The 72,089-nt window shown below is 42.3% G+C and overlaps 1 pseudogene; it reads right to left on the reverse strand.

The window, feature by feature from the left end:
- Nucleotides 1-621: 621 nt before the first annotated feature.
- LOC101419980 (nucleoporin NUP35-like) lies at nt 622-42,726 on the reverse strand (annotated as a pseudogene).
- Between the last annotated feature and the right edge of the window lie 29,363 nt (nt 42,727-72,089).

A 72,089-nucleotide genomic window follows, 5' to 3' on the forward strand; every position in this document is an offset into this window, starting at 1 on the left:
TTTTGATGGAATAGAAACAACTTCTAGATTGGTAGTTTTCACAGTGTGATCAGAGGACAATGGGCAGGTCCCTGGGATTCAAAGTGAGTCTTGAGGTCATAAATATTTTCATAGTTATATTGAGAGATTTGTTGTCTTCTTCACTCTCATTCTTTCAGGAGTACACAGTGGGGCCTTCTGGAAGATACGTGATGTGATGATGTCATCATTCTGACGCTGACATTTTGTTTTTTAAAAATTTCTGAGTTTGAATCTCTAATATGATAAAGGTTGGCAGGGGTAACCCGTACAAACCAAAGCTCTTTGGGGGCAAGGAGGCTTCTTCATAAATTTTAAGTGACCAAAAAGTTTGGGAGTTGTTGTTTTAGATCATGCTTGTGCATTCTGCTAAGGTGGGGAGAGAAATACACCATGACCAGGGATTTGAAGGATGCCCAGGCTTTGTCAGAACAAGGGCTGGTGGAGAAGAGACAACTGCCCATGGCATTCATTAATTCTTTCATTTATTCCATGAGGCATTTCAGGGTTCTGTTTAAGTATGCAAGCTGCTTTCCAGGGACGCCACTTGGCACCTCCCTGCACCTGTTTCCTTGTTTGTCAATGAGGATTAAAGCACTTTGCTCACGGGATTATTGTGAAGACTGAAAGGAGAGAATGCAGGGGGATCGCTCAGCCAGGGCCCACACAGGTGGCAGGTGGCTGGTTGTTCTCCGCCTGCCCCTCCCCCTTCTTTCTTTGCCTTGCTCTGTGTCCTGTAGGCAGGCAGAGGCGGGGTGAATCCCGATGGACGTCCTCATCTAGGTTTCCTTGTCCTCTGGCTTCCTACTGAGCTGGAGCCAATGGGAGGCAGTCACCACCAATCCGTGCGCTCCTCCCTGCAAACATGGCAGCAAATTGCCCTCAGGGAGCTTGCAGTCCTGGTAAAGGGATTGGACATGTAGTGATGAAAGAGTTAAGCAAAAGCCTGAAGCCTTCAGTACTCATGAGGCTGGTGCCAGCAGGTCAAATGAAGAAGTATGGGTTCTTGAGAAGTGGGTGACCCTTCCACAGGGCCAGAAAAGCAAAAGGGCATTGGTCAGGGAAGCACGCTTAGCTCTGGTGGGCAGGGAGGGGAGCATCTGATAGATGGGATTGGAGTCTGTCCAGGCTGTGGGCAGATGAGGCTGGAGCAGGATTACAGGCATTTGTGCATGCCACTGGAGTCATTCAAGATGGTTAAGCAGAGGACCAAAGTGATGACAGCGGTGGTTGATGAAATGTCCATGTGGTCCATGTATGGGCTGGAGGAGGGAGAATGTGGAGGCAGGGAAAACTATGTAATCACCTGAGCAAAGAGCTGGAGTGCCAGCCTGGAAGATGGGCAAGGGCAGAGGACAGCTGGACAGAGGAGCTTCCGCCCAGTTGGACTGGTAAGGCTGGCTACCCTGTCTCCAAGTGTGGTCCTCCTGAGGTGGGCAGCAGGGGGCTGCCACGACCCTGGGGTGTAGCCTTTTACTTCTGCCGTCAGCAGCCTGGGAAGCCTTGGGCAAGTTGATTTGCCTTTCTGGGCATCATCTCCTCATCTGTAAGATGAAGGTATGGCTTGCATGGTCCTTATGATACCTGCTGGTGTGATACACTGAGTCTATGTTGGGAAGTCCACAGTGACCCTTCCTCCATCGATGGCACTTCCAACTCCAGGAGGGACTGTGCTTTCAAATAAGAGATTGATGTTTTCGTTTGCTAAATGCTGCCCAAGCAAAATACCAGAAATTGGTTGGCTTTTGTAATAGGGAATCTGTTAGGTTAAAAGCTTACAGTTCTGAGACTGTGAAAATGTCCGAATCAAGGCATCATCAGAGATGCTGTCTCACCGAAGGTTGACTATTGGTGGTCCTGGACTCCCACCACGTGGCAAAATGGTGGCTCTGCTGGTCTCTGCCCTCTCCTTCAGGCTCACTTTCTCCCTGAGCTCAGCTGGGGGAGATTAGGCATTTGGTTCAGCTCCACCCTCTCCTCCAGGTTTCACTGTTTCAGCTTCGGCTGCTCTGCTGATTCCAGCCTCTGTTCTATAGCTGCAGGTGATCCTGGAGTCATCTTCACATGGCAGGGTAAAATGGCAGCACTCTGTCTCTTTGTGTTTCTGCTTTCAGTTCTCCATTTATATAAAACCCCAACAAAGAGGCTGAGACCCACCCTGAGTCACGCCTCACTAATGCAGCCCAATCAAAGGCTCTAAATCAATATAATAAAAAATGTTCTAATCAAAAGATCCCTTAACTGAATCTAACCAAAGGGTCCCACATAATATAGGCTTACATACACAGGAATGGGTTAGCTTAAGAACATAATATTCTGGAGTCCTAAAAAGACTCAAACCAGAACAACCAGTAAGAACAGGGGCTAACAACATTGAACTGATCTTTTTTGAACACTATGATATGTAATGTCCATACATTACCTTATTGAACTATCATAGCAACTTTCCCTCAGTGAGGATTGAATTTGGCTGAAGTTAAGAGAAAACCAGACTCATTGTGGTTGAAATCAATGGGGTATATTTTTCTCATGTAACAAGAAATCTGAAGACAGACACTAGCTGGCCTAGGTTCACTTGCTCAAATATGTCACGACGGACATATGGGTTTATCTTGGTCTTTCCCTCTTGGTCACTGAAGGGCTGCTGCACCTCCAGCCATCATCTTTGTGAAAGGCAGTATGTAGGGGAAGGGGCAGCGCCTGGCATGTTGGTCCTTTTTGTTAGTAAAGGGCACCTTTTTCAGCACCTTCCCCAGTAGATTTCTGCTCTAATTTCATTTACCAGAACTAAGCCATGTGCCACCTTTAGTTACCCAGAACATGTAGTGATCACAACCAAGGGAGAAAGGTTGGAAATGGATTTTGAGTCAGTTGATTAATGTGTCTGAGTATCTTTATTATTGTTCCTTATTTACGGAAGAGGATACCAAGGCTTTGGGAGGTTGAGCCACTTTCCTAACCCTCGGGGGGCCAGAGCCTCCAGCTCACTTTCCTTCCAATCCTGGACCAACAAGACCTGTTTGAGGGAGCCTCATCCCAGTAAAGGGGTATCCATATTCCAGTGGAATCAAATACCAAGGCAAGTTCATAGGCTGGGAGCAATCCACAATGGGAGATGACCTCTTCTTTGCTAAAATTGTTCTGAAGCTAAGTTGTGTGCTGGGATGAGAATTTCCCCTTTTTTAATGGGAAAAAAGATGCTAAGAATATCCGGGAAAAAGGCACATGTGATTGTGACAGTGAAATGGGCAATCTCCTTGCCCTGCCCATTCTGCCCGTGTCTCCTTGAGGACATCCTCCTCCCTCCATCACCTTTTCTATCTCTGGTCCCGCTTTTCCCTTCTAGTCTTTTTCTTGACCACTTAATGCCCAATAGGAATGGTCCCACTCACTCCAAAGCTTAGCACTTGCTGAGCCAGCTCAGGTCCTCTGCCTTTGACCACACACAATGTCTCAACCAGCAGCCTCTGGGGGACAACAGACCATTGTCTTCCTGAACCATGAGGTCAGAAAATGGCAATTTCTTTATTCTTTTTTCTTTCTTCTCTGGAAAATGACCAGATAATTATTTTTTTTTACAGAGATTTAATTTAAATGGAAGTAGAGACCTTGAACCAAGTTGCAAATTAGAATGTAGAATTGGAAACACGCAGACCACACTTTTTGCTCTGTTGCTTTTCTCTGCAGAGAAGCAGGCTGGGAGCCCAGGGCAGGTGTGTGGGCCATTCTCGGGAGCATTTGGCTGAGGATGCTGGGAGCCACCCTCACAATGACTTTGCTCCAGTGATCTTTTATTTAAATGAGGTTTGCGGAAAGACCTCTGTACTTGTGAGCAGGACATCTGGGCATGGGTTGTGTCATGCACTGGCCTATTTTGTTGGTCCCTAGATTTCTAGCCGTGACACTGACAGAGAGGATGTTTCCTGAATTTGGAATTGTTTTTAGTGAGGTAGGCTCCTGAAGCACAATATACCAGAAATGGGTTGGCTTTTACAATGGAGATTTATTGGCTTGTAAGCTTACAGTTCTGAGACTGAGAAAAATGTCCAGATCAAGACATGATCAGGTGATGCTTTCTCTCTGATGATTGGCTGCAGGCTATCCTGAACTTCTTTGTTACATGGCAAGGCACATGGTGGCATCTGCTGGGCTCTCCCTTCTTTCTGGGTTTGATAACTTCAGCTTCTTGCTTCTGACTTTCTTCCTCTCTTTGCTTGAATTTCATTCTCTTATAAAGGACTCCAGTAAGAGGACTCAGATCCACCCTGGGCCATGCCTTCCTGAAGTAACCTGATCAAAAGGTCCCACCTGCAATAGGTTTATACCCACAGGAATGGATTAACTTTAATAACATGATTTTCTAGGGCCACCCAGCTTCACACCATTGCAGTAATGAAACGAGTGTGGACCTGTGTTGCTGAAAGTTTGCCCTCCCTGCCTGCACCCTGAGACCTTGCACAGAGAATGCCACAGCCTCCCTCTGCGTATCTTGCTGTTTCTCAAGGGCCTTTGCCCATGTCCTCCCCACTATTTGCAGCACCTTTCCAATTCATGCGGCTCATACTCACTTACCTGTCAGGTGAGCCCTTGGAATGGACAAGGCCTTCCTCTTTAGTGCCTGTCGTACAACGCATTCCCCAGCTGCTTACCACACCATGTTGAGAAGAGCTCCTTGTTCTTCTTTCTCTTTATGCGTTTATGAGAACTCTGAGAACAGACACCGTGCCTCATTCACTCTGGACCCTAAGACCCCACACAGCACCTGTTCAGGAATGGGCTTTCCACGATCCAGTGTTGAACTGCACCAAATGAGCTACAGAGGTATAAAATTCTCTTTGACAAGGTCCCGCCAAGTTTGTAGATTCCTCTCTGAATGACTGAACCCTTGGAAACCCTGTCCAGCGGCTCTGACAGGATTATCTCTTAAAACAAAAACGGTGTTGCATGGGGGCAGCCAGCCTCGCTTCTGTATTCCTTTCTTGAGATTGTTCCCGTTTAATATTTGCGCCTTGACGCACCCGTTCCTGCTGGAAGGCTTTAATAGCCTGCTTGACATTTTCCATTTTTTGGATGGTTGTTCCTATTAAATTGTTGTAATGAAACAAATGAACATTACTTGCTTGTTTTTCTTCTTCTTCTTCTTCTTCCTCTTCTTCCTCTTCTTCCTCTTCTTCCTCTTCTTCCTCTTCTTCCTCTTCTTCCTCTTCTTCCTCTTCTTCTTCAAAATCTCTTTCTAAATGGACTGTGTACCAAGGCTGCAATAGCAGTAGGTGTTGCCAGGATGACTGAGTTGGTGTTTTGAAAGAAACAGCACCAAAGTGGGCATTAGAGCTGGTTCTCCAAAAAAGATCTAGCCCACCTACGTTGTTTTAGAGACACGGAGATGAGACTAGCCCAGGGTGTAACTGCCAAATTCTTCCTGTTAGAATCGGCATGAGACCTGAGGGGCTTTTATTATTTGTTTGCTTATTTTTCAGTTATTGATGAAATTGTCACTGAAGACCCTTCAGAAACTGCTTAAGTGTAGGAATGAGAATAAAAAATATTCACCCATATTTTCACCACCCAAGGCAATAATTACCGATATTTTAATATTTTTATTAGTCATATGCACAGTGTTACATTTATTTTAATAAATATGCAAATTTAAAGAGAAAAAGTTCTGTAATGTATGACGAAGAAAATGAAAAAAACAAAATCCCAAGTCCTTGAAAATAAATACTGTTAGCTATACTTTCTTCTCTCTAAACAAATAAAAAATGGGATCCTGCCATACGTTTTGTTTGGCAACTGGCTTTTTGTCACTTACGAATATATCATGAACATCTTTTAGAACCAAGAAATACACAGAGCACATTTTAAGTAAGTGAACCGCAGCCCATTATAAAGGTACACCACAATTTATTCCTCGAAATTGTATGGAGATGTGTCAGTTGTTGCCAGTTTTTTGCTACTATGTATAGTACTTTGATAAATAGTTTTGACTGTATAAGAATATACTTCTGCACTCTTATTTATTATTCTGTTAGGAAAAATTTGCATAATTGTAATTTATAGGTCAATGTACTTGTAGGTTTTAGAGACATTTGATATGGACCACCAAATTGCATTCCAGAAGAATGATAGTTGTTTTTCACAGGGAGCACAGGAGAAAGCTCATTTATCCATACCCTTCTTTGCCCTACTCCTTTAAAATTATCCTCTTTTATTTCACCAGTTTTGCATCTTTGAAAATCAGTCATTTCATTGAGAATTAAAAATTTGTCATGCAGTTGTACATAGTTTTCTCTTAAAATGAGCAAAAGACTATATCATACCTGTTTTGTAAACCCTTTCGTAACATTAAAAATTTTTGTTTTTCTCTTTTTTATTGATTAGCATTGTGAGATGTTTGTCTGTATTATTGATCTTTTCTCAAAACGAGCTGTCAGTTCTGCTTTTAAGGATTTTTTCAGCTTTTATATTTAATAATTTCTTTCTCTTTCTTGAGTTTTTTAAATATACCCTCCACCCCTGTTAGACTCACTTCCATTCAATTTTAAGATCTCATCTCTGATGACGCCCTGTCTTCCAGGAAGCCCTCCTGGAACTTCTAGGCAGGGCCAGGTGCTACTTCTGGGCTCCCCACCCCTAGACTTCCCCATCATGCCTGGACCACTGTCTGGGATGTCACTGATGACTGATTTTCCCCAACTGGACTGGCAGTCTGGGAGGCCTGGGCCTGCCCTGCCTTGGGCCCCGCTGGGCCTCAGCCTTGAGTCCAGGCACAGAGCCGGCTGCTCTCCAGAAATACGTGTTTGGCAGTTAGATGACTCACTTCTCCCTTCTCTGACCCCTGCAGCCACTGGAGTCTGCAGCTGCCCGGGGACCACCCCAGAGATGGACGAGAATGTGGCTTGGACAGTGACACCAACAGCCACAGGTCTGTCCTCCAGGGTGCTGGAATCTGAAGAAGCTGGTTGGAGCCCAGTCAAGTCCAGTTCCCATTGGACTGGTGCTGGCTGTCCAAGACAAGGCCACGAGGTTGGCAACTGCAGCTGCTGCCCCAATGCCGTGGTGCCTGCGGCTTTCCCTACACCAAGGGCATGAAAGTTCTTGTCCAAAGTAAGCATGAGCTAAAGGCAAGGCTGGCCTTGTGCCTGAGGCCCATAACAGCCAGGCCATGGACACCAAAAGTAAGTCCATGACCAAGGTCAAGGCCAACACTAAGAGAACTCCTGGGGAGCAGCTCCATCCAGGAGTGGCATGGCCCCAGAGGTGTTTGCCATGGCTGCTTCGCAGGCTCCTTGCTCCATCAGGGTCTCCCTCAAAGGTTGATTCATCCATCTCAGCCAGCCTCTGTGTGACATAGCTGGTCTCCCTCAGGCATTCAAACTAGACCAGAACATTCTGGAAATTCCACCCCATTTAAAAAAATTATTGTAAAGCACACATAACAAAATTTACCACTGTGCCATTTTAAGTGCACAGTTCAGTGGCATTAAGTACATTCATGACATGGTGTAACCATCACCACTAGCAAGCTCCAGTACTTTTTCACCACCCCAGATGGAAACCCTATCCCATTAGGCAGTCACTCCCTGTTCCTTTGTCCCTACAGTCCTGGAAAACCATTAATCTGTTTTCTGTCTTGATGGATTTGCCTATTTTGGACATTTCATATAATAGAGTCATAAAATATGTGGCCTTTTGTTTCTGGCTTCTACTTAACATACATTTTCATGGTTCATCCACGTTATTGCATGTATTTGTCCTTCATTCTTTTTTTTGCTGGATAGTATTCCACTGCATGAATATGCCTCATTATTATTTTTTTTTTAAACTATTCATCAGTTGATGGGTAGATATTTGGATTGTTTCCCCCTTTTGTCTATTTTGAATAGCGCTACTATGGACATTTGTTTAGAGTTTCTGTTTGAATGTCCATTTTTAATTCTTTTGGATATATACCTAAAAGTGGAATTGTTGGGTCATATGGTAATTCTGTTTAACTGATTGCAAAATTGTCAAGCTGTTTTCCATAGCATTTTACATTCCCACCAGTAATGTATTAGATTCCAATTTTTCCACGTCCTCTCCAACATTCATTTCCCATTAAAAAAAAAATTTGGTCATTTCTTGGCAGGTGCAAAATGGTGCCTTATTGTGGTTTCAATATGCATTTCTCTAATGACCAATGATGAGCCTTTTTTCATGTACTTATCTATAGCTCTTTGGAAGAATGTTTAATCAAGTCCTTTGCCCATTTGAAAATTAGGCTGTTTGTCTTTTTTGTTGTTGAGTTATAAGAGTTCTTCAAGCTGATGTGGCTTAGTGGTTGAGCACCAGCTTTTCAAATGTGAGGTTCCGGGTTCAATCCCCGGCACTGGTACCTCAAAAAAAAATCTATAGCTTCTATTTTGGAGTGGATGTTACTCAAGAAGTTGGGCACCTGCTTCCACATGGGAGGTCACAGGTTTGGTTCCTGGTGCCTCCTAAAAACAAACAAACAGCTAACAAACAAACAAATGAAAAAAAAACAACTCAGGGAACTGATGTGGCTCAGTGGTTGAGCACCGGCTTTCCATATACAAGGTTCAGGGTTCAATCCCTGACCCCAGTACCTGAAAAAAAGAAAAAAGAGTTCTTCATATATGCTGGATACTAGAATTTATTAGATATATGATTTGCAAATACTTTTTTGCCTATTCAGTGAGATATCTTTCAACACTTTTGATAGTGTCTTTTATTCACAAAAGCTTTTAATTTTAAATCTTATTTATCTGTTTTTGTTGTCATTGCTGCTTGTGCTTTGGTGTAATATCTAAGGAGCCATTGCTAAATCTAAGGGCATGAAGGATTATGCCTGTTTTCTTCTAAGTTTCATACTTTTAATTCTTATAATTATGCCTTTGATCCATTTTGAGTAAAATTTTGCATATGGTGTGAAAAAGGGTTCACCTTCATTCTTTTGCATGTGGATATCCAGTTTTCCTAGTACAATTTGTTGAAGGGATTAATCTTTTCCAATTGAATGTTTTTGGCACTCTTTTAGGAATCAGTTAACCAGAGAGGTGGGTTTATTTACTGACTCTCAATTCCATTCCATTGATCTATATCTTAATCTTGAGCCAATACCACTGTTTGTTGATTACTGTTACTCTGTAATAAGTTTTGCAAACAGAAAGTGAATCTTTCTATTTTCTTCTTCTTTTTCAAGATTATTTTGTCTATTTTGGCTCCCTTATAATTCCTTATGAATTTAAGATTGGCTTTTTCACTTCTACCCAAAAGACCATTAGGACTTTGATAAGGATTACACTGAATCTATAAATCACTTTGGGAGTATTACAATTTTAGCATATGAATTCTTCCAATCCATGACCATAGTCTATCTTTTATTTATTTAGGTCTTTTTAAGTTTCTTTCAGGAATATTTTATAGTTTTCAGTGTACAAGTCCTTCACCTCCTTGACTAAATTTAATCCTAGATTTTTCTTTTGATGCTATTATAAATGTTTTCCTAATTTCCTTTTCAAGTTGTCCATTGCTAGTGTATAAAATACACCTGATTACTGTATATTGATCTTGTATCCTGCAACTTTGCTCAAAGTGTTTATTGGCTCTAGTAGCTTTTTGTGGATTTTTAAGAATATTCTACATATAAGTTCATGTCATCTCTGACTAGGGATTATTTTCCATCTTCCTTTATAATGGATACCTTTTATTTCCTTTTCTTACCTGGTTGGTCTGAGTAAAACTCCTAGGTTGTTGATTAAAAATAGTGAAAGTTGGGCTTCCTTATCTTGTTCCTGATCTTATGGGGAAAGCTTTTGTTTTTTCATCATTGAATATGATGTTAGTTATGAATTTTTCACGTATGTGCTTTATCATAATGAGGAAATTCCCTTCTATTCCTAGTTTATTGAGTGCTTTCATGAAAGGTATTTGATTTTGTCCAATGCCTTTTCACCCTTCATTCAGTTAATGGGGTATATTACATTGGTTGCTTTCTTTCTCTATGTTGAATTATCCTCACTGTCCTGGGACAAATCCTATTAGTCATGGTGTATCATTCTTTTAAGACGCTGCTGGATTTGGTTTGCTAGTATTTTGTTGCAGATTTTTGCATCTGTATTCATCAGGGTTATTGGTCTATAGTTTTCATTTCTTGTGATGTCTTTATCTGGCTTTGGTATCAGGGTAATGCTGGCCTCATAGAATGAATTTAGAAGTGCTAACTTCTCTCCTATTTTTTGGAAGAGTTTGAGAAGGATTCGTGTTAATTCTTATTTAAATTTTTGGTAGAATTCACTGCAAAACCATCCAACCCTGGACTTTTCTTTATTGTGAGGTTTTTGATTACTGATTCAATCTCATTATTGTTTGTAGGTCTATTCAGATTTTCTTTTTTTTTCTTGAGTCATTTTTAGAAGTTTGTGTGTTTCTAAGAGTTTGTCTGTTTCATTTAAGTTATCTAATTTGTTGGTGTACAATTGTTTTCAGTATTCTCTTATAATCCTTTTTATTTCCATAAGGTTGGTATTAAAACCCCACTTTCATTTCTGATTTTAGTGATCTTAGTCTTCTTTCACTTTTTCTTTAGCTAAAAGCTGGTTAATCTTGTGGTTCTTTTCAATGAACCAACTTTTGGTTTCATTGATTTTCTCTATGTTTTCATATTTTTTATTTCATTTATCTCCACTCTAATATTTATTCTGTCTTTCCTTCTCTCTCTAGGTTTTATTTTGATATGATTATTCTATGTTTTTGAGTTGTATGGTTTATTTTAAAAATTTATTATTTATCATTTTGTCTCAATACTATTTCATTTCTTTTGTTCTGCTAAGCTGTCTAGGGACATGGATTATCTGTATATCACTAGGTTCTCAGCTCCTTTAGTGTAAGGGTCGTGTGTGTTTCCTGCACCACTAACTTTCCAGTTTATAGTACGGTGTGTTGCACAGAGAAAGTGCATTGTCCACATTGGTTGAATAAATGAATGAATAAGTGAATGAATAGTAGATTTAGGGAATCTGTCTTCCTTTAACATTCTAAATTTTCTGCATAGAAAAGCATTGCATTTTGGCTCAATTGTACCAATATATATCAATGCTTCATAAAATTTTGTCTGGTTATTGTATATTTTTCTAAGTTTGTTATGGATTTATTTTCAAATATATGTTCCATTCATTGGATGTATCCTATTATACTTCACCATTAACCTGTTAATATAAAATTGAGATATTGCCAATTATTTTTGTTACCAAAGGTGTTATGTACTTAATTGTTTATTTTACCTATTCTACTTTTTTAAAAAAAAACTAAAATTGATTAAGCCCTCCAAAAATCAGAGAGGTACAGAGAATAAAGATGTCCCAAATGGCCCATTTATTAATGAATACATTTCTTATGTGGGAGAAGTTGAACTATGAAGAGTGGAAGAGAATGGAAAGTGAAAGCTTCATTTCCCAGTTTCTGTCCTTCTCTCTGGAGGACAGAAAACTTACTATTTCCTAGAATCCAAGGTTCCTTAGTGTCAGCCCTTTCTTGATGTTACCGGAAAGTGTTAATGGGCATTTGTCACACCAACTTTGCAAAGGCTACCTGGCTGGCAGGGTGTAAGTGGTTCCAGGTTGTAAGAACCATCCTTTTTTTTTTTTTCACAAAGGTCACGTGAGCATCTTAGGGTTATTGAAACATGGTATATCTAATTCCATATGTTTTCATCTATGTGAAAAGGGCCATATTATTCATAATTGTTTTACACCTGTCAGTGAAGTTAAATAAATATGTTAAGTTACATAACTGTAATTGGAAGAACCAGAATTTGAAACAAGTTCACCTGCTATGGAAGCACATATTTTTAACCACTCTAACATCTGTTTCTAGGATGGCACACTTGGCACCAATAGGGAGAATGTGCAAGGAAGCAGGGTCAGATTCAATGATAAGAAATAACAGCATGGCCCTTGCAATGGGACTGGCTGCCTTGTGATGAGAAGGCTGGAGGTGATCACATTTTGGCAAAATGACCTTCTTTTGTCAATGCTATTTGGGATTGACTCATGTTCTTCATAAAAGGTATGTTTAGGTCCCAGCCCTGGGCTTGTGGGTGTGAACCCATTTGTAGTTGAGACTCTTGAAGGTGTTGTTGTTAAGGTGGGCCCAAACTGACTGAGGGTGAGCCTTAATCTAATGTGATTGAAGTCATTATAAACAAAGGAAATTTGACACAGAAAGAGAAGCCACAGGGTGCAGCCGGAAGCTAGAAGTCAATGGAACCTGGGAGAGAAAGGAGAAGATGCCGCCATATGCATTGCCATGTGATGGAAAAGCCAAAGGAACCCCAGATTACCAGCCTGCCAGAAGAATTGACCCCCAGAGGAAGCCCCTGATACTGTGAGCTGGGAAGCTTAGATAGATGTTATGGAAATATTTTATCAAGATTATGCATGCTATGTGAAACATAGAGTAGGGGAGACTTTCCGAGGACAAGTGAGGGGCAGGGTGAGCAGTTGATAGCAGAGTGTGCTTTGGGGGGAAGGCATGAGGTGGGGTTACTCTGTCAACTCTGTCCCTGATTTGCCATGAAACTTTAAGCCAATGTGCCTTTGTGCCTCAGATTCTTTAACATTAAAATGGGAGAAGCTGGACTTAATGAATACAAATGCACCTTCTAATGTACTAATTTTATGCCTAATTTTTTTTGAACCTGGAGTTTTGTTGGGTAGGAAGAGAAATCTTAGATACAGATATCCTGGGATGGGGTATTTTCAGCTCTGGGCTATGGAGCACTGGGAACTTTTCCTATTTAGAACTCTAAAAAAAGGAAATACATGTCCACTCCATCTAATCTGTTCAAGACTTCAGAGTGACTGACTGCCAAAAAGTGAGCAGAGGTGGAGAGGAGCTGAGATAATTTGTAACAGAAGCAATGATGTGCCAATTCCCTGATTCCCAGTGCTGGACCTTCTTACTGCAGCTTGCTTCTGGGGTGCCATAGCTAAGACCTTCACCCAATGACAGTAGCTTAAGTTACTGGAATGAACCAGGTTTTTTAAACCATTCCATAGGAGACAATAGATTTTGGGGGATAAGATTGCTCAAAGCAAGAAAACATTTGTCACATTTCTATTTGTATGTGGATTACACAGACACTGGTTGCTTGCCTCCTTTCTTCATTCAATCCTTTAATATTTTCTGAATACTCCTATGCATCAAGCATTTTCTAGATGCTGAAGATACAATGGTGAACAGACAGAATAAAAAATACCTGTCCTCATGGAGCTCACATTCCACTAGTGGGACAACAAATTAACCCACAAATATATAATTATGCCAGGTTGTGAGATTATGAAGTGCTGGGGAAAAATAAGACAGGGTAAAGGCAGAGGGAGTGGTCAAACAGGTAGGGATGGCCCTATTGTCTATTGCAGGGATGGTCAGAGATGGCCTGTGTGAAGGGTAAATTATAGGGACACAAGGAGAGCAGTTAGGAGGCTCCTGAGAAGTCTGGAAGAAATGGCAGGAACTTGGACTGAAATGGGAGTGGCAGAGATGGTGAGATGTGGTTGGATTCCAGAATATTTTGCAAGAAAAGCCAATGGGATTCACTACCAGACTGGATGTGAGGGATGAGGGAAAGAGGGAGATGAAGATGACAGAGATTCTTGGCTTGAGCAACTGGGAGAATGGATGTGCTATTTATTGCTGTGGGGAAGCCTGGGGAAGAGGGGTTGGAGGAGGGTAAGGAATTGGGTGTTTGTTTTGGACCTGCATGTTGATGTCCAAGGGGAGCTGCTAGGTGTGGAGCCAGATCATGAGTTTGGAGCTCAGGCTGTGGGCTGGAGCAGGGACTATTTGGAGCATATATGGGCCTGTCATTAAGGCTGTGGGACCTGCTGAGGCACAAGGCAGCCTGGCAGCAGGCTGAATTGGGAACTGTCACTCCCACAGCACACTTAGGTGGGTTCCAGGATTGGGAAGGGGCTGTGGGAGAACCTACTTTAGTCTAAAGTCCCTGCAGGTTCTCCATTTCAGCCTTTCCAGGGAGTGCTGGACTCTGGGAATTGTTGGGCAAGTGACAACATTAATAAGGTTAATACTTTAATCCTCATTTAAAGTCTGTTAGACTCTATTACTGTTTTTTTTTTGTGTGTGGTGGTTGTTCCTGTTGTTTTTTGTTTTTTTCCTTCCGTGTTTTCAATTCTACACAATGTATGCAGATGACCAGCAGGATATTGTTCAATGACATCCTTCACCTCATATGGGTGCAATGTTTCTTTAAACTTTTATTTTGCAACATGGAATTTCATAATTCTGTAGAGCACTACATTGTACATTAATCTTTGAAACTATAAAGAGTCACCCAAATAACGTATCAGTGAACATAAGAAATGGGGGCAGGGGGGAAGCATCCACCCAATTGCTTCATGCTCTTACAGAAATGCAGCATCAAAACGAGAGATTAGAGTAGACCATTTAAGAACATCTCAGGAAAGGCACACCTTGAGGTTAGAGAAACGCATTAAAAAGAGACCTCAAATTGCTGTACCTTTTAAATGTCCATTGAAATCCCAAATTAAAATTGAAATAAAAATGCAATTTTACCTTTCCAGAAGATCTCTAGAAGTACAAGATATGACTCCTAGTGAGCATCCCTTAAAAAAATATAAATGCCAAAACAGTCTTATATGTAGCTATATGCATTGCAGAGATGCAGATGTGTTTTGATTAAAACTAAAGGTACAGAGAGGTGAGTTACAGCACTCCAGATCTCCAATGCATTGTTATCTTGGCTGGGAACATCCCTTGAGAATAAACACAAAATACGCTCTATGAAATGTAGAATAGCATGGAATGAAATTGGGAACCTTCATAATTGGTTTTCATAGACACAGGCCATGTTGGTGGAAGGATTTGAGTCCTAGGGCCATGAATTCCACAGCGACCTTGAACCCATTCAAGTGACTTCAGATTAAACTCTGACTGTAGCTGGGATTGCAAGGGTAACTATGCATAAAAAAATAAGGCATGGAAGAGTTTGCAGCCTCCATGTTGCCTTCTTCATCCTGATAAGTGGCCTGATCTTCAGGTATTTCATGTCATGGCACTCAATGAAAAAGATGAACTCCACTTCTAGCTGTTCTTAGACCTTGGGAGGAGTCACTGGAGCTCCGTCTGTCTGATGGGACCTCTCTGTCCTGCTTGCCCTCATCATCAGTAAAGTGCTGATAATGAATGTGATGATGCTGGGCACCTAGTAGGAACTCAAGGAAAATTCATTGAATAAATGCTTAATAATTTTATTTATTTTATTTTTTTTAATTCATTAAAAAAATTACATTAAAAAAACATGAGGTCCCCACGCACCCACCACCCACCCCACCACTCCCCCCACAGCAACACTCTCCCCCATCATCATGACACATCCATTGCATTTGGTGAATACATCTCTGAGCATCGCTGCACCTCCTGGTCAATGGTCCACATCATAGCCCACACTCTCGCACGTTCCATCCGGTGGGCCATGGGAGGATCTACAATGTCCGGTAATTGTCCCTGCAGCACCACCCAGGACAACTCCAAGTTCCGAAAACGCCTCCATATCTCATCTCTTCCTCCCATTCCCCGCACCCAGCAGCCACCATGGCCACTTTTTCCACACCAATGCCATATATTCTTCAATTACTAACCACAATAGTTCATGAATAGAATATCAGTAAGTCCACTCTAATCCTTACTCTATTCCTCCATCCTGTGGATCTTGGCTTGGTTGTGTCCATTCCACATCTATGTCAAGAGGGGGCTTAGATTCCACCTTGATGCTGGATGCAATCCTCCTGCCTTCAGTTGTAGCCACTCTTGGCTCCCTGATATGGTGGTTGACTTTCTTCAACTTCATGTTAGCTGAGTGGGGTAAGTCCAATAAATCAGAGTGTAGGAGCTGAAGTCTGTTGAGGTCAGGGCCTGGCTATCATATGGTCAGTCCAGAGATTCAGATCCCCTAGATATATCTTAAACCCCAGCACCAACTACAATACTGGTAAAGTAACAGGAAAGGCTTGTGAAAAGAGATCACATCTGAGTCCAGCTCCATCACGCAGAAACACCAACTCCAAAGAAGGGCCAACTGACACAGCAGTGAACTCCATCTGCCATGACCATAAAACCTGTGGGTCTCTGTAGCCCTCAGAAGAACCAATACCTGGGGTTGTATCTTCTTTATCTGTCTCTGAGACTCTGCTCGGTGTGCATAAGGGCAACCCCTCTGATAACCTCCCGGCTCTTTTTTAGAGACTCATAGCCATATAAACTCATTTGTCCTTTCCATTTCCCCCTTGATTTAGGTCAAAAAGCATTTTTACCTCCTGTTATTATATGTAGACAGGGATATTCTGTTGGTCCGAGTTGAACCTTTTATTCAAGGTCATTATCTAGTTACGTCATCAGCTGGTAATTGCTTAATGATTTTAAATAAGAGTCAAGGGGTTCTCTTCTTTCCAAAGGAAAGATAAATATTTAAATGAAAAATTACAGCCTTCCACTTACCATTTCCTAAGACCCAGAATTTCAAAGATGTTGCCTGTGATTCATTTTGGCAAATTCATTCATTTGTTTGACAAATATTTATTGATTGCCTGCATACCCAACCTTTAGTAAACTTTGGGGATATAACAATGGATAATACAAGGTCTTGCCTTCCAGAGTTTATATTCTCGTGGAAGTGGACAGACAATAAATAAGTAAACAGATATAATAGAATATAATGTCAGGTATTTGTATATTTATGAAGGGAAAGAAAGCAAAGGAAGGGAATCATGTGTGGTGGAGGTGCCATTTGGATGGGTTGGCCTGGGAAGCAACTCAGAGGAGGTGACATCTGGGCAGAGAAGAGGATGAATTCAGGGAGATAGTCATGTGATGATCTGCTGCAGGTCTAATCAGAAGGAACTGCAGTGCAAAGGGCCTGGGGTGGGAATGAGATTGCATTCTTAGGCAGTCAACAAGAGGGTCACTTTGGCTAGAGCAGAGCGGGAGCCATTGCACAGCCTGCACAGTTTGGCAAGGCCTTTAGATTTTATTCTGGGGAGCCAAGGGCTTTTGAGCAGGGGGTTAACAACCAATCTGACTTTCGTTTTTGAAGGCTTGATCTCACTGTTACGTGGGTGGTGGATTGTAGGACATGGGAAGAGCTGGCAGAAAGCTTGTGAAGTCAGGTAAGAGATGATGCTGGATTAGGAGGGTGGCAGAGAAGGAAGTGAGAGTGAGCCCATCCTGGATATGTTCTGAGCTTATGGGATGTGGAGATGGGTTGGTTGTGGGATGAGAGAGAAAGAAATGGGTCAAGGATGCCTTTAATGTTCTGAGCTAAGAAACTGGTTGACTGGAATGAGAGGGAACAGACTAGGTGTGGTGGGGGAAGGCAGGGGTTTGGAGATAGAGATACTGGAGATACCCCAGCATATAGAGCATTAAAGCCATGGAGTGGCTGAGCTCCTCGAGGAGAAATGGAGCTCTTGATGGGGAAGAGAAGGTGGACACATGCAGGTGGGGCAGGGCATGCTTCTCTCCTTTTGATTTTTGTTCTTAAAAAGAAGGAAATACCTGGCCTAAAATTCCCTCTTAGTTGGGGCTAACTTGTCACATGGCAAAAGCTCTTTTCCCATCCAAGGGTGCATGGTGCATCTATTTATCTCCTCGGACCAGATGGGAGCATTCAAACAGCAATGTGCGACGCCTGTGCTTATCAGGAGCTTTTAGTCCAGGAAACCCTTTATGCCTGTCTTTTTTGTCCTCTCTTCCCCCCGCCCTTTGCCTTGTAAACCTGTGTTAGCAAAATATACAGGGAGGCTCAAATCAAAGCACACTGTATATATATGATATATATATATATATCATATATGTATGATTCACCCAACAAGAATGCTTGACCCATAGATCTGCTTTTGGAGGAGGATAAAGAAGGGCATATCAGTTTGCTCCCAGGCAGGCACTGAAAAATACATCATGCATTATCTCAGTCACACAAGAGGAGAGGAGGAGCATCCATCCTGCAGAAAGCTCTGGGCCCCTCGACCGTGCTTTTGGTTTGTTTTCCCAGCAGCAGACAGCAAGGACTAACCACTGTTCAGGAAAGCTGGGGTTGAACGCTGCTCATCTTTGTCCCAGCTTCCCCATAAGATTTCTTAATGTTTTCTCCATCTAAATATGCCTGCCTAAACCCAGCTCTCTAATTTTTTAAAAACTTTTTTTCCTTTATTTAAGAAATTGTGTGTTTACAGAACAATCATGCATAAAATACAGGATTCCCATAGAGCACATTCTTATTGACACCATGCATTAGTGTGGAACATTTGTTACAATTGATGATAGCACACTTTTATAATTTACTATTAATTAAAGTCTGTGGTTTAATTAGAATTCACTCCATAAAAAATTCATGGAGTTTTTTATAAAAAATTTTTTATTCCGTTACCATATAAAATCTAACATTTCCCCTTTTAATCATATTCAGATATATATTTCAGTGCTACTAATTGTGGTCACAGTGTTGTGCTACCATAACCATTATCCATTACCAAAACATTTCTATCATTCCAAATAGGAACTCTGTACATTTTAAGCCTGAACTTCCCATTCCTTATCCCCAAAAACGGAAGCAACCCAAGTGTTCATCAGCTGATGAACGGATATATACAATGTGGTAGATACATACAATGGAATATTATTCAGTCATAAAAAGGAACGAAGTCTTGATACATGCAACAACATGGATGAACCTTGAAGACATATTGAGTGAAATAAGGTATACACAAAAGGACAAATAATGTATGATCAGACCACAATCTTTATTGCTTTAAAGATGCACTATCCAATATGGTAGCCTCTAGCCACCACTTGAAATGGGGCTAGTCAGAATTGAGATGTTCTGTACTTGTCAAGTATATATCAGATTATGAAGACTTCCTATGATAAGAAGAGTGTAAAGTATCTCTTTAATATTTCTTATATTGATTACATGGAGAAATGATACTTTTTGGGATATATTGGGTTAAGTAAAAACATTATTTCAATTAATTTGCCTGTTTTTTTTCAGAAGAATTTTATAATGTGGCTACTAGAAAATTTACAATTGTTAGCATTGTCTTTCTTATTGCATAGTGCTGCTCCAAAGAGCAAAAGTGTTGAACCAGCTGGAGGTTCCCTAACTGGCCCTGCAAAGGAAAACTTCAATTTCTGCCCTGGTTCCTCCTGTTTCCTTTCCCTGGATTGAATTATCTTCCCAACCTTCTCCTGTTCCCACCAACATGCATGTACTTCAAACAGTGAACTTTCTATTTAAAATAGTGAAGCATCTTTTTCTCTTTCAAGTTGATAAAACAACGAAGTATTATTGCTTATCTGCGTTTGTTCTCAGTATCCAAAGTTCCAAGCCAAGAATGTGACATGTTACACTTGAGTCTCCATTTTAAAGACCATCTCTGCTTTCTTAAATGTAGGGTTTAGCCTCCTCACTTCAGTATGAGGAAATGGGAGCATTCCTCTCTGGTGCTCTGGAAGAGCAGAAAGGGGCCAAAACATTTTGGCAGTGGACAGATGTTAAGACCCAAAGGATCCAGGAAGAAAAGCAACGTCTTTGGGCACGCGTGTCTGGCTTGGATCCTCCCGATAGCCCCTCCAGCAGGCGTAATCATTCACATTGTATAGACAAGGAAACAGAAGTCCCGCGATGTTAAGCACGTGGTCAAGGACCCTGTGGAGCGCGAGGCGTGGGGTTGAAGTACACGGGTGTGCCTGGAATTCTTCCATAAGTCTTTCCCTAATTTCCGAGATCCCCTTTCCTTTAGTCACATTGCCTGCTGTCACTCCCCAAAGTTGTCAGCTTCTTGCTTTTCACTTGAAATTTACTGCTTTCAATGTGCTCTCAGGAGGCAGATGGGAAGATCCAGCTTGTGCAACTATCTTCCAAGTTTCAGGCAGACTGAGTATGGCCTGGGCTCGTCCTTTGTGTCTGTTCCATCCTTTGACCCAGGGAACCCCCCTTAGCACTGGGCAAGTACCCTTTAGTCCTGGTGGCCACGGCTCTGGATACAGTATCCTCCAGGAACCACCTTCCCACTTGCCAGGGCCGATCACTAGTCTCTGTTCTTATTTGTCTGCACTGGGGACGCCCACTTTATCCCCTGCCTCCCAGTATCTACTCTAGAAGTATACGGGACCCTCTTCTCTGGCTTGCTGCTCTCAGCTTGTAGGTTCCCTCGGTTTCACCTGTATGCGCAGCTTTGAAGAAGTGAGAATTTTACTGCCACCCCTCTTCCTTAGTAGAAGAGACCCTTAGCCTTTCAGGGTGTGTAGGGACAACCAAGAAGGATGCGTGAAGAATACTGGCTTGGGGAAATTAATTGTGGATAGTCAAAAATCAGCTTCTTTTATTTCTTTACTGTAGCTGGATTCTGGAGATCTAAAGTTGTCTGAATTGGAGGGCATGACTGTGTATAATTGTGAAGTGTCTGGAATGTAAATATATGCATATTTGGATGAGCAATTTAAGTATATTTGAAGCTTCAAAGACACGCATGCATGTGGGTTTATGTGTGTGTGTGTTCTTTACTAATAATTAACTAATGCTTCTAAAGAATAAAATGTTACTCTGTGCCCTGGTTGTTGGTGTGGAATCTGGAAAGGGATAAATTCTGTAATCTGTGCCCAAACATTGGACCGAAGTGACCACCGAGACCTCTGAGGTGGGTTCAGGGAAGAGTGGCTTGAGTATCACCACCATGGGTCACGATGATTGAGGACCTAGGTAATGTTTTTTTGTTTTTTTTTTAATCCCCACCCCCTTTCTGCTTTTTGCTTGCTGTCTGCTCTCTGTGTTCATCAGCTGCACGCTCTTCTGTGTTTTTTGCTTGTCTCCCTATTTTGCGTCACCTTGCTGAGTCGGCACTCCGCGCACTTGCGGGCGGGCGGCATTCCGCAGTGCCCAGGCCGGCGACTCTCTGCAGCATGCGGGCGAGCCTGCCTGCACAAGGAGGCCCTGGGAAGTGAACCGAGGGCCTCCCATATGGTAGATGGGAGCTCAACTGATTGAGCCACAGCCGCTTCACCCAGGTAAGCGTTTTTAATTTTTAATGAGCTTAAGCCCTGTGGCCATGACTACTTCCCCAGCCCAGATCTTGCTGTGGGTGACCCATAAGAGCAAGATACTCCAGTTCTTTCTATGGAAACTTTTCCAGGATCCCACTGCTTCATTTCTGCCCCAATCTTTTCCTACATGTATCATTTTGGGTCATCTTGCCTTATGCTTCTGGCATTTTCTTGGCTTTCTGCCCTTGTTGTGCCCATGGACTTGATGATGGAAGCTGCCTTAAGTGAATGCTTGGCAATTTTTAAAAAATTATCTTTTTTTCTTAAAGATACGTAGATCACATGAAATGTTACATTAAAAAATATAAGAGGTTTCCATATATCCCCACTCCCCCCTCCCTCACTCCTCCCACGTCAACAACCTCTTTCATCAGTGTGGCACATTCATTGAAATTGATGAATACATTTTGGAGCAATGCTACACAGCATGGCTTATAGTTTATATTGTAGTTTACACTCTCTCCCAGTCCGTTCAGTGGGTTATGGCAGGGTATATAATGTCCTGCGTCTGTCCCTGCAATATCATTCAGGACAACTCCAAGTCTCAAAAATCCCCCCATATCACACCTCTTTTTCCCTCTCCCTGCCCTCAGCAACTCCTGTGGCCACTGTCTCCACATCAGTGATACAGTTCCTTCCATTGCTAAGATCACAAAAATTCTATACTAGAATACCAGTAAGTCCACTCTAGTTAATATTTTATTCCTCCATCCTGAGAACTCTGGCATAGTGATGTCCACTCCACCTCTAAATTGAGAGGGAGCTTAGATCCCATGTGACTGTTGGATGGGATTCTCCTGCTTGCAGTTGTAAACTCCCTTGGTTCCCTGGTGTGGTGGTTGATCATCCTCCCCTCCCTGTTAGCTGACTTGGGTAAGTCCAACGAACCAGAGTGTAGGTGTTACAACTCTGCTGAGGCTCAGGGCCCAGCTGGCACATGGACAGTCCAGAGATTCAAGTCTCCTGAGCATATACCAACCCCAGTACCAACCACAGGTTCAGTAAAAGTGACAGAAGAGGCACGTATATAGAGGTCACATCTAAGTTCAACGCCATCATACTCAAGGAGCACAAATTCCAAAGTAGGGCCCACTGGCAAGGCACTGAACTCCAGAGCAATCTGTCATGATTATAGGACCTTGGTGTCTCTGTAGCCCTCAGGAGCACCACTAACTGGGGTTGTATCTACTTTGGCTGTCTCTGGGATCCTGCTGAGATGTGCGTAAGCGTGACCCCTCTGCTGACCTTCCTACTCATTTTGAAGTCTCTTAGTCGTATAAACTCATTTATCTTTATCATTTCCTCCTTTTATTCAAGGTCTTTTTCTAGTTGCATCACCAGCTGGTGATTGGTAGTAATCCCTTGGCACCAGGGAGGCTCATTCCAGGAGTCACGACCCAAACTGGGGAAAGATAATGCATTTACATGCTGGGTTTGGCTTAGAAAGTGGCCACATTTGAGCAATATGGAGGCTCTCAGGAGGTAACTTTTAGGCATCCTGCAGCTCTAGGTCTAGTTGAAATTTCAAGCACACAGGCTCATAAGCATAGTCATTAGTATCAAGGGCCCATCATTGGACCATCGTTCTGCACTGGTCTTTGCACTTGCACTTGGGAAATTGTTGCTGTTCCATTGGGGTGTGCAACAGAGTTTCCAGGAATGGGAACTCAGCACTCCTTCACTTGTGTGAAATTCTACCCACCATGTCAATACCCAACAAACATCCGAACATATCTATAAACCCTATATGCATGCCCTGGAGAACTCTCTCCCACTCATGCATCCCCTGTCAGTGACATCCCACACCAGTGCTCTTCCCTTGCCATAGTTTAACACCTCTGTGATCCAAAACTTCTTTAAATTAATCCTAATATATTGCCAAATTCAATATTAGAAAATGAAATAGTAATAATAGGTTTAAAGATTAGAAATAAAATAGGAGATGGGCAAGATGGCGGCTGAGTGAACATCCCTGTTAGAGTCTTCTGCAGGGAATCGGCTGGGCGGCGTTGGAGACTCTTTGGGACCGGATTGTTTCGGGATTTTTGCTGGTCCGGAGGTGTCTGGACATCGATTTGGAGGGAAGGTAACAGAGAGGATTCATCTGTGAAATATACACGGAGATCCCAGCTACCTGTAGAGGATTCCCTTCTTGGGTAGGCGGAGACGAGGCATCTAGCCCCGCTCGGTGGGGCTGAGCCAGGCCGGGCCGCAGCGGCGGACGGCGGAGCGGGGCCGGGCGGGGCCGAGCCAGGCCGAGCCGGGCCGCGGTAGCGTTTGGAGCCGGGCGGGGCCGGTGCAGGCCCCGGCTGCGGGCCGCGGTAGCGCTTGGAGCCGGGCGGGGCCGGTGCAGGCCCCGGCTGCGGGCCGCGGTAGCGCTTGGAGCCGGGCGGGGCCGGTGCAGGCCCCGGCTGCGGGCCGCGGTAGCGCTTGGAGCCGGGCGGGGCCGGTGCAGGCCCCGGCTGCGGGCCGCGGTAGCGCTTGGAGCCGGGCGGGGCCGGTGCAGGCCCCGGCTGCGGGCCGCGGTAGCGCTTGGAGCCGGGCGGGGCCGGTGCAGGCCCCGGCTGCCGGCCGCGGTAGCGCTTGGAGCCGGGCGGGGCCGGTGCAGGCCCCGGCTGCGGGCCGCGGTAGCGCTTGGAGCCGGGCGGGGCCGGTGCAGGCCCCGGCTGCGGGCCGCGGTAGCGCTTGGAGCCGGGCGGGGCCGGTGCAGGCCCCGGCTGCCGGCCGCGGTAGCGCTTGGAGCCGGGCGGGGCCGGTGCAGGCCCCGGCTGCGGGCCGCGGTAGCGCTTGGAGCCGGGCGGGGCCGGTGCAGGCCCCGGCTGCGGGCCGCGGTAGCGCTTGGAGCCGGGCGGGGCCGGTGCAGGCCCCGGCTGCCGGCCGCGGTAGCGCTTGGAGCCGGGCGGGGCCGGTGCAGGCCCCGGCTGCCGGCCGCGGTAGCGCTTGGAGCCGGGCGGGGCCGGTGCAGGCCCCGGCTGCCGGCCGCGGTAGCGCTTGGAGCCGGGCGGGGCCGGTGCAGGCCCCGGCTGCGGGCCGCGGTAGCGCTTGGAGCCGGGCGGGGCCGGTGCAGGCCCCGGCTGCCGGCCGCGGTAGCGCTTGCAGCCGGGCGGGGCCGGTGCAGGCCCCGGCTGCGGGCCGCGGTAGCGCTTGGAGCCGGGCGGGGCCGGTGCAGGCCCCGGCTGCGGGCCGCGGTAGCGCTTGGAGCCGGGCGGGGCCGGTGCAGGCCCCGGCTGCGGGCCGCGGTAGCGCTTGGAGCCGGGCGGGGCCGGTGCAGGCCCCGGCTGCCGGCCGCGGTAGCGCTTGGAGCCGGGCGGGGCCGGTGCAGGCCCCGGCTGCGGGCCGCCCGGTAGCGCTTGGAGCCGGGCGGGGCCGGTGCAGGCCCCGGCTGCCGGCCGCGGTAGCGCTTGGAGCCGGGCGGGGCCGGTGCAGGCCCCGGCTGCCGGCCGCGGTAGCGCTTGGAGCCGGGCGGGGCCGGTGCAGGCCCCGGCTGCCGGCCGCGGTAGCGCTTGGAGCCGGGCGGGGCCGGTGCAGGCCCCGGCTGCGGGCCGCGGTAGCGCTTGAAGCCGGGCGGGGCCGGTGCAGGCCCCGGCTGCCGGCCGCGGTAGCGCTTGGAGCCGGGCGGGGCCGGTGCAGGCCCCGGCTGCGGGCCGCGGTAGCGTTTGGAGCCGGGCGGGCCCGGGTCAGGCCGCGGCGGGTACGGAGCCGGGCAGGGCCGGTCCAGGCCGCGGTGGCGGGAGGTGGACGCCGGAGCCGGCTGGGCCGCTGTAGCGAGCGGAGCTGGGCGGAGCCAGGCCAGGCCAAGGCGGCGTGAGGAGCCGGGCAGAGCCGGTCCAAGCCTCCGCGGCGGGCGGAGCCGGGCCTGGGGAGGGGTTTCTGGTTTTGTTTGTTTTTTTTTTTTTTTTTTTTTTTTTAATTTTACTTAATTTTTTTTTTTTTTTTTTTTGAGCATCTGCAGTACCTGGGAGTTCGTGGGCCCTGGGCGGCCTATTGGGGGTTTGTGGGAAGGGAGGTGCTTGCAGACCCATTTGGGCAGACAGACGGGGGGGTTTTAGGGCAAAGGGGGGGGAAGTTGTTGTTTTAGATAGTGTTGCAATTGTGACACGTGTGTACCTGTATCTCTCTTCTCCCTATCCGTTCCCCACCGTTTGCCCATCCTCTTTTTCTTTCTTCCTTTCTTCTTGCCTTTCTTTTTTCTTTATTATAATTAGTTTTTTTTTTTTTTTTCGGTTTTCTCTTTCCCTCTTGTCCCTCATCTTCCACTTATTTTTACTTTAATTCAAGTATACAATAGGTGCTACAGGGAACACCTCACATTTGCTGGGTTTTCCCATCCTCCACTGCCTCATTTCTGTGTGAACTGATTTAGGCTACCTACACTATCCCCCTTCCCCTGCATCTTGATATCCACTATCATCTACTGTCTCTCCTATATTCCACCCCCCACCTCCCGTTCTTTGATCCACAAAGTGTCTAACTCTTAATTTCTAATACCTTTGTTCTGTTTTCTGTCTATTATCCACTCTTGAAACTATTACCTTTCTTTTCTTTTTCCCTCTCTCATGAAAACAATAGCTGTGTAGTTCATACCATATTCCTCCCAAATTCAGTCATCAACTTCATAAAAGGTACTCTACCTACAGCTATAACTCTATACAATCTACATGAATCTAACCTCCATCCTTCCAGATCTCATATTCCTGCTTTATTAACATACATCACCAATACAACTTTACACTTTTCCCTTGCTTACACAATTGCCTTTCCCCAACACTAATACTTTCCTCTAAAGTGAACTTAACCAACAACAAGTAACTAGAATAAGAAGAAAAAAGTGACAAAGAGAAGATATAACACCTGTGCAAAAATAACAACTAATTAACCTCCAAGAGCAGACAAAGAAGCTAAGGAACTGATTAAATTCGTCAAAATAAAGAGATGACCAGAAAGCAGCAAAAATCTACGAACCAAACCAATAATCAGGAAAACATGGCTGAATCCAATCAACAAACCAATAATCACGAAGGGGAGCAAAACTTGGCACAAGCAATGAAAGATCTCAGAACATTTATCACCGACAAATTTGATGCAGTAATGAAAGAGGTTAACAACATGAAGACATCACTTGGAGGGGAAATTGCAGACATACGCAAAAACATAACAGATATGATGGGAATGAACACCACAGTTCAAGAAATCAAAAATACACTGGCAGCAAATATCAGCAGACTAGAAGAGACAGAGCAGAGAATTAGTGATGTGGAAGACAGTACATCAGAAATCAAACAGATAGTAGAAGGGGTCAATAAGAAGATAGAAAAAATCCAATTAGGATTTAGGGACCTGAATGACAATGCAAAACGCTCAAACATACGTATTATAGGCATTCCAGAAGGTGAAGAGAAGGGAAAGGGGTCAGAAAGAGTGTTGCAGGAAATAATGGCTGAAAACTTCCCAAATCTACTGAAAGAGACAGATGTACATATCCAAGAAGCACAGCGCACTCCACAAGTCATAAACCCCAACAGGCCCACCCCAAGACATATACTTGTCAAATTATCCAATGCTCAAGACAAAGAGAAAATCCTAAAAGCAGCAAGAGAAAAGAAAACCATCACATACAAGGGAAGCTCAATTAGATTAAGTGCTGATTTCTCTTCTGAAACCATGGAGGCAAGAAGACAGTGGTATGATATAGTCAAGGTACTAAAGGAAAAAAATTTCCAACCAAGAATACTCTATCCAGCTAAACTAGCATTCAAACATGATGGAGAGTTCAAAATATTCGCAGACAAACAGAAACTGAAAGAGTATACCAACAAGAAACCTCCCCTTCAAGAAATTCTAAAGGGAGTTCTGCAGGAAGAAAGGAAAAAACAGGAAAGGCAAAGTTGGAGGAGAGTATAAGACCAACAACAACAACAAAAAAGACAAAAAAAAAAAATATACAAACAAAATATGACAAACACAAATCCAATCAAAATATGGCTAACACAAATAAATCCTTGATAGTAATAACACTGAATGTCAATGGATTAAACTCACCTATCAAAAGATTCAGACTGGGACACTGGATAAGGAAATATGACCCATCCATATGCTGTCTACAAGAGACACATCTTAGACCCAGAGACGCATGGAGATTGAAAGTGAAAGGCTGGAAAACAATCATACAAGCTAACAATAACCAAAAAAAGGCAGGAGTAGCTATATTAATATCAGACAAAATAGACTTTAAATGTGAAACAATTGTGAGAGACAAAGAAGGATACTACATTTTAGTCAAAGGGAAAATCTGTCAAGAAGATCGAACAATCATAAATATCTATGCCCCTAACAAGGGTGCCTCTAAATACGTCAGGCAAACGCTGGAAAAACTAAGTGAAAGAATAGATACATCTACAATTATAGTGGGGGATTTTAATACACCACTATCAACTCTGGACAGAACATCTCAAAAGAGAATCACCAAAGAAACAAAACATCTGAATAGTATAATAGAGGAGCTCGATCTAATAGACATATATAGATCGCTACACCCAAACACAGCAGGATATACATTTTTCTCAAGCGCACATGGATCATTCTCCAAGATAGATCATATGCTAGGCCACAAAGAAAGGCTGAACGAATTCAGAAAGATTGAAATCATACAAAACATTATCTCTGACCACAGTGGAGTCAAGCTGGAGATTTGCAAGGGAAAGAAGCCCAGATTTCACACCACGATTTGGAAATTAAACAACACACTCTTAGAAAAACAGTGGGTCAAAGAGGAAATCTCAAAAGAAATCAATGACTACCTTGAAACAAATGATAATGATAACACAACATACCAAAATTTATGGGATGCAGCAAAAGCAGTACTGAGAGGGAAGTTTATAGCCATAAATTCATATATCAAAAAAGAAGAAAGAGCAAAAATTGAAGAACTAACTGCACATTTGAAGGAATTAGAAAAACAACAACAAAGTAACCCAACAGGAAGAAGAAGGAAGGAAATAACAAAGATAAGAGCAGAACTAAATGAAATAGAAAATAAGAAAGCACTTGAACAGATAAACAAGACCAAGAGCTGGTTTTTTGAGAAGATTAACAAAATTGACAAACCTTTAGCAACACTAACAAAGAAAAAAAGAGAGAAGATGCAAATACACAAAATAAGAAATGAGAAAGGCGATATCACCACTGACCCCACAGAAATAAAGACTATCATAAGAGGATATTTTGAAAAACTATATTCCAACAAAAATGACAATCTAGAGGAAATGGACAAATTCCTAGAAACACATAAGCAGCCCATATTGACAAAAGAAGAAATTGATGATCTTAACAAACCAATCACAAGCAGAGAGATAGAATCAGTTATTAAAAATCTCCCAACTAAGAAGAGCCCAGGGCCAGATGGCTTCACAGGTGAATTCTATAAAACATTCCGGAAAGAACTGACACCAATCCTGCTGAAACTATTCCAAACCATCGAAACAGAAAGAACATTACCCAACTCCTTCTATGATGCCAACATTACCCTAGTACCAAAGCCAAACAAAGACATCACAAGAAAGGAAAATTACAGACCAATTTCTCTAATGAACCTAGACGCAAAAATACTTAACAAAATACTTGCTAATCGTATTCAACAACACATTAAACGAATTATACACCACGACCAAGTGGGATTCATCCCAGGTATGCAAGGATGGTTCAACATAAGAAAATCAATCAACGTAATACACCATATAAACAGATTGAAGGAAAAAAATCACATGATTATATCTATTGATGCAGAAAAAGCATTTGACAAAATACAGCACCCTTTCTTGATAAAAACACTCCAAATGATTGGAATACAAGGAAATTTTTTGAACATGATAAAGAGTATATATGAAAAACCTAAAGCCAATATTGTTTACAATGGAGAAATCCTAGACTCCTTCCCTCTAAACTCAGGAACAAGACAAGGATGCCCACTGTCGCCGCTCCTATTTAACATTGTCTTAGAAGTACTTGCTCGAGCACTGAGGCAAGAACCAGAAATAAAAGGCATTCAAATTGGAAAGGAAGAAGTCAAAATTTCATTATTTGCAGATGACATGATCCTATACATAGAAAACCCTGAGAGATCTACAACGAAGATTCTAGAACTCATAAATGAGTTTAGTAAAGTCGCAGGTTATAAGATCAATGCGCAAAAATCAGTAGCATTTCTGTACACCAATAATGAGCAAGATCAGGAGGAAATCAAGAAACAAATACCATTCACAATAGTAAATAAAAAAATCAAATACTTAGGAATAAATTTAACTAAAGAGGTAAAGAACTTATACACTGAGAACTATACAAGATTGTTCAAGGAAATCAAAGAAGACCTAAATAAATGGAAGACTATTCCTTGTTCATGGATAGGAAGACTGAACATTATTAAGATGTCTATCCTACCAAAATTGATCTACACATTCAATGCAATCCCAATAAAAATCAATGCAGCCTTCTTTAAGGAACTAGAAAAACTAACTATGAAATTTATTTGGAAAGGAAAGAGACCCCGAATAGCCAAAGACATACTGAAAAAGAAAAACGAAATTGGAGGAATCACACTACCTGACTTCAAAACATACTATAAAGCTACGGTGGTGAAAACAGCATGGTATTGGCATAAGGAGAGACATATAGACCAATGGAATCGAATTGAAAGCTCTGATATAGAACCTCACATATACAACCACATAATATTCGATAAAGCCACCAAACCCTCTCAACTGGGAGAGAGTGGCCTATTCAACAAATGGTGTCTGGAGAACTGGATAGCCATATGTAGAAGAATGAAAGAGGATTACCATCTCACACCTTATACAAAGATCAACTCAAGATGGATCAAAGACCTAAATATAAGAGCCAAGACCATAAAAACCTTAGAAAGCAGTGTAGGGAAACATCTACAGGACCTTGTAATAGGTAATGGATTTATGAATATCTCACCAAAAGCACGAGCAGCAAAAGAACTAATAGATAAATGGGACTTCCTCAAAATTAAAGCCTTCTGCACCTCAAAGGAGTTTGTCAAGAAAGTAAAAAGGGAGCCCACACAGTGGGAGAAAATATTTGGCAATCATAGATCTGATAAGAAACTTATAACTTGCATATATAAAGAACTCCTACATCCTGAAAATAAAAAGATAAACAATCCATTTAAAAAATGGGAAAAAGACTTAAACAGACACTTCTCCGAAGAAGAAATACAAATGGCAAGAAAGCACATGAAAAAATGTTCCAAATCTCTAGCTATCAGGGAAATGCAAATCAAAACCACAATGAGATACCATCTTACACCCATAAGATTGGCAGCTATGAAAAAAACAGAAGAATACAAGTGCTGGAGAGGATGTGAAGGAAGGGGAACACTCATCCACTGCTGGTGGGAATGCAGAAGGATCCAACCATTCTGGAGAACAGTATGGCGGTTTCTCAAAAAACTAGCCATAGATTTGCCATATGACCCAGCAATACCACTGCTGGGAATATACCCAGCAGAACTGAAAACAAGAACACAAACCAATATATGTACACCAATGTTCATAGCAGCATTGTTCACTATTGCCAAAAGTTGGAATCAACCCAAATGCCCATCAACAGACGAGTGGATCAATAAAATGTGGTATATATACACAATGGAATACTACTCGGCTGTAAGAACAAACACACTACAAACACATGTGATAACATGGATGAATCTTGAGAACCTTATGTTGAGTGAAGCAACCCAGACATTGAAGGACAAATACTACATGACCTCAATGATATGAAATAAACAAGCTGCCCTAGATAGCAAGAGACTGAACGATAGGCTTGCAGGAAATCGGAGGGTGGAGGAAGGATATGAGCCGATGTCTGCAGGGGTGGAATTTAAGACGAGATGGTGGTAAGTATGAACACAAAGAAGAGATAAAAGGGGGGCAAGGGGTTGCCTTTGCTTGGGGCTTTGCGGGTTTGAGGGTGGCTGGGGAGGGACGGGTGGGTAACGTTGCCCAAAAGTGGGGGGAGGGAGGGGTAGCATACGAACCAGGAGAGGGTCAGGTGTTGGTGGAGAGTAAAATGCCGAGAAAATCATATCAAAATATAATAAAGAGGGTTACCTGTTTAGAATGCTCGGAGGGGAGGGTCTGATGCAGGACGGGCTCCTGGGGAATGTCTAAATGCTCATTCTGCCAGAGTGGGTGACACCATGGGGTAGAAACCCAAGTAGTGAGAGTGGGGGTGGACCCACATCCTGGGGAGGACTAATGCCATCCAATAGAGGGAACTGTATCCCTCGAGAGAAAGGGTGGCTCCCAGGGCATTGGGGCAGTTGAGCAAGTTAGGCCCTGAACACTATTCCATCTATCTCTGGAAGTGGCTCCTCAGGAAACGGAGGTTGGTTATCACTGAGGGCACCAAGGTGGAAGGGAAAATGGACGTTAAATGTGTGGAACCAAAGTAAATGGGGGGTAAGAGAGGAGTTTCTTGAGAGTACACAAGGATGGATATAAAACATGTAATATTACACCATAACATATAGGAGATGACAGACTGATAATGTAAACCATAATGTAAAACATAGGATAACTAAAAATGTAAAGAACTGTGTATCCTAAAGTATGCACCATAATGTAAACACAGATGTCACCTTGTTAGAAAGCTAATGTCTCAGACTCTGTACATCACTTTAAGTAAATATGATATGAATAGGGCGTAAGAGTATCACTGTGGAAGGGAAAAGGTTTTCTGGTGGATGTGTGGGAGTGCTGTATATTATATATATACATTGCTGTGGTCTAGGACTCCTGTGAAGAAAAGCTGAATAATTAGGGGGGGGGGGGGAAAAAAAAAAAAAAAAAAAAAAAAAGGAAAAAAAAAAGAAAAAAATAGGATGTGGAATTTTTTCAAGTCAACATTCTTTATCTAAGTTCTTTATCTAACTTTATCCAAGTTCTTTATCTATCCTTTAAACTCATCGCTATATGCCATTCCCTAGTAAGGGACCATGACATTATATTGGGCTTCAAATTTCGGGGAGTTCTGGATCACAGAGTGTTTCAACAATGGCAATGGAGGGATACTGGTATGGGATACCAATGACAGGTGATATATGACTGACAGGGAGTGGTACAGAACATATGTCCAGGGTGCATGGCAATGTTTGGATATACTCATAGTGGCAACAATCAAAAACCACAGTAGGGGGGGTACTGGGTTCCTGGCCAGTGGTGCTCTGTCGTGGTCCCTAGGGGAGCAGCGACAGTCTCCCAGGTACAGTGGTGGGGACCGGGAGGGAGTGAGGGTTCAACAGTGAGCCCCTGATACTAATGACTATGCTTGTGAGCTGATAAACCCAAAATAATAACAAGGCCTAGAGCAACTTTGTGCCTGGGAATTTCCTTCTGTCAGCCTTCATGTTACTCAAATGTGGCCAGTCTCGAAGCCAAACTCAGCATGTAAATGCAATGCCTTCCCCCCAGCGTGGGACATGACACCCGGGGATGAGCCTCCCTGGCAACGAGGGACCACTATCAACTACCAACTGATGATGCAACTGGAAAATGACCTTATACGGAAGGTTCAATGCGGATCAGCAGAATATCCATGTCTACATAAAATACCATGACTTTAAAATGCTGTTTGACCTAAAGTAAGGGGGAAATGGAAAGGAGAAATGAGTTTATATGGCTACGAGTTTCTAAAAAAGAGTCTGGAGGCTGGCAGAAGGTTTGCCCTCATGCACAACTGAGCAGAGTCAGAGAGACAGATAAAGCGGATACAACCCCCAGATATTGGTTCCTTTGAGGGCTAAGGAGACCCATGTGAGTTATGGTCATGGCCGATGGGGTTAACTACCAGGGCAGATGGCCCCTCTTTGGAAATGGTGTTTATGTGTGATGAATCTGGACTCGGACGGGATCTCCCTTCATAGGACTTTCATGCTAATGTGCTGGAGGTGCAGTTAATGTTGGGGTTTAAGATATATTTAGGGGATTTGAATCTCTGGACTGACAATGTGATGGACAGATCCTGAGCCTCAACAGACTCCAGCACCTACAATCTGATTTATTGGACTTACCACACTCAGCTAAGATGGAGGTGAAGAAGGACAACCACCACACCATGGAGCCTAGAGTGATTACAACTGAAAATGGGAGGATTGCATCCAGCATCCAGGTGGAATCTGAGCCTCCTCTTGACATAAAGGTGCAATGGACACAACCAATCCAGTGTCCACATAGAAGAGGTGGCATTGGATTGGGAAAAGTGGACATAATGGACAAAGGGTATGGGGAAAGGCAGGAAGAGATGAGAGGTGGAGGCGTCTTCGGGACATGGAGCTGCCCTGGATGGTGCTTCAGAGGTAATCACCGGACATTGTAAATCCTCACAGGGCCTACATGATGGAATAGAGGAGAGTATGGGCCATGATGTGAACCAATGTATATGAGGTGCAGAGGTGCCCAAAGATGTACTTACCAAATCCAATGGATGTGTCATGATGATGGGAACGAGTGTTGTTGGGGGGGGGGGGAGAGGGGGGGTGGGAGGGGTTGAATGGGACCTCACATATATATTTTTAATGTAATATTATTACAAAGTCAATAAAAAATTAAAAAATTAAAAAAAAAAAAAAAAAAAAAAAAAAAAGAAATAAAATACATAATAATTTACAAAAACTAAAATAAAGTAAAAAATAAATTGGGGTTTTAAAAAAATGAAAATACCATAAAAGATTTTTTTTTGATGTTTTGCCTTTCATCACTGTAAAAGGTGTTGCCCCATATGTACAATGGCAAGGCAATCTCTTCCATTTCTTCCTCAGTGTCTACATTTTTTTAAATTATGTCTTCAAAAATGTTTTAGGGTACAGTAAAGTCATCTACAGAACATAGGGGACTCCCATATACCCAACATCCTCCCCTTTTTCCCCTTCCCCAGCAATGATCTTTTTACATGTGGATGTTACATTTGCTGCAAGTGATGTGCAGATATTGAAACATAGCTACTAACCATGGTTCCATTATGGTTTACATTATGGTTTACATTTTAGACTATATGCTTTTCTAAATTTTTGGTGAAATTTAACATGGCCTGTATCCATCATTGCAGGATCAGGCAGAACACTTCCATTGTCCCCCAGTTACCCCCTCTTCATCTATTCTATTCCTTTCTCCTACTCCCCTTGGGGCCCACAGTGACAACCAAGCTTCACTGCTTGAAGGACAAGATTCATAGATACTTGCAACAATGCTGAGGGCTTGACACACTAGTCTATCCTCCTCCACTGGGAGCCACTTGTGTTCTCTAGAGACATCCTCCTCTCTGAGAACATCAGGCCTCCCCAGGATGGAGGTATAATGCCTTCCCATGCGTTGCATATGTCTCCACCCACTGATATAACACACTATGACAAGATGAGCACTCACACACTCCCTAGAGGCCTGCCCCAGGTGCACCCTGTTCCAGATGTCCCCCTTCAAACACCTTAAACCAGTAACCCTTCCTTATTATATTTTCTAAAGAGTTTTCTCAACATTATAGTTTCAGCCACATACCCAGCAATCTCCTGTGTTCACCTGCTCCCTGCCAATCCTCCCCTAATTCCTTTGACCATCTGACCCATCCTCCCAACCCTAATCCCCCTCAAGCCTGCAAAGCCCCACCCAGTAGTATCCCTGTGCCCCCGTCTTATCCCTTCACTGTACAACTACTTACCTCCACTTTATCATAGACTTCACCTATGTAGGCTTCAGCTCACAACCTTCCTTTCCCCGCCTATTTCCTGTAAGCCTATTGTCCAGTGTCTAGCTCTATGAGACAGTTTGATTTGCTTAATTCATATCAGAGAGGTCATGTAGTATTAGTCCTTCAATGCCCAGCTTACTTCACTCAACATAGGGTCCTCAAGATTCATCCATGCTACCCTTGGCATTTTGTAATGCACAGCCTGCCCAGAGAATAGGGAGAGCCCCTGAGGTCTCTGGTGAGTGGAAGGAAGAAAAGAGGGATGCCATGTGGGGAGAGCAGAAAGGGAGGCTGGGGACATGTGAATTCCTGCTTTGTTTCCTTCTCCATTTTGCCCTATGTGTAGGTAAAACACATACCATCCAGCATAATTCCTTTGTCAAGCAGATCAAGGACCAGTGGATTTTATTTCTATTTTTGGAAGTTACTCTGCCTTTATAGCTCTGTTGTCTGAATCCCTTGATCATCTAGAATAGCTTGGCAGTGCTGCATTTCAGAGCAAAGTATGAAACAGATACTTCATAAATAATAGGATTCTAGTCTGAAGGAAATAGGTGGCTGGTTTCCAGCTTTAAGGAGGGAGAGGGGCTGCAGGCAAATATTAACACTGCTTGATGCAAATATGAGCAGTTGTTTCCATCCTGGGATTTCTCCTTGAGCCCCTGTCAGTAATGGAAAGAAGACACTGCAGAGCTGAGCAACTTGAGAGGGCAGTCTTGCTGCAAAGGAACAAAAATCATGTGTGGAACTGTTTAATTTTTGCTTTCTCTTTGCCAGGAAGTAAAAGAAATAGGGGGCAAGTCAAAGTCTCTTCAGAATCTGATTTGGCTTTTTCGAAAGGGGTCATCTATCTTCCCTATATCTGGTTTTGCCAGTTAAACACTAATGATGTGCATTCTAAGACATGATCTGTGAATGCAATTTATTTCTGAATTTAAGTCTTTCTTCTTAAGAGTATTTGCTATAATGGATATACTGGAATAATATCAGAGATTAAATAAAAGAGGCATTTCAGAGAAAACAAATACACCATAGGAAACTCAACTGGAAAAACAATTTTTCCTTGTCTCTTCACATCCAAATTCAACAGACATTTTCTAGGGCAATTCACCTTCCAAAAATATAAGAATCTGATGGAAACGTATCCAACACATAAAAATAGCTACTGTTTTTTGAGTGGATTGAATACTGCACTGGGCGTGAATATTCACAACAGCACCATTTACTGATTTTTAAAAAAATCATAGCCATTGTACGAAATCAAAACTTAAAGTTTGGTCCTTGGCCCTCTGAGCTAATTTTTTTTTCTCTAAAAGACTTGGCTGAGAAACACTTGATTTAATGGCTTTTCTTCCTTTCTTCTGACGGTTGGTCAGCAAGTCATGAGACCTCTCTGTACCTTAGTTTACTCATCTGTAATGCAGGATAATGGTGCCCAACTCCCAGAGCTGTGGTAAGAAATGTGTCTGGCATGCAGTAGGTGCTTATCAAATGTTAATTCTCTTCGTGCTTCACTGACATCTGAACTAAAGCAGTCCCATTTCCTTCTGATATTTCATGGGGGGTGGGAGCAGGGAATTAATGCCTGGAGTATGCAGTTTGACAGGTGCTAGCACTAAGTATATGTTAAGCAGCATGCCAGGAGCTTTAGGCACACTAAATGAATTTCAATTCTTGCATTTATTCTGCAGGACAGGTGCATAACTTTTCAAATGAAGAAATTGAGTTCATGAGTGTTTGGGTACCTTGCCTAAGATCATGTGGCTAGAAAGTATCCAATCCAGGAACTTATCAAAACTTGTTATATTCATTATGCCAAACCTACTATGTGCTGGGTGTTTTGCTGGGCACTGAGAAATAGCAGAGTTGAATAAGACATGGTGCCTTTCTCTGAGGAGCTCATGGATTCATGGGAGGAGGGGACAGATATTTATAGGGCTCTGAGAAAACAGTGTGGAAGTGTAGAAAAGAGTGGTCAGGATGCTGTGTGAACAAAATGAAGAGGTCCGCTGAGGCTGCAGTGGACCATCTGTGGCCTGTTGTTCCCTTGGAATCCATGGTGTGTGGTCTGGGAATTGGACTCTAATCATTAGAGGGAGTGTCTGGATCATGTCTATGGAAATGTGATGAAGCACTGAGTTATGTACAGAGACATGCTCTCTGTGTCTTCCTGGTCTCTATATAAAGTCATTGGAAGTCACTTTGGAAGATTTGTGCCTCCCTGAAAAAGATATGTCTCTGCATGTTTCCATCCATTTGCTTTCTTTTTAATGGAGAGAGGAGACCATTTCCTTACCACCTGTCAGTGTTTAACTTGCTACAGTGCCTTATAACTGCTGCCATCTGCTGCCAAGGAGAAGGGTGCATACTATGCATAGGGGTTCATAAAACTCATTAAAAGAGAGGAGGCTGAGCTAAGAACCAAAGTGAAAACTTTTTCTATCAGCCCAGTGATGGATCCCTATTCTTCTGCCTCCTTCTTTGATGTCCAGCAGGGTTACCCCATGCTGCCACCATCCATCCACCCATAGTCTCCACCACCTTCTTCATGACGTTTCTACTGGACATGGATTCTGTATTATTTCATCACTCAAAGTCATGGCAGAACAGATTTAACCACTATTTAAGACTATTGAGCCATTTGACAACATGTTGTCAACTTTTATCTCATGCATTGACTAGGTAGTAAGTAGGAGCAATTTGATGTTTAGAAAGACACCAGATCCTCTGAAATTTCTGGCTTCAATTTATTTAGTTTAGTTTCGTTTATTTCCACAAACCTTTCTGGGCACTATCACAGGCCACAAAGAGGATTAGGACATGGCTCTGACCTCAAGGAGCTCACAAGTGATTGTGTAGCACTTACAAGTACCTGATATTCATGTGTGTTTGTATGATGTAATGAACAACTTCTAGTGGGCTAGGATGATTCTATGGTGGGAGGAAGTATAAGGCACTGCAGTAGCTCAGGGGAGAACAGAACTGTTTCCCTATGGGCTTGGCGCCAAAGGGTGAAGATGGGTAGGTGGGACATGTGATCAGATTTGCATTTAGAAAAAAATCACTTTGACTGTGGTGTTGAGAACCAACTAGAGCAGTCCCAGAGTAGAAGGTTACTGTAGTAGTAGAGGTAAGAAATGGATTTGGATGATGTTGGTAAAGATGGAGAAACATAGATGTCTCAATAAATATTAGGAGATTAAAGCCAATAGACTTGGTAATACATTTAATATAGGGAATGAGGGAAAGGTGGGGGTCAGGATGATGGCGAAGTTTCTGGCTTGAACAATAGGGTGGTTAGTGGTGCTATTGACTGAGATACAGTTTTTGGAAGAGGTCAGAAAAAGAGGTTGGTGGGGGAAGAGTGAGAGGTTGGTTTAGATCTTTTGAGTGTGAGATGTTTGGGGAACACGCAAGGGGAGGTGTCACTTAGGGAGTTTTACATAAAGACCTGGAACTCAGAGGAGAGATCTGGGTTGGTGTTATAAATTTGTGGGCCATCTTTATTTTGGTGGTTACTGAAGTTGTGAGCATGGAAGACAGAATTCGTTGAGAAAAGAAGGAATGCCTGGGACTGGGTTTTGAGGAACTCTTCTGTTGATGGGCTATTTCAGGAGGAGGATATACCTCCAGTGGAGATGGAGGAAGTGTGGAAAGAGAGGACAATATAGAACCAAGGGAGTATTGGGTCATGAAAGCCCAAGGAAAAATGTAAGGTCATTTAAGATGAGGCCTGGAAAATGCCCATTAAATATGGCTGCATTAACCTAATTTGAGATATTAACAGATATTTCAGTGGACTGATGGAGATAAAATCCCAATCAGAGTGAGAGGTGAAGAAATGGCAATAGTGAGTAAAGACGACTATTCCTTAAAGTATGACCATAAAGGAGAGGAGGAAAATGGAGTATTACCTGAAAATGGACACTAGAGCTGAAAATGGAAGGATGGTTAAAATCAGAGAAGGATCATGCACAGGGAAATTGTGACTATCAGAAAGAGGAAGATAAGTGATAGTAAGAGACTTCTAAGGTGGTGGGTGGCAATAAGATCCAAAGTCAGATGGACAATTTTTCTACTGTTGTAGGAGGGGAGGAGGATGGGATACATGTCTTATAGGAAAGTCTGTGTGGTTGGTTGTGGGAGTTTCCTGCCTAATATCTTCTGTTTTATTCTGTGAACAAGGAGGGGTGATCATCTGATGTGAGAGAAGGGTGTTGGTGGGTAGCAGCAGATGAAGCTTGAAAAGAATAAAATTTGGACAATATTACCATGGAGAATGGCAACAGACAACATAGTAGGATTGCTGGGAAGAGCTGTGTGCTCCCTTGAGGTTAAGGATCAAGAATGTGTGGTGTAGTGAGCTGCCCTGGCCTGCCTTTGGCCTGTTAGCCTCTGGTTGGCTTTCCTGTGTAAACAGAGGCATGGAGATGGAGCCCAGTTGGGTTTTGGTTGGATGAGAGCAAACAAATAGCAGATTGTCAGGGACATTAATAACAAAAATGTTATTGAAATCATGGACTTATGGAGTCTAAGTTTGAGCAGTATATGAAGGTAGAGAGGATTGATGAACTGGAAGAAACTAGAGTTCATGAATTGTCAGTGGGAGAGTGGTTTAATTAGCAAGGTGCAAGAGGAGGAGATTGTGGCTGGAAATACTCATATTAGTTACAGGTGATGCAAAAGTTGCAAAGTTGGAAGCAGAAGGGAAGAGAAGACCATTGGGCATTTTAAGTAAAAAACTTGAATAAGAGGCCATCTGTGTGGTCACCCATGTGGGTGCTGACTACCCTCACGATGATGGCAAAGACTTGGGGAAAATAACAAATATCAATGAGTGAAGGGAAGCAACCAGGAGATGGGGAGATGAGATCAATTAGAAGGGGGAGGAGGAGAGATGCTGCAGTATTTAACCCAGAAAAACTCCTAGAAATGGTTCTTAACCTCTCTTCAGAGGGCACTGGTAAATCCTTTTGACTATTGTTAAAGCATTTATTCACAACTTGTGCAACATATTGAATGTTGAGCACTCAATATTATGGAGCATCAGGCACATTGCTAGAAATGGATAACTGGTGAAAGAGACACCTTTCCCAAGGATTTTACCATTTAGTAGAAGACACAGATATAAAGACACGGGCCTACAAGGCAATGTATTATGCCATTTCTGAAATAGAAGAATGATTTCCATGGTAACATGGAAGAGTGAGTAATTAATTTTGACAGGAAAAGTGAACACGGTGTCCCAGAAGAGATGCTACTTAGGTTGGGTATTAGAGAATGAGGAATTTTATCTGATGGAAAAGGATGGTAGAGAGAAGTACATCAGACAGAAGAAGCAGCAGAAGGAGAGATCCACAGGTGTAAGAGGTCTCAGCTGTGATGAGCCTCATTTGCATCTTGTCCATTTTGCCTCCTGGGACAAAATCTGTTGATGTTTTGCTGCACTGACAATGACTTTAATGAGGAACATAAAGAAAGGAGACTGAATGGCTTGAGAACAGAGATATGGGGAAGAAGGGGCAGGACTGCCTTGAAGAGGGAAAGATCAAAGGGGATATATGTAGTCCCCTAACTCACTTAGATGAGGATGAGGTGGTTACAGAAGAGGATGCCACACACAGGAGTCCCAGCTGCATGTGTGAGAAGACAGTTTTAGATTCAACAATGTCCTCTTTCACCCAGCAGACAGTAAGGGTATAAAACTCATGGCCCTGGAAGAGGGTGTGGGCTTACCTTGTAATTATTAAGGGACACTCAAATGTTTGATGACAACCTTAACTTTTGAGAGTTTTAAGAGAAAGTGTAATTATGTGTAGTAAAGGTCACGGATTAAATCTTTTTTTAATTTTAACAAATTTTATTGTCAAGAAACTTGAATACTTGAGTAGTAGGGTTGTAGGTATTTTAAAAGACTGCTTTGGTTTTAGAACATGAAAGATGACAACTCACAACAGGACATATACAAAAGCAAGGATAATTAAAATATTAAATACTGTTTAAATTAAAAGACCATAATTCAAACTATTAATTGTGATCTTCATGTCTCAGGAGAAGCAGCTGCACAGTTCCCATCCATGAAATTTGCCCCAGTTTCTCATGAAGACTGTCTCACCACAAAATCAATAATATAATTTACAGTAATCAGCGCTGAGTTTTTTTGCGTTTAAGCATGCACTATCACAGAAAGCACAAAATCCTATTTACATGGATTTTCAGTTTCTTAAAAATGTACCTTTGCATCTTTTAAAGTGCAAGCTGCAAATACGCTGTATCCTTAAAGAAAAAGTCTTCTGAAAGAAGTACGGGATAGCATCCCAATGTGCCAAGAGTGGTTATCTAACTAACCAAAAGAAATTGACAGTACTTTGCTAACTCTTTTTTTAGTGTAGCAACTTCCATTTTTGTAGTTGAATCCTCCACTTTTACTATATTACAAACATAATATGTACTCCATTGCTTTGGATGCAAGACTTTAATTTTTTGGGCATTTGTCTGTCAGAAATAACCTGATAGTTCCTAATATAAGCTTTATATGCTGTAGCAAGCAGTCTCATGGTATTATAGAAATCATAGGAGAACTTCTAGATTGGGATGGTGTACGTAAGCTTTTGATTGGTGGGTTAAAGGCTAGAGATGGAGATGATAAAGCACATCTCATCTGCATATGTTTTCCATCACATTTTTATCTATACTTGGTTTTCTACCAATCATGACAGACTCTCCAAAAATCCTCCCATCTTTGCTTAAGGCTTTCTGGGACTGCAATTTAGACAGATAATGAATATGTATCCAATTTCCCATGTTAGACATCACATGTTTTAAGATATTCCCATATGTGCAAATTGTAATAACAAGTAGGGTGCAGATGCTTGAGGAAATCCAAATATAGTAAACCAAGTGTCATCAAAGTAATCTCTGAAGTCAGAGAATCTCCTTGAGTATAAAAAGGATCTATCTGGGCAGGAGATAATGTAATCTTTTGTGGTTGGCCAATATTTGTTGGACCAAACACACTTCGTCCTGTTCCAGGAGTAGTTTTATAACTCCAGCAAGAAGACTCTGTATTACTGAAAAGTTTGGACATCTTCCTCCTCCTCCTCCCACCCCCTCCTCCTCCTCTGATTTATGTTATTTGTTTCTCCCCACCCCGCCTTCATTGTTTGCACTCACTGTGAGTGTTCTTTGTGTGATCATCTTCTTTTAAGGAGGCACTGGGAACCGAACCCAGGAACTCCCATGTGGGAGGAAGGTGCCTAATTGCTTGAGCCACCTCCGCTCCCTGCTTGTTGTGTCTCTCATTGTGTTTCCTCATTGTGTCTCTTCCCTGTGTCATCTTATTGCATCATCTTGTTGCATTAGCTCACCACACCAGTCCATTGCATCAACTTGCTGTCTTGCTCATTTTCTTTAGTAGGCACCTGGAATTGAACCTGGGACCTTCCATGTGGTAAGCAGATGCCCAGCTGCTTGAGCTACACCCACTTCCCTTGGTTATCTTCTTGAAGTTACAGGGTTTGATCCAAGTCCTGGTCTGGAAATATTATAAATAATTCTAGCTGGTGGAGTTCCACTTTTACCTGTATGGACTGGTACAGCTGGTCATGGTGGTGACCCACCTGCAAGGAAAGGTGACCTCATATCCATTATCCCTACTAAAGGGCCACTAATTGATGAAGGTTATGGAATCACTGGAGGTGTTAAAAATTCAGGTAAGAAATGGGCATTGACTCCTGGCTTTGGAGAGGTGGGTGAGTCCAGCATCATTGGTTCAGATCCAAGTTTGAGCACCTGAGTTTTTATGGTAAAGTTTGCCATCTCAGCGGCAGCTACACTTGTCTTAAGACCATCATGATTTTCAAAAAAGGTGGGAACTCCAAATGAATTATTAAGTATACTCAAATATGCTTACATTTGACATTAAGTAGAATGTCAAATGGCTTCACTCCCATTTCTAGATTGTGCCCCAATAAGCACATAATTAAAGGCATTCTGTTAAATTTTCCAAAAGATATACTACCATGTGTCAGAGACTGGAGAATTGAACTGTGTACCCCAGTTTGGACATGCTCTTGGTCTTGGTCCACCTTCTGGTGGGTGTGGATCCATTGTAAATAAGGTGTCTTCAAGGTGTTACTTCAGTTAAGGTGTGGCCCAACTGCATTAGGTTACTTGAGTCCTTTACCAGCAGAGTGAAAGACTGAGAGAAACCACAGGGAGCAGCCAGAAGCTGGAAGTCAGAAGAGAAACCAGCACAGAAAGGAGAAGATGTCACCACATGTGTCGTCATGTGACAGAAAAGAGCCCCAAAGATTCCTGACCCACAAGAAGATACCCATCTAGGAACTGTGAGCTCATCAATTCCTGTTGTTAAACCATTGTGTGGTATTTGTTTTAGCAGCTGATAAACTAATACAGATGCTTTCTTCAGACTCTTTCCTCCCTCCATCCAGAACTTGCTTGCTGTGTCCTAAGGTTTGCATTTTCTACCCCAGAGCTTGGTACCTGTTTTCCTCCTCTCTGCCCAGTCACTTCTCTTCATGCTTCTTACAGATAGCTTGGTTTTTTATTCTGCCTTTGACTTTGGCAGTCTTTTGGTCAGTTCTGACCTAACTCCATTCGCAACCCAGGATCCTGGAACCCTTCTGACCTGGCTGTTGTCTTGGATATATATGGACCTTAACTGAGAGTCAGAGCTTAGCCCATCGCTTACTGTGTCTTCTGTGTCTGGCTGATCATGTTTCTGTTCCAGGCCCTGCATCCTTCTTGTCCACCTAACCCAACTATAGTTAACTCTTTCTGATCATATCATAAGGAAAACACTCAGGAGAATGAACACACTCTCCCTACCCAGGTCTTACTGTCTGAAATCCCAGAGAGGTAATTTGTTCTTGTATAGTTGATTGGGAATATGCCTTCTAGGTGTCAGCATGGATGGATATTAATTTTACCACTACTATTAATACTTACTAGATGTATGAACTTTGGAAAGTTGATTGACCTCTCTGTGCCTCAGTTTCTTAATCTGTAAAATGGGGGTTCTCTATTTTATAATAATAGAGTCTATTTCTAGGTTTCCATTGGTTTGAGCTTTGACATGATGCCCTCATCCCTTACTGAAGGTTGTTATAAGCAATGACTATAATTACATATTTTTTTAAAGATGCCACTGAGTTCACTGATCTGTGTACTTTATATGGTTCCTTAATATGGGCCTGTATTAGTCAGCCAAAGGGGTGCTGATGCATAATACCAGAAATTGGCTGGTTTTTATAAAGGGTATTTATTTGGGGTAGGCGCTTACAGATACCAGCCCATAAAGCATAAGTTACTTCCCTCACCAAAGTCTATTTTCACATGTTGGAGCAAGATGGCTGCCGGCGTCTGTGAGGGTTCAGGCTTCCTGATCCTTCCCTTCCAAGGTCTTGTTTCCCTCTGAGTTCAAGTTTCCTTTCTTCCCATGGCTTGTTTCTTCCTGGGCTTAGGGTTCCTTTCTTCCTGGGGCTTGCTTCTCTTTCCTCTGTGAGCTGACTTCCCAGAGCTCCAGCTTAAGGCTTCAGCATCAAACTTCAACATCAAAAACCCTCAACTCTGTGCTTTGCCATGCCTTTTATCTGTGAGTCCCCACCCACCAAGGGGTGGGGACTGAACACCCTAATGACATGGCCCAATCAAAGCCCCAGTCATAACTCAATCACACCCAGGTCCAGACCAGATTAAAAACATAATCCAGTATCTATTTTAGAATTCATGACCATATCAAACTACTATAAGGCCCAGTGGAGAAATTTCTCCCAGATCACACTGTTGGGCAAAGTTGGGATTTTCCTGTGAAAGTGGTTTTCTTTTGTATTAGTCATATAAGGAAAGTTGTGATACATCCAGTTTTTCTCTGTACTAGTCTTTCTGGCAGAAAGCTCAGGCCTGGATTTTTGGTCTCCTTCTAGACTGTGGATGGGGCAAAATTGTATATTTTTTATATACTAACTCTTTCTTTGTCTACATTAATTTTGGTAATGGATACATTTGGAATGCTAGTCCAGCTCTCACTAGCTAACCCTTCTCACCCCGGGTGGTGGACACCAAGTCACCTTTTTTGAATAATGTCATTCACCACCAGCCTCAAATAGTTATTGGATCAGGGGTAGCCATATGCCACAAGTTGGGACAAATCAGAGTTTTTCCTGGGATTTTGGGTTGGACTGAGAAGAGTGGGCATCTCTCTAGGTGGCTTGAATCTTAAGGAGTAGCCCTTGAGGCTGCAGGTAACCATGTGGTTAGGGTAGCAGGAACAGCCAGTGTTCTGAGAAGGAAGAGTGAGGCGGGTACTCCAAAAGAAATAGAACCTGACGTGCAGGCAGCAACTACTCCCTGGGATCCATTTAGAAACCCCATAGCTTGTTACTGTCCTTCCTGGGACCCAACTACTTTCCTACTCTTGGGTTCCATTGATTAAATCCTAAGTGCTCCCGTACTTTTATAGCAAAGTTCCCCTCCTTACATTTAAAAAAAATAGACAGCTAGCTGGAATTTGTTTCTAATTTTTGTAAACATTCAACTGGGGAAGTCATGGACACACTCAGTGGCCATCTCCCAGCCCTTGCTTATCCTCCCTTTCCCCTCTTGCTTGATTATTTGCAGACGTTTCAATATGTTTCCGTTTCATAGTTCAGGGGGCAGTTCGTCCTAATGGACCAGCCTGACTGTACCTTGAACCTGAAATTGAACCAGCAATTTCAGTTGATTACCAAGGTGGGATTTCTCAGGGGAAGGGTCACGAACGCCTGGGGTGCATAAACACCCAGGTCTTGGGAAGCACAGGCACCCCTCCTCCCTCAGGTGAAGTGGGGTGCGCAGAGCTGCCATCCACTGACACTAACTCAAACTGATGACCTTCCTGGGGGACCAGCCATGCTGGGATCTTTTCCCCTGCTCTTTTGGACCCTTTGTGCTATGTGAGTAATAAAGCACTCGTTTGCCTGAGCCTGTGTTCTCATGGTACAACACATACCAACGTGCTCCACACATGAAAAATCTCAAATAAACCCTTTGCTCTCATGTTTCACCTTTCCAATATTTTCCTTTTTGTACTGTGTGGACTTCTGTAAGGAGCTTCAGAATCCTTTGTGGGAATAGGTGGATTATGAACAACTGCAAAGAATCTCCTCTTTTATAGCTGAGCCGGACCTCCTGAGGCAGGTCATGAGGTCTCTTGGATACCACAGATAACAAGACAGGGCCAGGGAGAAGTCCAACCCATAGAAGTGGTGATGGTTGACCTGGGGCTCTTTACACTGTAGGAGTCTTTCTTCTATCACAAAGAAAAATTATACTGGCCCGACATGTCTTGTTTTTAAAACATGTCATTAACTTTTCCCCACTAGTTTGCTCTTCTTTTCCCAGGAGTTGCAGATCTGTGCTTATTTCTCAGAACACACCATGAATAGTCTCAATTATTCCTCCAAGAGATTGTGATTGCTGTTATTGAGGATTTATAGATGTGCTTATGTTTCTAAACATCCTTTTATAATTCTCCATTTCTATGGTAACCTAGGTAGGCTGCTCAATACACTTGGCCACCTCTTTGGAAAAACCTGATAGAAGAAAATCAGAATATACAGAAGAAATAAAGAAGAGGTTGGCTATTCACACGGTTTTATAGAGGATTCAAAGATAGCAAGCTCGCCTTGTGCATTTGATGCATCTCCTATTCTCTTTAGAGATCATAAACAATGCCTTATACTAATAGGCTTGAATGAAAATTTTGTGGATTGATTGATGACCCACTTGGGGAGGAGAGAAATGTGAACTAGGGTTATAGTTTGCTGCTGCCAACTGAAAATAAATCAGAAAGCAAAAGAAAGCATCTCTGAGCTGATAGCCATAGTCAATGGGAAATGGGAGTCAATTTCTATAAAATATGATTCCTATATAGCTTTTAGGGAATTTCTTGCTGCATAAACCAATGTAGCTGAGTTGAGAACTATCAGGAGATAAATTTGACTCAACATGAATTCACCAAACACCCCTGTGCTGGGTGCTAAAGATAAAATAAGTAAGAAACAGCTCATACCCATTAATTAATAGTCTCATTTAGGAGACAGATAAGCAAACAGATGCATATGGAAATTTCCAGGATGGAGAAAATCACAAGTGGGTTATTAATATTATTTTGGCTCAATGTAAGGGTGTGTGGCATTTCTGTGCACATTCGTTAATTCAAGAAATGTTCATAAGTGTTTTCTGTGGTCAGGAATCATTCCAAGCAATTGAGCCTTGGACATGGCGGGTAGGGTCTCTGCCATCAGGGAGTTTTCCTTCTAGAGAAGGAGACAGACAAAAGATGTAGAAATAAAGAAGTAAACAAAGTAACCTCAAAGAGTGATAAATATGAGATGGAGGGGAGGAGAAGGCTATTGAAAATGAGTAGGTCAAGAATATGAGTAAAATGTCATCTGTGTGATCATCATGTAGATGCTGATGTCACCTCAGATGATGGCAAATCCTATGTGGAAAAAAATAACAAGCATCAGCCTTCGATGGATCAAAAATAATCATGATGATAATGGTAAGTAAACACAAGTTTCAGAGAGTGAGAAGGGCTGTCCTATCATTCTTTTTTTTTTTTTAATCAACAATGTCATATTTCATGAGTGTTGGGAAGAGAACATCTGGATAGTTACATGCCCTCAAGTATGCTTACAAAAGTGGCAATGGAGTAAAAAGTAATGTCAGAATTTTTTATTAAGTGAATTTCCATTAGTTGAACCAACAACCTTATAAACCCTTATGTTAAGCCATATAATGTGAAAAATCTCCATGGGAGAGATGTTTTTTTCACCCCTCAGGAAATCTTTTCTTCCCCCAAAACTTCCCATTAATTTTTCCTATATAATTGTATCACATGATTCTCCATATTCTCTATTATGTACAGCATTTGAAACTTAAACTTTTGCCTTTTTACTCAAATATCTCAATTACCTATCAGTAAACTTCAAATCATTTCACCTTAATAAAAAAATATATGCACTCTCCAATTCAAAATAATAGAACGTCCTATAGTGTAACAAAATATAGTGTAATAAAATATTAATTCAGTCTGCTTTTAACAAGTCTAATGAGTGGAAATGTTTATTCTCTAAAAGTTTTATATAGCTTTCATTTTTTAATCTTATGTTAAAAAAAAGGGCTGTGCCTCAAAACCAAAATGCAGGAGAACATACCTGCAAGGGAAATGGCATGCATATCTAGTTTTAGCAGAGTCAGCATGAGAGTGCAGACTGAAGAATGTAAAAATAATAAAATTCAGTCTCAGTACACCAGCAGGCCAGAGGCCCTCAATTCCACGATAGTAGTATCCATAATTGCAGAACTAACTCTTTAAAACATCTCTACATTGACTGATCCCAGAGAGAATCAATGAAATGTCTACTTCATTGAAATATTAGATGATATATTTCAATATCATTCCAAACTTTTTATTTGTGTGTGCCTCTAGAGAATGATAAAAGACTACATGGTTTTAAAAAAAATTCAGTGCTTATCACTGCAGCATGCTGTAGTGATATAAAACATACACTTTCCTGGTATGAGAAATAGAACAGGAATGGGCCCGCATAAACTATAACTTCAATAGCAGTTAAAAAATAAAAATAAAAGTAAGTGCTTTTAAGGCTGCTTCTCTAAACAGTTACTAGTTTTCTTAACCCAATACAGAAATATTGCCATAAAGTTGTGTGTTTGAGGATCACATTTAAATACTTAAAATATATCTATAGTATGTCTTAATTTTCTTTATATTTGGGACAATTTTGAATCTTGAGTGTGAAAATGTAAAAATAGACACAAATATTTTTTACCAAATATAAGCAGCAAATTCAAAGCAAAGCAAACATTTATTAAGTCACACACTAATACTGAGGCCTGTAAAAGAACTGGATAATTGATAGATATACAAAGATATATTGGTTCTAATACTATCCATTATTGTTTCTATGACCAACACTTAAAAAATTGTCACGTAATTAAAATAGACTGACAATGATATAAAGATTATGTGAAAAATAGTGTGCTTTCTTCCAGAAAGCAAATCTGCATCCTAAGAGCTGATTAAAAAAACCCAACACTTGTCCTACAACCAACAACATGGCAGCGGAGTAAGGAGCTCCTAGAGTCAGCTCCTGCTGCAAGGCAGTTAATAAACACCCAGAGCCCTCTGGAGCTAGCTGAAGCACCTATTTGGGGGCTCCAGGAGACCAGAAGAGCATCCTGTAAAACATCCTTGAAGGAATGGAAGGAGGAGACGGACCATCTGCAGAGAAGATTCGTAGGTAGAGTGCTCCACGCCATGGGGGCCAGTGCCCATCCTCCACTGGAGGCACAAGTCTCCTCGGAAGCTGTTTCTGTGGCTGGAATTGGAAGCTCCAGTTCCCAAAAAGGGGGGCGGAAGAGACATTTGGGCACCAACTTCAGCTACTGATGAGTAAATTTGACAGGCTGAAGTATAACCCTCAAAACAGATAAAGTTTGAGCCTGTCCAAGCCAGAAAGAGGCTGGGAGCTGCCATCTTAGTGCTGTGCCTGGCACGAGGGGAAGCAGGGCGGATTGAGAATCCCAGTGCTGGTGGGGACCGGCTTCTTTCCATCCAGGTCAGGGTGCAGGTCTAGCCTGGGCCCCAGTGCCACCTCTGGCAGGGAGGAAGCTGCGGGGACCTGCGCCAGCCTCTCCGGGAAATTACAGGCCACACTGCAGAGGTTGGTGATGATCCTACTTTGGCAGCACAAGCTGACCCAGGAGCTGTTCCGTGCATGGAGTTGGAAGCTCCATTACCCAAAAACAGAGGAGGAGAGGGTTGGCCATTGATTTCAGCTACTGATTAGTAAATTCAGCTGGCTAAAGTATAATCCTAAGAATAGCTAAAGTATGAATCTATCCAGGTTGGAAAGAGGCTCGTAGCTAACATTTTGACTCCGTCCCCAGCATGAGAGGAAGCGGGCTGACCGAAAATCACAGTGATGGTAGGAACCAGTTTCTTTCACCCAGATCAGCCTGCAGCCCGAGCCTAGGCTTCAGACCCACCTCTGGCAGGGAGGAGGCTGGTGGGCCCTGCACCAGCCTATCCAGGTAACTAAGGACACATTTGGCTGGCACAGACTGAATAATCGGAATTCTATTGGGGCAACTGCAGTCATCTTGAACCCACACTGCATAGATTGCTGCTCACACCTGCAGCTCCGTCTCCACCCCAGGCAGGGGAGAAAGAGGTGTGAAGCTTCATCAGTCTCTCTGGGCAAATACAGTCTAGGCCTGCACGGCTTGGATTGTTTAACACAGCTGTGACTCCGTCCCTATCCCTGGCAAAAGAGAAAGTCGGGAGACGCTTCATCGGTCCCAGGGGTAAGGAGAGTGGCTTGAGCCTCCACAGCTTATAACACCAACTACATCTTTTGTTCCTACTGCACAACTAGTGAGGGAGAAAGGGCAGGAAGTCCTAAACTAAAGAGAAAAACTGCACCCAGAATAAATACTCTAGTGAGCCAGATGCCAAGACACCAACAAAAATTACAATCCACACCAAGGAACAGGAAGTTATGGCCCAGTTAAAGCAACAAGATAAACCTCCAGATGACATAAGGGATCTGAGACAACTAATACAGATGTTCAAACAAATCTTAATCAATTCAATGAGATAACTAAAGAGATTAAGGATATTCAGAAGACATTGGATGAGCACAAAGAAGAATTTGAAAACATACATAAAAAATAGCGGATCTTATGGGAATGAAATGTGTAATAAATGAAATTAAAGAAACATTTGAATCATATAATTGCAGATTTGAGGAGGCAGAAGAAAGATTGGTAAGCTTGAAGAAATGGCTTCTGAAAGTGAATGTACAAAAGCACAGATGGGTAAAAGAATGGAAAAAATTGATTAAGATCTTAGGGGACTAAATGACAGCAAAGACGTGCAAACATATGTGTCATGGGTGTCCCAGGAGGAGAAGAGAAGAGAAAAGGGACAGAAGAAATATTTGAAGAAATAATTGTAGAAAATTTCCCAACCCTATTGAAGGACAAGATATCCATGTCCAAGAAGCATAACATACTCCCTTCAAAAAAAAATCCAAATAGACCAACTCCAAGACACATACTAATCAGAATGTCAAATGCCAAACACAAAGAATTCTGAGAATATAAAGAAAAAAGCAATGCATAACATATAAGGGATACATAATATATTAGCCAAAGAGGTGCTGCTGCAAAATACCAGAAATCGGTTGTTTTTTATAAAGGGTATTTATTTGGGGTAGGAGCTTACAGATACCAGGCCATAGAGCATAAGTTACTTCCCTCATCAAAGTCTATTTCCACATGTTGGAGCAAGATGGCTGCCGACATCTGGGAGGGTTCAGGCTTCCTGGGTTCCTCCTTTCCTGGGCTTGCTTCTCTTTCCTCTGTGGGCTAACTTACTGGGATCCAGCTTAAGGCTTCAGCATCAAACTCCAGCACCAAAACTCCAACATCAAAACCCCCCAACTCTGTCCTTTGCCATGCCTTTTGTCTATGAGTCCCCACCCACCAAGTGGTGGGCACTCAACACCCTATGTACATAAGAGGTTTACTTGATTCTTAAACAAGTAAACCTCTGAATCCAATATAATCTCATATGCCCAGAGAAAAAGGTCAGTTTATGAACATAATCTAATATTTTTTTTTGGAATTCATCAATAATATCAAACTGCTATACCCAATAAGATTAATGCTGATTTCTCACCAGAAATCATGAATACAAGAGATAGTGGTATGATATATTTAAGATACTACAAGAGAAAAACTTCTAGCCAAGAATTTTATGTTTGGCAAGACTGTCTTTCAAAACTGAGGGCAAGTTTAGAGTATTCACAGATAAACAGAAACTGAGAGAATTTCTAATCAAGAGACTAGATTTTCAGGAAATTCTAAAGAGTGTGCTAGAGCCTGTAAAGAAAAGACAGGAGAGGAAGACTTAGAGGACAGTCTAGAAATGATGATTATATCAATAAACATAACTAAAAGTGTCAAAAGAGTAGTGAAAAAATATGACAGATAAAACTCAGATAGTCAGGAATAAACTTAAGCAATGATGTAAAGTATTTGTATTCAGAAAATTGTTAAAAGAAATTTACAAAGTCCTAAATAACTGAAAGAACATTTCATGCTCATGGATTGGAAAACTAAATATCATTAAAATGTCAATTCTACTCAAATTAATATATGGATTCAATGCAACCCTGATAAAAATTCTACCAGCATTTAAAAAAAAATTGAAAACACAATTATCAAATTTATTCGTAAGGGTAAGAGGTCCGGTATAGCCAGAAACATCTTGAAAAGGAAAACAAACTCTCATCTCTAGACTTTATATTACCTAGCTATAGTGGTAAAAATAGCATAGTACTGGTATAAAGATAGACGCATAGGCCAATGGAACCAAATTGATGGTTCAGAAACAGATCCTCACATGTATGGTGAAACGATTTTTGACTAGCTTGTCAAACCCACACAGCTTGGGCAGAACAGTTCGTTCAACAAATGGTGCTGAAAGAACTGGACATCCATAGCAAAAAGAAGAAAAGAGGACCCTTATCTCACACCTTATCCAAAAATTAATTCAAAATAGATCAAAAACCTAAAAATAAAAGCAAGAACCATAAAGTTTCTAGAAGAAATTGTGGGAAAAAATCTTCAAGGCCTGGTGTTAGGTAGTGGATTTTTAAAGGAGATAAGAGGAGGACTGAAATGGACTACTGATGTTTAATGTATGTAGAAGTTTTAATTAACTTTACTGTAAAAGTGTGGAAATGTATAGAGTGGATGGTAACACATAGTAAAACAGCTAGTTTATAAATGGGGATGTAGCTGAAAATGACGTAGTCTAGGTATGTAAATGCCAGTTGACAGAATGCTAGAGAATAATCTAGGAACTGAACAGCACAGTAAACCAAGAGATGGATGAGAATTATGGTTGATGGTACAGTTGCAAGAATGTCCTTTGTTAGCTAGAGCAAATTTACATCACTATTGCAGGGTGATGGGAATGTGGAGAAGCATGGGAAAGATACAACTGGAGTGACCTATGAACTGTGGTTAGCAGTAATAATATAATATTCTTGCATCTATCCCAAAGATGTTCTGTGTTAATAATGGGACAGTATGGAAAATGTGTGCCAAATGTACACTGTGGACATGGTACAATCAGAGGATATTATATTATTTGTAGCAAATATTCCACCACAGTGTGGTGTGTTGATAGAGGGGTGTTGTTTGGGAATTCTGCACATGTGCATGATTATTTTATAAGTTTACAACTTCTGTCATAAAAAATACATTTAAAAAATAATAATAGGGTGGGTTGGGGGAAAAATACACCAAATATAAGATAAGGACTATAATTAGTAGTAAGATTTTGATAAGATTCTTTCATAATTTGTAACAAACGTCTCATGACTATGCAAGGTGTTGGTGGAGGGTTGATGTCTGGGACCCCTGTGTGATGTTATGCATGTTTCCTTTGTAAGTTCACAACTTTTACTATACACTTATTGTTCATGTATGTTTATGTATGAGTGATATACTTCAATAAATTAAAAAAATAAAAATAAAAAACCACTTGCTCTTTTTTAAAAAATCCAGATAAAGTGTTGAGACTTAGAAAAAGTTAAATTAAGGTATTCAAAATGGGTAAAAAGATCAGTAGTTGCTAAGTATTTTTTTTTTTTTTTGACGGGGGAGGAGTGGTGAATGGGGAAAGCACAGGGCATTTTAGGGTCATGAAACTATTCTGCTGATACTGCAGCGGTGGATATATACCATTATGCTTTTGTCAAAACCCACGGAAACCTACAACAAAAAGAGTGAACCTTAAACTAAACTGCAGGCTTTAGCTAATAATAATGTAGCGATATCGGTTCACTATTGTAACAAATGTAACACACTAACACAAGGGTTAATAACAGAGAACTGTGAGCTGTGAGCGGTGGGGAGGGATGTGGAAGGGGAGTTAGTTGTAGGGGAATTTTCTGTGCTTTCTGTGTAACTTTTCTGTAAACTTAGAGCTCTAAAAAATAAAGTCTAGTAAGAACAAAGTGTTTCAAGGAATCCGAAAGAATTCCTGGCTGAGTCTTGAAGTATGAGGCAGAAAGAAGGAGAGGAAAGGGAGTTCTCAGTGCGAGGAACAGAGGGAGCAGAGGAAGGAGGGAAAGGCTGTGGGTGAGGGTTTCTGGAATGAGCCGAACAGTGGCTTGGAGAGGATGCTGGATGGGACAGGCACTGGAGCCCCCAGGTCTTGTCACCCTGCTGAGGCCTCCAAGCTGCATGTCACATGCATGGACCTGACTGTGTTTCGCAGCTGTAGCATGAGAGCTGTATTCATGCAGGACACTTCTCTGGGGTACCCCCTGCCCCCCAGGGCCAGTCCTGCTTTTTTCTCCTACTCAAGAGCTCAGCAATGGTCTCTTGAGGGATAATTGCTCTACTACATAAACAAAAATTTCCTTTCTAAATTTTGACTCAGATGAATAATAAATTACATGCAAACCACCCCATAGATGATTGCAACATATTGGTAGGTCCCAAGGCAGCAGCTGAGAGCTTCTGCCAAGGGCCATGGGGAGCCACTGGAGGGTTGGAGACAGGAAAGTGGCAGCACCATGTTTGCATTTGAGAGGGACACCCAGCAGCAGGTGAAGGATGGATTTCTGTCTGGGGGTGGTACCAGCCCATCCTAATCAGCCTCCAAGTCCCCCTGGCCCCTCCGCCTCCTTTCATCTTTTAGTTTCACCGTCTGTTATGACACATCCAAAGCTGTACCCAGCTCGATGGCTCAGGATTCCTGTACAGCCTGCCCTGCGGGTAGATAATTAGACAACACTTGAGTATGCTACGCACGTACAGGGCAGGGCACACGAAGAATCAGGGTAGGGCGTGAACTGAACACAGGAAGCGTGAGCTCAGCAGCTTTCAGCCAGGGCCTGCCACCACCACCAGCCCCAAAGAAGAGGCAGCCACAGGCGCCGGCACCCAGGTGAGGAGTGGCCCCTCTCCTGGCTGGCTGCGGGACAGAAGGCTCAGGAAGCAACTGGGGATGGGTGCCGGCAGAGAGGAGGGCGTGGGAGCCGTCCTGCCCGGCCTCTCAGCACAGGTCCAAGACGCGCTGCGGACACACGTGTCTGTGCTGTGTTGGCTGGTTGGTGACACTGAGACAGGAGGCAAGGTCCTGGGCGCTCTCTCCATGCGTTTATTTACTGTTCACCCAAGTTACAGAAATATGGAGGACTTAAGCTCTGCCAGGAGATGTTTAGGCAGTGGTTTAAAAAAAGACACTTGCAGTCTAATAGAGCTTTAAACAAACCTACACACATAAGGAGATGATTTCTTTTTTTTTTTTTTTAAGATTTATTAATTTATCCCCCTCTCCCCCATTGCCTACTGTCTGCTCTCTGTGTCTATTTGCAAGCCCTGGGAAGAGAGGAACCCTGAGCCCAGAGAGAAGCAAGACCTGGGAAGAGAGGAACCCAGGAAGCCTGAGCCCTGGCAGCTGTCAGACGCCGTCTTGCTCCAACACGTGGAAATAGACTTTGGTGGGGGAAGTAACCTACATTTTATGGCCTGGTATCTGTAAGCTCCTACCCCAAATAAATACCCTTTATAAAAGCCAGCAGATTTCTGGTATTTTGTATCAGAACTCCTTTGGCTGGTTAATACACCACCTGACTATTAACACCCTGTATGAGTATTATGTATTTGTTAAAGTCCACGAGCTAACATTTTCGTATTTGTCCTGTTAACCACAGTCCATCTTCCACCACAGGCTTCCCTGTGTTATCCAACCCCATGCCTTGTACAGTCCATTCAACGTGTACACTCAGTGGCTCTCATTTTCTTCACAGAATTGTGCTGTCACTACCTTGGTCAATTTTAGAGCATTTCCTTACGCCAAAAGGAAAAGTCACATACCCTTACACCCTGCATTGTTGTTCCTTAGAGTTGCTGTATCTTCTTTGCTATTGCTGCAAAAATATGACAATATTACTGTTAACTCTTGTCCTTAAATGACATCAGTTGGAAAGAAATGTAATCATTTGATGTGAGGACCTGCAGTCTTGGGCCAGAGAGGGTAAGTGGCAGGTTTCACAGACGAGAGCATGGTTCCTGGGGAGCAGATACAGGGAAGTGGGTGCAGGGTAGCAGTCCTCGTCTTTTGTTGTTTGCATTGCCTCTGGCTGGGCAGTGAATTCCTCACTGGAAAGAATTCCCTCATGAACTTTCATTTTTATCCCTCGCCCATTCCTTTTTTTTTTTTTCATCTTTTCCTCCCCCAAGTGCCCACTTGTGAAATTCGAAGTCAGAATTAGGAGCAGGAGGCAGTACAGAAGATCCTGGCTTCTCCAGAGTTGAGAATTTATTCCCAGTGCCCAGGGCCATTTTGTTTTCCAAGAGGATGGAAGTTAAAAGAGCTTAGGACAGCAAATTCATTTCATTTAAAATTTTATTTGAAATAATTTTCAGGGCAGCATTGGAGGTTCTTCGGGACCAGGCTGTTTCAGGATTTTTGCAGGGCAGGAGGTGTCTGGACATCGATTTAGTGGGAAGGTAACAGAGAAAACTCATCTATAAAATATAATTGAGACTCTATTACACAGAGGTCGGCGCTGCCCGCCAGAGGTTCCCTCCTGGGGTGGGCGGAGCCCGCGGCACTGGGGCTGTGGCGGCGATATCTGGAAGCTCTACAGTACTGGGGAATTCATAAGCCCTGAGCGGCCTATTGGGGGTTAAAAGGACAGGAGGCTTTTGCAGACCAATTTGGGGAGACAAACGGGAGTTTTATTGCGAAGCAGGGAATTTTTGATTGCAGACACAAATAATAGCGCTTCTGCCTAGAGCCCCACCCCCCCCCAAGCCAGGCTGTCGATCTGCAGTGGACTTAAATTATAGCAATAAAGAGACGCCACCAGGGTCTGGTAGGGTGGGAGAGGTTTGGAAGCTGATTAGGGGAATATTTTGCGAAGCGTGGGAATTTCAGGTTTGGACTCTGTTATTAGCGTTTCCGGCTGGAGCCCCACCCCTGGGCCTGGCTATTGATCTGCATCATTAAATTGGATGCAATGTAGAGGCGCCCCCAGGTGGCCGTTCCGGGGGCTTTCAGGGTGGGAGGGGTCCTGAAGTCGAATTGGTGATACATCCACAGAATAGACCCCAGTGAGTGAGTGAATTGTGGGATTCAGACACACAGGATAGAGTTTGCGGATGTGACCTCACCCATAGGGCTGGCACCCAGCTGCAGGGATCCCTGAAGGCTGTGTTGCACTGTGGTGCTCCCAGGCTCCCTGTTAACTGGACTTGAGGTTGCCACGTCTGAGTCCCCTAAACCCTGGTGGCCCACACCCCAGAGACTCACACCTCTTGAGTCTTGAATATCTCAGACTTTCCATCCCTGAATCCATCACGCCCTGAGGTCCATCGGAGGTCCTTGAATGTCCTAGCCCTCAACGTTTGTGTTTTTTCTTTTTTGTTTTGTTTTGTTTTTATTTTTATTTTATCTTATTTTTTATTTTTTTAAATGTCCTGATTGCTAACATTGCATTATCCCCTAGTCTTTTCTCCCAGCGTATCCCCCAAAGTCTTTTTTTTCAGTTATTTAGGGTTTTTTTTTTGTTGTTGTTGTTGCTGTTGTGGTTGGTGTATATCTTTTTTTTCTTTTCCCTACCTGTTCCCTGCCCTTTACCCACCCCCTTTTTCTTTCTTCCTTTCTTCTCTTTTTTTTGTTTTTGTTTTTCCTCTCTCTCGTCCCTCATTTTCTTCTTATTTTATCTTAATTATACAATAGGTGCTGCAGGGAACACCTCACATTTGCTGGGTTTCCTCATCCTCCACTGCCTCATTTTCATGTGAATTGATTTTGGCTACCTATACTATCCCCTTTCCCATACATCTTTTTTTTTTTTAATTTTTAAAAATATTTATTTATTTAACTCCCCCCCCTTCCCCAGTTGTCTGTTCTCTGTGTCTATTTGCTGCATCTTGTTTCTTTGTCCGCTTCTGTTGTCAGCAGCATGGGAAGTGTGGGCGGCGCCATTCCTGAGCAGGCTGCACTTTCTTTCGCGCTGGGCGGCTCTCCTTACGGGTGCACTCCTTGCACACGGGGCTCCCCTACATGGGGGACACCCCTGCATGGTGTGGCACTCCTTGTGCACATCAGCACTGTGCATGGGCCAGCTCCACACAGGTCAAGGAGGCCTGGGGTTTGAGCCGCGGACTTCCCATGTGGTAGATGGATGCCCTAACCACTGGGCCAAGTCCGTTTCCCTACATCTTGATGTCCTCCATCATCTACTGTCTCTCCTATATTCCACCTCCCTTTCTTTGATCCACAAAGTGTCTCTTAATTTCTAATGCCTTTGATTTGTTTTCTGTCTGTTATCCACTCTTGAAACTATTGCCTTTCTTTTCTCTTTCCCTCTCTCACGAAAATACTAGCTTTTTACCTCATACCATATTCCTCCCATATTCAGTTGACTACCTCATTATAGGTACTCTACCTACTGCTATAACTCTACACAACTTACATGAATCTAATATCCATCCTCCCAGATCTCATATTGTTGCTCTGTTAACATTTATCACCAGTACTACTTTACACTTTTTCCTTGTTTACACAATTGCCTTTCCCTGGCCCTAATACTTTCCTTTAAAGTGAACTCAACCAGCAATAAGAAATTAGAATAAGAAGAACAAAGTGACAAAGAGAAGATATAACACTTATGCAAAAACAACAGCTAATTAATCCCCAAGACTAGACAAAGAAGCTAAGGAACTAATTAAACCTGTCGATAAAATGACGACCAGACAGCAACAAAAATCTACAAACCAAACCAGTAATCAGGAAAACATGGCTGAATCCAATGAACAAACTAAAAATCAGGAAGGGGAGCAGAACTTCGCACAAGTAATGAAAGATCTCAGAACATTTATCACCGACAAATTTAATGAAGTAAAGGAAGAGGTTAACAACATGAAGACAACACTTGGAGGGGAAATTGCAGACATATGCAAAAAGATAACAGATATCATGGGAATGAACACCACAGTTCAAGAAATCAGAAATACACTTGCAGCAAATATCAGCAGACTAGAAGAGGCAGAGCAGAGAATTAGTGATGTGGAAGACAGTACATCAGAAATCAAACAGATAGTAGAATTGGTCGATAAAAAGATAGAGAAAATCCAGCTAGGACTTAGGGACCTGAATGATAATGCAAAACACTCAAACATACATATTATAGGTATTCCAGAAGGAGAAGAGAAGTGAAAGGGGTCAGAAGGAGTGTTGCAGGAAATAATGGCTGAAAACTTCCCAAATCTACTGAAAGAGACAGACGTACATATCCAAGAAGCACAGCGCACCCCAATCATCATAAACCCCAACAGGCCCACCCCAAGACATATACTTGTCAAATTATCCAACGCTCAAGACAAAGAGAAAATTCTAAAAGCACCAAGAGAAAAGAAAACCATCACATACAAAGGAAGCTCCATAAGATTAAGTGCTGATTTCTCATCTGAAATGATGGAGGCAAGAAGGCAGTGGTGTGATATAGTCAAGGTACTAAAAGAAAACAATTTCCAACCAAGAATACTCTATCCAGCTAAACTAGCATTCAAAAATGATGGAGAGTTCAAAATAGTCACAGATAAACAGAAACTGAAAGAGTATGCCAACAAGAAACCTCCCCTTCAAGAAATTTTAAAGGGAGTTCTGCAGGAAGAAAAGAAAAAACAGGACAGGCAGAGTTGGAGGAGAGTGTAAGAGCAACAAAAAAGACAAAAAGAGAAGGAAAAAAAAAAAAGCAAACAAAATATGACAAACACAAGTCCAATCAAAATATGGCTAACACAAATAATTCCTTGAAAGTAATAACACTGAATGTCAATGGATTAAACTCACCTACCAAAAGATTCAGACTGGGACATTGGATAAGGAAATATGACCCATCTATATGCTGTCTACAAGAGACACATCTTAGATCCAGAGACTCATGGAGGTTGAAAGTGAATGGTTGGAAAACAATCATACAAGCAAACAATAACCAAAAAAAAAAAAAAAAAAAAAAAAAAAGGCAGGAGTAGCTATATTAATATCAGACAAAATAGACTTTAAATGTGAAACAATTGTGAGAGATAAAGAAGGATACTACATTTTAGTGAAAGGGAAAATCTGTCAAGAAGATCGAACAATCATAAATATTTATGCTTCTAACAAGGGTGCCTCTAAATATGTGAGGCAAATGCTGGAAAAACTAAGTGAAAGAATAGATGCATCTACAATTATAGTGGGAGATTTTAATACACCACTATCAACTCTGGACAGAACATCTCAAAAGAGAATCACTAAAGAAACAAAACATTTGAACAGTACATTAGAGGAGCTGGATCTAATAGATATATATAGATCATTACACCCAAACACAGCAGGATATACATTTTTCTCAAGCACACATGGATCATTCTCCAAGATAGACCACATGCTAGGCCACAAAGAAAGGCTTAATGAATTCAGAAAGATCGATATCATACAAAATAATATCTCTGACCACAGTGGAGTGAAGCTGGAAATTTGCAAGGATCTGAGGCCCAGATTTCACACCACAATTTGGAAATTAAACAGCACACTCTTAGAAAAACAGTGGGTCAAAGAGGAAATCTCAAAAGAAATCAAGGACTACCTTGAAACAAATGATAATGATAACACAACATACCAAAATTTATGGGATGCAGCAAAAGCAGTACTGAGAGGGAAATTTATAGCCATAAATTCATATATCAAAAAAGAAGAAAGAGCAAAAATTGAAGAACTAACTGCACATTTGGAGGAATTAGAAAAAAAACAACAAAGTAATCCAACAGGAAGAAGAAGGAAGGAAATAACAAAGATAAGAGCAGAACTAAATGAAATAGAAAATAAGAAAGCACTTGAAAAGATAAACAAGACCAAGAGCTGGTTTTTTGAGAAGATCAACAAAATTGACAAACCTTTAGCGAGACTAACAAAGAAAAAAAGAGAAAAGATGCAAATACACAAAATAAGAAATGAGAAAGGAGATATTACCACTGACCCCACAGAAATAAAGACTATCATAAGAGGATACTTTGAAAAACTATATTTAAACAAAAATGACCATTAAGAGGAAATGGACAAATTCCTAGAAACACATAAACTGCCCATATTGACGAAAGAAGAAATTGATGAGCTCAACAAACCAATCACAAGCAGAGAGATAGAATCAGTCATTAAAAACCTCCCAACTACGAAGAGCGCAGGGCCAGACGGCTTCACAGGTGAATTCTACAAAACATTCCGGAAAGAACTAACACCAATCCTGCTGAAACTATTCCAAAAAATCGAAAAAGAAGGAACATTGCCTAACTCCTTCTATGATGCCAACATTACCCTAGTACCAAAGCCAAAGACACCACAAGAAAGGAAAATTACAGACCAATTTCTCTAATCAACCTAGATGCAAAAATACTTAACAAAATACTTGCTAATCGATTCAATGACACATTAAACGAATTATACACCACGACCAAGTAGGATTCATTCCAGGTGTGCAAGGATGGTTCAACATAAGAAAATCAATCAATGTAATACACCATATAAACAGATTGAAGGAAAAAAATCACATGATTATATCTATAGATGCAGAAAAAGTATTTGACAAAATACAGCACCCTTTCTTAATAAAAACACTTCAAAATATTGGAATACAAGGAAATTTTTTGAGCATGATAAAAAGTATATATGGAAAACCTACAGCCAACATTGTTTACAATGGAGAAATCCTGAAATCCTTCCCTCTAAAGTCAGGAACAAGACAAGGATGCCTGTTGTCTCCCCTTCTATTTAACCTTGTCTTAGAAGTACTTGCTTGAGCACTGAGGCAAGAAACAGATATAAAAGGCATTCAAATTGGAAAGGAAGAAGTCAAAATTTCATTATTTGCAGATGACATGATCCTATACATAGAAAACCCTGAGAGATCTTCAACAAAGCTTCTAGAACTCATAAATGAGTTTAGTAAAGTCGCAGGTTATAAGACCAATGTGCAAAAATCAGTAGCATTTCTGTACACCAATAATGAGCAAGATCAGGAGGAAATCAAGAAACAAATTCCCTTTACAATAGTAAATAAAAAAGTCAAATACTTAGGAATAAATTTAACTAAAGAGGTAAAAAACTTATACACTGAGAACTATACAAGACTGTTCAAGGAAATTAAAGAAGACCTAAATAAATGGAAGAATATTCCTTGTTCATGGGTAGGAAGACTGAATTTTATTAAGATGTCTATCCTACCAAAACTGATCTACACATTCAATGCAATCCCAATAAAAATCAACACAGCCTTCTTTAAGGAACTAGAAAAACTAACTATGAAATTTATTTGGAAAGGAAAGAGGCCCCGAATAGCCAAAGACATATTGAAAAAGAAAAACAAAATTGGAGGAATCACACTACCTGACTTCAAAACATACTACAAAGCTACAGTAGTGAAAACAGCATGGTATTGGCATAAGGAGAGACACACAGACCAATGGAATTGAATTGAAAGTTCTGATATAGAACCTCATATATACAGCCATATAATATTTGATAAAGCCACCAAACCCTCTCAACTGGGAGAGAATGGCCTATTCAACAAATGGTGCCTGGAGAACTGGATATCCATATGTAGAAGAATGAAAGAGGATTACCATCTCACACCATATACAAAGATCAACTCAAGATGGATCAAAGACCTAAATATAAGAGCCAAGACCATAAAGACCTTGGAAAGCAGTGTAGGGAAACATCTACAGGACCTTGTATTAGGAAATGGCTTCATGAATATCACACCAAAAGCACGAGCAGCAAAAGAACTAATAGATAAATGGGACTTCCTCAAAATTAAAGCCTTCTGCACCTCAAAGGAGTTTGTCAAGAAAGTAAAAAGGGAACCCAACAATGGGAGAAAATATTTGGCAACCATTTATCTGATAAGAGACCTATAACTTGCATATATAAAGAACTCCTATATCTTGAAAATAAAAAGATAAACAACCCATTTAAAACATGGGAAAAAGATTTAAACAGACACTTCTCCAAAGAAGAAATACAAATGGCTAAAAAGCACATGAAAAAAATGCTCCAAATCTCTAGCTATCAGGGAAATGCAAATCAAAACTGCAATGAGATACCATCTTGCTCCCATAAGATTGGCAGCTATGAAAAAAACAGAAGAATACAAATGCTGGAGAGGATGTGAAGAAAGGGGAACACTCATCCACTGCTGGTGGGAATGCAGAAGGATCCAACCATTCTGGAGGACAGTTTGGCGGTTTCTAATAAAACTAACCATAGATTTGCCATATGACCCAGCAATACCACTGCTGGGTATATTCCCAGCAGAACTGAAAACAAGGACACAAACCGATATATGTACACCAATGTTCATAGCAGCATTGTTCACTATCGCCAAAAGTTGGAATCAACCCAAATGCCCATCAACAGATGAGTGGATCAATAAAATGTGGTATATACATACAATGGAATACTACTCGGCTGTAAGAAGAAATACACTACAAACACATTTGGTAACATGGATGAATCTTGAGAACCTTATGTTGAGTGAAGCAACCCAGGCATTGAATGACAAATACTACATGACCTCAATGATATGAAATAAGCAAGCTGCCTCAGAGAGCTAGAGACTGGAAGATAGGCTTACAGGAAATCGGGGGGTGGAGGAAGGATGTGAGCTGATGTCTGCAGGGGTGGAATCTATGATGAGCTGGCGTTAAGTATGAGCACAAAGAAGAGATAAAATGCGGGCAAGGGGTTGCCTTTGGGTGGGGCTTTGAGGGTTTGAGGGGGGCTGGGGATTGGCAGATGGCTAATAGTGCCCAAAAAATTGGGGGGAGGGAGGGACAACATACGAACATAAGAGAGTGTCAGGTGTTGGTTGAGAGTAAAATGCTGAGAAAACCGTATCAAAATATAATTAAGAGGGTTACCTGTTTAGGATGCTCAGAGGGGATGGTCTGACATGGCACGGACTCCTGGGGAATGTCTGAATGCTCATTTTGCCAGGGTGGGTTGTACCATTGGATAGAGACCCAAGTAGTGAGAGTGGGGGTGGACCCACATCCTGGGGAGGACTAATGCCATCAAAAAAGAGGGAAGTGTATCTCTCAAGAGAAAGGATGGCTCCCAGGGCATTAGGGCAGTTGAGCAAGTCAGGCCCTGAACACTGTTGCAAGTATCTCTGGACATGGCTCCTCGGGAAATGGAGATTGGCTGTCGCTGTGGGCCCCAAGGGGAGGGGAAAATGAATGTTGAATGGATGGAACCAAGGTAAATGAGGGGTAAGAGAGGAATTTCGCGAGAGTACACAAGGATGGATATAAAACATGTAATATTACACCAAAAACATATAGGGGACGACAGACTAATAATGTAAACCATAATGTAAAACATAGGATAACTAAAAATTTAGAAAACTGTATATCCTAAAGTATGGACCACAATGTAAGCACAGATGTCACCTTGTTTGAAAGCTATTGCCTCAGAGTCTGTACATCAATTTAAGTAAATATGATATGAATAAGTTATAAGAATATCACTGTGGAATAAAAAGGTTTTATGGTGGATGTGTGGGAGTATTGTATATTGTATATATGAATTACTGTGATCTAAGGCTCTTGTGAAGAGAAGCTCAATAATTAGGAAAAAAGAAAAGAAAAAGATAGGATGTAGAATTTTTCCAAATCAACACGTATTCTATATCAAACCTTTAAACCCATTGCTATGTTCCATTTTACTCGTAAGGGATCCTGACATTATATTGGGCTTCACTTTTCAGGAAGTTTTGGATCACAGAGTGTGGTTCAACAATGGCAGTGGAGGAATACTGGTACGGGATGTTATTGACAGGCAATATATGGTTGACAGGGAGTTATACAAGGCATGTGTCCAGGGTGCAAGGTAATGTTTGGATATACTCATAGTGGAAACAATTAAAAAAAACAGCTGGGGGGTACTGGGTTCCTGGCAGGGGGTGCTCTGTCGTGGTCCCTAGGGAGCAGTGGCAGTCCCCCAGGTGCAATGGTAAGGACCAGAAAGGAATGAGAGTCCAACAGTGAGCCCCTGATACTAATGACTATGCTTGTGAGCCTATACACCTGAAATAAAAACAAGGCCTAGAGCAGCACTGTGCCTGGGAGTTTCCTCCTGACAGCCTTCATGTTACTCAAATGTGGCCAGTCTCGAGGTCAAACTCAGCATATAAATGCAATGCATTCCCCCCAGCATGGGACATGACACCTGGGGATGAGCCTCCCTGGCACTGAGGGATCACTACCAAGTACCAGCTGATGATGCAACTAGAAAATGACCTTGAATTAAAGGTTCAACGTGGACCAGCAGAATATCCCTGTCTACATATAATAATAGGAGTTTAAAATGCTGTTTGACCTAATGTAAGGGGGAAATGGAAAGGAGAAATGAGTTTATATGGCTATGAGTCTCTAAAAAAGAGTCTGGAGGTTGTCAGAAGGATTGCCCTTATGCACACCTGAGCAGAATCTCAGAGACAGATAAAGTAGATACAACCCCAGGTATTGGTTCTTTTGAGGGCTAAAGTGACCCACAGGCTCTATGATCATGTCAGATGGGGTTCACTGCCATGTCAGTTGGCCCTTCTTTGGAGCTGGTGTTTCTGCATGATGGAGCTGGACACAGATGGGATCTCTTTTCACAAGACTTTCATGCTACTTTACTGGATTTGTAGTTGGTGCTGGGGTTTAAGATATATCTAGGCGATTTGAATCTCTGGACTGACAATATGATAGCCAGGCCCTGAGCCTCAACAGACTTCAGCTCCTACACTCTGATTTATTGGACTTACCCCACTCAGCTAACATGGAGTTGAAGAATGTCAACCACCACACCATGGAGCCTAGAGTGCCTACAACTGAAAGTAGGAGGATTGCATCCAGTACCCATGTGGAATCTAAGCCTCCTCTTGACATAGATGTGCAATAGACACAACCGATCCAAGGTCCACAGAGAAAATGTGGCACTGGTGTGGGAAAAGTGGCCATGGTGGCTGCTGAGTGCGGGGAATGGGAGGAAGAGATGAGATGTGGAGATGTTTTCGGGACTTGGAGTTGTCCTGGGTGGTGTTTCAGGGACAATTACTGGACATTGTAGATCCTTCCAGGGTCCACTGGATGGAATGTGGGAGAGTGTGGGCTATGATGTGGACCATTGACCATGAGGTGCAGCGATGCCCAGAGATGTACTTACCAAATGCAATGGATGTGTCATGATGATGGGAGAGAGTGTTGCTGTGGGGGGAGTGGTGGGGTGGGGGTGGTGGTGTTGAATGGGACCTCATATTTTTTGAATGTAATATTTTAAAAAAATGAATAAAAAAATTTAAAAAAAAAGAAATAATTTTCAACTTACTGGAGAGGTACAAAAATAATACAAGCCCTATACAGAGGTGAAAACCTGAGCAGCTTCATGGAGAAGCTGTTGGAGTGAAACTCATTCTACGAAACAGAGAGTAGGGGAAAAAGGGTCTGGATTGCAACCCTGGGTGAGGAACCCATGTGGGAGGGTGAGCTGGAGAAGAAGACAAACCAGTGACCCAGGTAGGGTCAGGTCAAAGAGGGAGAGGTACAAGAATCCAAGGAAGGAATGCTGCCCAGAAAGAAGGGACAAAAATAGGAATTGCGTCCAAGCAATCAAAGAGGATTAGTATGGTAGATTCAGTTATGGACTTCAATTTAGGCATCTTTCTATTCTTAATCTGCCTTCCTGTAGTTGTACATAGGACCTCTTGAAGATGTTCTTTTTAGTTAAGGTGTGGTCCAACTGAATGAGGGTAGGTCTTAATTCTGATTACTGGGAGCCTTAGAAAGAGCCAGAAGCCAGAAGTCATTAGAAACTGGACAAGCAGGCACAAGAAGGCAGAGGATTCATCATGAGGCACAGGTGAAAGCCGAGAACCCTAACCCTCTGTTGGCAGTCAGCACCAAGGCTTTGGGGAGAAAGCAAGTCTTACTGATATCTTGATGTTAGACTCCTGACTTCTGAAGCCATGAGGCAATACTAAATGCTTGTTGTTTAAGTCAACCACTGTGTGGTATACATTATAACAGCCTGGCAAACTAATATGATGAGCTCAAGAAACGGTCTTTAGATATAGCATTTAGAGCAAGGGTTCTTAATATTTTTGTTTGACAGACTCCTTTGCCAGTCAGGTGAAAACCATAGACTCCTTACTAAGTCCACAATATACTATGTATTAGTTGATAAAAATATCACACCTGCACCAACACATCCCCACAAAAATGTTTTTTTTTTACATTTTTAAAATTCTCAGTTCAAGCTCACAGACCCTTGTTAAGAACCCCTGATTTAGAGAATCACTGGTGATCTTCAAGACAGCAGTTTGGAGAGTGTTAGGAGGGCAGGAACCAGATTCTGGAAAGAGATAGCCGTGACATAGAGTAGCAAGAAATCCTACTCATCATGGATGACCAAAGTCCTTTCATTGCAGTGAGCCCAGACCTCTGGGCTCTCAGTATTGTTGTTCTCTGTGTCTAAAGTTTGGATTAAAACACCAGCAGCTTCTAAACTTCACACTAAATTGACAAGTGCTTTTGGACTTAGAGCAAAGGGTGGGGAAATATGATTTTTTTTCCTGACACACTTCTTTTGAAGATAATGGGTGAGGATGGGAATTTGCAGTTGAAATCAATATTTTAGAAGTCTTAATGGCAGCATGACAATTGCACATTTGTGGCTCTTGAAAGGGCAGGTCTGTGCAAATCAGAGAAGATAGGGCAAAAATTGGTAATTTCATGTCTTGCTTGAGAAGGAGCATTCATGGAGAATTTTAACAAGGGATGAAACTGTTAGGAGGGGCCCCTTTCATATTAGATTTTCTTCTAAGCCTCTTGATAGCAGATTGAGGGTGCAGCTGGTGAAAGGAATGTTCATGAATCAAGCAGCTCCAGTGACCTCCCCTTGTTCATAGAAATAAGTCTTTATTTTTTAACTAAGACTTTTAAGGCCTTTTGCTTAAAACCTTCATTTGGTGTTCATTTTTCTTTAAAAATCCCTTTGAACATTCCTTATTTTCCAACATTGATTCATCCCACAAATGCTAATGGCCAGCTCTTGTGTGCCAGGTCCTGTCCAGGCATGGGAGAGGCAGTGATGAATAAAACTGCATCCTGCCCTCTGCCCCTCATCCATATACCATGAGGGCAGAAGCAAGGTATAGCAGTAAGACCATACACATGAAGCTGTCTCCCAGGGCTGCTGTAATAGAGCATTGCAAGCGAGCTGGCTTAGAACAACAGAACTTCATTGTTTCACAATTTGGGCATCAAGGTCCCAAGTTCAACATCAAGGGCCATGCTTTCTTAGAGTGGACTTACTGGTGTTCTGCTGTGGAACTATTGTGATTAGTAATGGAAGAAATTGTAGCAGTGATGTGGAGAGGGTGGCCATGGTAGCTGCTGAGGGTAGGGAGAAGAAAGAAGAGATAAGATGTGGGGGCATTTTCAGGATTTGGAGTTGTCCTGGGTGGTGCTGCAGGGACAGATGCTGGACACTATGTGTCCTGCCATGGCCCACTGGGTGGACTGGGGGAGAGTGTAGACTACAATGTAGACCACTGTCCATGTGGTGCAGCGGTGTTCTGAAATGTATTCACCAAATGCAATGAATGTGTCACGATGATGAAAGAGGTTGTTGTGGGAGGAGTAGGGTGAGGGGGGTGGGGGGTATGTGGGGACCTCATATTTTTTGAATGTAACAATTAAAAGAAAATAAAGAAGAAAAAAAAACCGAACCAAAACTAAACAAAACCAAGTCCATAGGGAAGCATCTGCTCCAAGCCTCTCCCAGTGCCTGGCAATCCATGGTGTCCTTTGCCTCGGTCTTCACGTGGTCTCTTCCCCACTTGCCTGTGTCCTCTTTTCTTCTAAGGACACCAGTCATATTGGCTTTGACCCACCTTAATCCAGTTTGACCTCATTTTACCAGTAACATCTTCAAAGAGCCTATTTCCAAACAGGGTCATACTCACCGGACTGGGAGTGAGGACTTGAATCTATCTTTTTGTGGGACTTGATTTAATCCATAACAGGTTTAGAGAGATGGGTTAGAACCTAGATTCAGAACAGGCCAACTCTTCAACTCTGGAGAAATCATTTCTGCTCTCTGGGCCTCAGTTTTCTTATCTGTAAAGTGGGGTGAGAATATGTACTTGAAGGTTTGATGCAGGATTTAATGAGAAAATGTATACAAGGAGCTTGACACATAGTTGGTGCCCAGCTTAATGACAACTTTATTATCACTATTAAAATCTTTCCTATCCAAATATCTGTTGGTAGGCCTGCGAATAGAATCTCTAAAACTAATACTGTCCCAGGGGGAATATGTATTCCCCAAGCAGTATTCTCTGGCAGGTATGGGTTCTTGCTTTAGTAGGCAGAGGAGAAACAAAAGGCTTTGGAGAAAGTGTGATCAGAAGTGGGTTTCCAATTAGGTGGCCATTGCAATACCACATGAGAAATAATGACAGAAGATGGAATAAAGTAGGAAGTGAGTAATCTGGAAGTAATTTAGAAGTGAGTAATCTAGAAATGTTTCAGATAATGAGTGAGAGATTTTGAACTTAGGAGAGGAGTTGTAGTCTAATTGGAAATGGGGACATTAAAAGAAGGGAGCTGGTTTCAGGGGAAGATGTGGAGTTCAGTTTTACCTAAGAGTTCTAGTGAGCTCTTGTAGTTATTTGGAAACACAAGGGGTGTTAGAGCAGGTTAGTTCAATTTGCCATAGCTCATAATCTAATCAAATTAAGCACTTAACACCAGTAACTCAAAAATATAGAAACCTATTGATTTGGGCTGAGTCAAGCTAGGATGCACATTCTTTACTGCCCTCATCACTTTTCTTGATCATTAAGAAGGTGGTTCTCAGGCCTGAGTGTTCCCTCAGCCTGGATACGCCTGCACAGATGGGAAATTCATGGCTTGGCTGCTATCTGGTTCCTAGCTCTGCTTGGCTATGTAAAGGGGGAAACCTGAGTGAGCTTTTGAGCAAGTTGCAATCTCATCCTCTTGTCCTGGTTTACCATGTTCTCAAGCTAACCCATGCCTGTGCCTGTAAATGCAGTGTAGATAAGGTCTTTTGATTAGATTCAGTTAAAGGAATTTTAATTAGATCACTTTTGATTGGATCATTTTAGGACCTTTGACTGGACTACTTCAGTGAGGTGTAACCCAGGTTAAGTGTTCAACCTCTTGCTGGGGTCTCACATAAACTGAGAACTGAAAGCAGAAACACAGGAAGAGTGACCACCATCTGGACCCTGCCATGTGAGAAAGGGGACTTCAGGAATTGCAGAGATCGGCCGCCATCTTGCCTCACCATGTAGCAGGATCCACCAGCAGCTGACCTTTGGTGAGAAAGCATTTCTGATGGTGCCTTGTTCTGGACATTTCATGGCTCAGAACTGTAAGCTCTTACCCCTAATAAATTCCATTATAAAAGCCAACCCATTTCTGGTAATTTTGCATCAGTGGCTTTGGTAAGCTGAAACACCCCCTAACTGGGGCTTATCTGCTTCTACTCTTTGCTGAGCTTCTGTGGCAAGCAGGAAGGGCTTGCTAACAGTGAGACTGGGGCTTATTTCTCACTGACTTTTTTATTCAAGGCTTTCCATAAAAGCAGGGGTCCTGCATCTTATTGGCTCATCTACTCTGTCATGCTTAGTGAGAGACATTTTAATCATATTTGGTAGTACAAGGCAGTTGCGGTTGACAATTGCTGAGCAGTTAATGGATAAAACTTTTATCTTCTTGCCCTAGTTCCTGCTGCCCAGAAAAATCTGAATGTCAACCTCTCTAGTCTACATTTCACAAAACAAGGTGCTATAGCAGGCATAATATTTAACAGGCGGCTGAGAAGTAGAGGTGGAGTTGAGGCTGCTGGTCCAGCTCTGGGAGATATCCTGGATGAAGTTTGGGACAGATGAGCTCTCCAGGGGGAATAGGTAAAGGATAGAGGAGGTGAGGTGAGGGAAACAAAGAGGAGAAGGAGCAGAATTGAGGAGAGAGGGAAGAAGAGAAGTAGAGTGAGTTAGTAACTCAACCCTAACTCTACTGCTGCTCTGGATTATTGCTGAGCCAAGGAAGAGAGGTTTCTAGGGGTATGAAAGTCAAGATCAGGGAAAGGTATTAGGGTTTGAGCTCGAGCATTGTGCCCAAGGAGAAGGGCTTAGCATAAAATCTCAGGAGGCTATGTTTGGAGCTGGAGATGAGGATGTGGAGATGGTGTGGGTAGCAAAGGGGGCATCTTCCTAAAGAGCCTAAGGATTGGGCATCGCTGTGGAGCAGAGCAGGGCCAAGAACCTCAGAGAAGCAAAGCTGGACCCTGGAATCTATGGCTGGAGTCACTCGATTTCTGGATTTCTTGGTGAGTGAGGAAACATGCTTTCTTACTGTTTGAGCCAATTTGGGTCAGGCCTTCCTATTTCCTGCAGTGAAATAACTTCCTAACTCACCCCATGCAAACTCCACGAGGCAGGAATCTTACCCATCTTGTTTATTCTTCAATACCTAGAGCCTCGAAGAGTGCCTCACCTATGCAAGTAAATATTTGTTGGAAAGAGTGTCTTTAGAAATGCAATTTTATTAATGTTATTAGTGAAGAGTGACAGAGCTGAACGGGTAGAAAATGGGCGCAGCCTCTGTGGACTTTTCCAGAATCCCTATTGCTCCTTAAAGGATCCAAGGTGCGTGGTGCCAGCTGGCTCCCAAACAGCATCATCTACAAATATCAAACTCTAGCATTACGGGGTTACTTTTCTTGTAGCAAAGGGCCAGAACAATGGTACTTAATTAAGGTAGATATGAGAATCAGGAGCATTTGTGAGCTACATATGCATGTTTGTACAACTTCCTTGCAAACAGGCATTTGGAGGCAACTGAGAACATTTGATTATGGGTTAGCTCCACACTGTCCAATAGGAAAACAGGAAAAAGAAACAGGTGAGATTAATATTATAAATGAAGAGTAAAAT

This window comes from Dasypus novemcinctus, chromosome 7 (genome assembly GCF_030445035.2).
Source record: "Dasypus novemcinctus isolate mDasNov1 chromosome 7, mDasNov1.1.hap2, whole genome shotgun sequence".
NCBI classification, from domain to species: domain Eukaryota; kingdom Metazoa; phylum Chordata; class Mammalia; order Cingulata; family Dasypodidae; genus Dasypus; species Dasypus novemcinctus.